The sequence below is a fragment of the Scardinius erythrophthalmus genome, assembly GCF_964197995.2.
Source record: "Scardinius erythrophthalmus genome assembly, chromosome: 9".
Lineage (NCBI taxonomy): Eukaryota > Metazoa > Chordata > Actinopteri > Cypriniformes > Leuciscidae > Scardinius > Scardinius erythrophthalmus.
Genome location: NC_138229.1, coordinates 31,591,412 through 31,658,980, shown reverse-complemented (window position 1 = coordinate 31,658,980; position 67,569 = coordinate 31,591,412). Strand labels below are relative to the sequence as shown.

Sequence of the window (67,569 nt, the reverse complement as noted above, 5' to 3'; positions counted from 1 at the left end):
TGGTTTTGGCTTTATAGCAGCTCTTGAATAAAGTTATTGTCCAGCTAAAGTTAGCTTTGATTGATTCACTTCCGTTGCAAAGATCATTAGTTATTAACTTAGGGGCCGCTAACACAACATCATTCAGGTCATCATTCATTCAGGAACCGATTCTGGCTCGAGGACAGACTCAGGTTCAGGAACAGACTCAGGCTCGGGGACTGGCTCAGGCTCAGGAACAGGCTCAGGCTCGAGAACAGGCTCAGGAACAGGCTCAGGAACAGGCTCGGGAACTGGCTCAAGCTCAGGAACAGGCTCGGGCTCAGGAACAGACTCGGGCTCAGGAACAGGCTCAGACTCGGGAACAGACTCGGGCTCAGGCTTGGGAACAGGCTCAGGAACAGACTCAGGAACAGGCTCAGACTCGGGAACAGACTCAGCTCAGGCTTGGGAACAGGCTCAGGAACAGGCACAGACTCGGGAACAGGCTCAGGAACAGGCTCGGGTACAGGCTCAGGCTCGGGAACTGGCTCAAGCTCAGGAACAGGCTCAGACTCGGGAACAGGCTCAGGCTCTGGAACGGGCTCGGGAACTGGCTCAAGCTCAGGAACAGGCTCGGGAACTGGCTCAAGCTCAGGAACAGACTCGGGCTCAGGAACAGGCTCAGACTCGGGAACAGACTCGGGCTCAGGCTTGGGAACAGGCTCAGGAACAGGCTCAGGAACAGGCTCAGACTCGGGAACAGACTCGGGCTCAGGCTTGGGAACAGGCTCAGGAACAGGCTCGGGTACAGGCTCAGGCTCGGGAACTGGCTCAAGCTCAGGAACAGACTCGGGCTCAGGAACAGGCTCAGACTCGGGAACAGACTCAGGCTCAGGCTTGGGAACAGGCTCAGGCTCTGGAACAGGCTCGGGAACTGGCTCAAGCTCAGGAACAGGCTCAGGCTCGGGAACTGGCTCAAGCTCAGGAACAGACTCGGGCTCAGGAACAGGCTCAGACTCGGGAACAGACTCAGGCTCAGGCTTGGGAACAGGCTCAGGCTCGGGAACAGGCTCAAGCTCAGGAACAGGCTCAGGCTCTGGAACAGGCTCAGGCTCGGGAACTGGCTCAAGCTCAGGAACAGGCTCGGGAACAGGCTCAGGCTCGGGAACAGGCTCAAGCTCAGGAACAGGCTCAGGCTCTGGAACAGGCTCAGACTCGGGAACTGGCTCAAGCTCAGGAACAGGCTCAGGCTCGGGAACAGGCTCAGGCTCGGGAACTGGCTCAAGCTCAGGAACAGACTCCGGCTCAGGAACAGGCTCAGACTCGGGAACAGACTCAGGCTCAGGCTTGGGAACTGGCTCAAGTTCAGGAACAGGTTCAGGGTCGGGAACAGATTCAGATACAGGCTCGGGAACAGATACAGTTCTTGTGGCAGGAACAGGTCTAAGAACATGAACAGGTCTTGGGGCAGGAACAGGTCTAGGGACAGGAAGAGGTCGAGGAACAGAACAAGTAACAGGTATTGGCGGTCAGGCGGTGAGGTGGCGGCCATCTTGGCTGAGGGCTCAGGCTGGGCAGTCATGACATGAAGAAGCCTTGGGTCTGGCTGTGTTCCGGATCGAGGCATGACACTCTCCAGACACCGGAGGACAGTCTCCCTCCAGTCCAGTCCGGTGGTGTCAGGGAGGTCGATGGGATGGTTGAATGTGGCCCCGATCCGGAAAACAAGGTACTCAGGCTCTTGTCGTCGAAGGCGCTGGTGACGACAAGGCAGCAAAAGTCCTTGGTGAATGAAAAAAAGTTTTGGCTCTCCTGAGCCATGATGATAATTCTCACCCTATCTTCTGTCCGGTCCGATCTTCTGTCACAGTAGTGATGTTACATATGACACTAAAGCTTCGATGATACGCACATGCGACACAAATTCTAGTGAAGCCCCGTATTGGGGTGTGTATTGGTTTACTAGAGTCACTCACTTGACGTGACGTGAACATGAAGCCTCACTTTCTGTCCAATCACGTGCGCGTTTCGCTTTGGGTGTCAGAAGGTTCGAACCCCAGATCGTATTTAACGAGTCATTGTTGGCTCAGTCTGGTTGATGGGTTTGTGAGGAGAGAAAATTAATTTATTTAATGAACAAATCAAACACAAACATGTAAGGCTTTTTGTGTACAAATACACATAACATTGAAACTATGGAGTGTGTTGTAGTGGCTTCATCTGCCAGAGCTTCTAACACAGGCTTCTGGCTGCTTTATTTTAAATAAGCACCAGATGGCGCTGTTCTCGACACTCTCGAAGCTTTGAATCTTTTCTCGGAACAGTCAGGGGAAAGCCTCAGTGATTCATGAGGCTTAATTTTCCCATCCCTATGTCACGGTGTGGTGCAGGCAGAAGAAGACGAAGAAGAATCAAATGTTTCAATGCAAACTTTTACTCACAATATAAATCATACAGGTACATCAAAGACAGGCAGAAGTTTCACACACACTTAATACAACATAGATCAATCAATGAACAATGTAACACAGGGCTTAAATACAAAGGGAAACCGATCAGGGAAAGGAGACACAGCTGACAAGACTAACGAGGAAACAGGTGTGACAGAGAGAACGTCTCGGTTACGGATGTAACCCTCGTTCCCTGAGTAGGGAACGGAGACGTTACGTCGGATGACGACGATTGGGGTTTCGCTTAGAAAGCCTCTCACCTTCGAGTATATAAAACGAGCCAATGGCAATGAAATGCCATGGGTCTGCGGAATTTGCATAGCGTATCTCCGCCCACCGCAGGGGGTATATAAGGAAGTACGCTGCAATATGCAGATATGTCTTCGCTGAGGAGCCGAGACTGAACTCAGGCGTTTTTCAGCGATACAGCGGAAGTGGCAGGAAGACGTAACGTCTCCGTTCCCTACTCAGGGAACGAGGGTTACATCCGTAACCGAGACGTTCCCTTTCGTGGTCACTCCGAGTTACGTCGGATGACGACGATTGGGGTTCCAGTCTAATCACGCCACCTCGGCTGTCATCCAGTGCCCTGCGTAAGTCTGAGCTCCCTGTTGTGAGAATAGCACGAACGAAGGAGTCCTACTTAACACAGGAATACCAAGGTACACTGGGAAGCATATCTCAGGAGAAATATGCAATTATGCCCAACCATTAAGGGGGGGACTTGAGAGACACATATGACCCAGAGGGATGCATATGGGGTATCACTGAGGTGTCCAGCCGCAGGTGGAATATTTAAACCCCAGGGTTGGCAAGGTGGCTTGCCAAGGGAAAGACACACGCTCAAAAGAGACTTATAGTGGAATACACATGTGGGGGTCGCCCAAAGGGGGGACCATGCACATGGAGGCACCTAGTCAAGCGCAAGAGCTGTGTTATGGCAGATTGGCATAACTCAGGCGTTGACGTAACCAGTGCTGGAGGAACTCAGAGCTTATCAGACTCACCTGAGAAGATGATCGCACGTATCCCGTCCGTGGAGAGGAATGGCGAGCAAGCGAAGACACCTGAGCAGAATCTAGTACCGGCTGGTTGAAGCGAGTACATGAGAAGAAACTGGCTCTACTCGGAGATTATAGAATCTCTCGAATGTGTTGGGTGTCGCCCAGCCTGCAGCTCTACAAATGTCTGTTAGCGAGGTGCCATGCGCTAGAGCCCAAGAAGAAGCCACACTACGAGTGGAGTGGGCTTTCACACCAAGGGGGCATTGACGACCTTGCTGCTGGTATGCCAAAGCAATGGTATCCACTATCCAGTGAGATAACCTTTGCTTTGAGAGAGCCTTTCCCTTCAGCTTCCCACCATAACAGACAAAGAGCTGGTCTGAGGTCCTGAAACACCGCGTTCTGTCTACGTAAGCACGAAGGGCGCGTACTGGACAGAGCAGTGCCAAGGCTGGGTCTGCCTCCTCCAAGGGCAGCGCTTGCAGGTTCACTACCTGTTCTCGAAAGGGTGTGGTAGGAACCTTGGGCACGTATCCAAGCCGGGGTCTCAGGATCACGTGAGAGTTAGCCGGCCCGAATTCCAGGCACGCTTCGTCAACCGAAAATGCCTGCAGGTCCCCTACCCTCTTGCTGGAGGCCAATGCAACCAGGAGCGCTGTCTACATAGACAGGAACTTAAGCTCCACTGATTGCAAAGGCTCAAATGGAGCACTCTGCAGGGCAGTTAGAACCACTGAGAGGTCCCAAGAGGGTACGAGGGGAGGACGAGGAGGATTTAGTCTCCTCGCTCCCCTCAGGAACCTGACGATCAGATCGTGCTTCCCCAAAGACTTACCATCGACTGCTTCGTGATGTGCGGCAATGGCGGCAACATACACTTTCAGGGTGGAGGGAGACAGCCTTCGCTCCAACCCTTCTTGCAGGAAGGAAAGCACGACACTGATCGGGCATTTCGTGGGTTCTTGATGTTTAGAAGAACACCAGTTGACGAAGAGGTTCCACTTCAACGCATAGGCATGTCTCGTGGACGATGCTCTAGCGGAAGTGATGGTAGCCACCACCGCAGGTGGTAGGGTACTCAAACCTGCCTCGTCCCGTCCAGGAGCCACACGTGGAGGTTCCAAAGATCGGGACGAGGGTGCCATAAGGTGCCCCGTCCCTGAGAAAGGAGGTCCTTCCTCAGAGGAATTGGCCAGGGAGGTGCTGTCGCGAGGAGTACTAGTTCGGAGAACCAGGTCCGGTTGTGCCAATACGGGGCAACCAAAATGACCTGCTCCTCGTCCTCCCTGATCTTGCGCAAGGTCTGCGCAAGGAGGCTCACTGGGGGAAACGCATACTTGCGTAGGCCCCACGGCCAGCTGTGCGCCAGTGCATCCGTGCCGAGCGTGCCCTCGGTCAGGGAATAAAACAGGTCGCAATGGGACGAGTCGTGGGAGGCAAACAGGTCTACCTGTGCGTCGCCGAACTGATCCCAAATCAGCTGGACCGTCTGGGGATGGAGCCGCCATTCTCCAGCGAGAGGCCGAACTCGAGACAGCTCGTCGGCCGCCTGGTTCAGGTGTCCCGGGATATAAATGGCTCGAAGCGACCTCAGATGCTTCTGACTCCATATGAGGAGGTGGCGAGCGAGTTGCGACATACGGCGGGAGCGTAGACCACCTTGTTGGTTGATGTACGCTACTGTTGCGGTATTGTCTGATCGGACTAGTACGTGCTGACCCCTGAGCAGCGCATGGAAGCGGTGCAGGGCGAGACGTACAGCCAGCAACTCGAGACAATTGACATGCCAAAGGCGCTGGGGTCCTGTCCAGGAGCCCGCGGCAGCATGACCATTGCACATGGCGCCCCAGCCCGTGGTGGAGGCATCTGTTGATACAACAACATGCCGGGAAACTCGCTCTAAGGGCACTCCGGCCCGTAGAAAATTGAGGTTCGTCCACGGGGTGAAGGTCTGACGGCAGGCTGGAGTCACTGGGACTTGGAGCGTGCCGTGTTGCCATGCCCACCTCAGGACTCGATCGCGAAGCCAAAGCTGAAGCGGTCTCATATGAAGCAATCCCAGCGGCGTTGCTGCGGCTGCGGATGCCATATGCCCCAGGAGCCTCTGAAATAGTTTCAGTGGAACCGCACTCTTGCCCTCGAATTGGCGAAGACAAGTCAGCAGTGACTGCGCGCGCTCGCTCGTAAGCTGCGCGCACATGGCGACCGAGACGATCTCCATACCGAGAAAAGAGATCCTCTGCACGGGGCAGAGTTTGCTCTTCTCCCAGTTGACCCGAAGGCCCAGACGAGCTAAGTGCCGGAGCACTAGGTCCCTGTGTTCGCAAACCTGGCCTCGAGAGTGAGCTAGGATTAGCCAGTCGTCGAGATAGTTCAGGATGCGAACCCCGTGTTCCCGGAGGGGAACAAGGGCTGCCTCGACGACCTTCGTAAAGACGCGAGGAGACAGGGCTAGCCCGAAAGGGAGAACCGCGTACTGGTATGCCTGCCCCTTGAAAGCAAACCGTAGAAACGGTCTGTGTCGAGGTAAAATGGAGACATGGAAGTAGGCGTCCTTCAGGTCGATCGCTGCAAACCAATCCTGCGGCCGTACACACTGGAGGATGTGTTTGGCCGTTAACATCTTGAACGGCAGCCTGTGAAGGGAGCGGTTCAAGACGCGCAGGTCGAGGATTGGCCGTAACCCACCGGACTTCTTGGGTACAATGAAGTAGGGGCTGTAGAAGCCGGACTTCATCTCGGCTGGAGGGACAATCTCGATCGCACCCTTCGCCAGTAGGGTGGCGACCTCCGCTCTCATGACAGGGGCATTGCCCCTGACCATAGTGAAGCGGACTCCCCTGAAGCGGGGAGGAGATATCGCGAACTGAATCGCGTAGCCGAATCTAATGGTTTTCGCGACCCAGCGGGACAGTCTGGGAAGCTCTAACCAGGCCTCCAGAAAGTGCACCAGCGGGGTCATACGAACCACAGACGTACCGTCGGTGGGGCAGCGAGGCGGAATGACCGGCACCGGCGAGGGTGGCATAGCGGCCCTGTGCGGGGGCACGGTCATAAACCGCATCCTGCCAGAGGAGGCCAGGGGAGGGCGCGCGTCCCACGGGGGCGTGCTCTGGCAGGGGTCTGGCGACAGAGGGGGGATGAGAGGAGCGTGGCCCGTGGGCGGCGCGTGCTGTCATCCACTGCCTCTTAAAGCTCAGAGAAAGAGCATCAGTTCTTTAGAACAACATTCTCCCCCAGCCCTCCACTGGGGGAAGGAGTGGTCCTGCTCCCAACTCCCCGAAGAACTGAGCCCTAACTCCAAGCTGCCCATCTCAGGAGTGCTGCTTAGCCAGGTGTTAGCCGGCTAAGGGGCAGAGACAGGCAGTGCCAGCCTCCAGCGACCTCCTCGTGCTCGGACCGGTGAAGGCTCGAGGGAAGGAGCCGCATGGAGGTGGCGTCGGCGGGAAGCGGACTAAGCAGACCACACCAACGGATGACCGTCAGTGCATAGCCTCAGTCCGCTTCTGGAGTGATCGAAGACTGTTGGGCGCAGTCCTCAACCACACCGCCGACCAGGCTGCCCGCCTCAAGGGTGCTGCTTAGACTGACGTGGCAGTCTAAGGGGCGGAGACGGGCAGCGCCACCCTCCTGCGACTTCCTCCTACTCAGAGCTGGTGAAGGCCCGAGGGGAGCAGCCGCATGGAGGGGGCCTTGGCGGGAAGAAGACTAAGGAGACCGCACGGATGGATGACCATCGGTACAGAACCTGAGTCTGCTTCAGGTGGCCGAAGCCACCCGCCAAAGAGCTCAGCCTGGGACATGGGGGAGCTGAGAAAATTAATTCTCAGACCCTACCACATCAACCTGACTAAGCCCATGTCTGGACCACATAGTGGACATCACCTGACCCAGGATCACGCAGGTACCGATGTCGCCCGAGAGCGAGGTCAGTAGTGTGCGTGGCGGAACAACCAGGCCGGGCATGGGAGGCATAGCGTCCCAGCATAGGGGCGTGGTTAAAATTTTCCGCGTTCTGCCAGGGTTGGCCAGGGAAGGACTAGCGTTCCACTGCGGCCGGTTCGACAGAACTCCCGGGACAGCACTGCATCGAAGGCTTAGGCGACACACAGTACTGCATGACCGTGCCACGATAGTGACGGGGAACATACAGACCATGATCACCATGCGATCGAAAGCAGCGAAGGCGGAGGACACCCGCGAGCCGCGAAAGTCACGTGGAGTCTCGCGCAGCGCAGGCGTCCTGATGCACGTCCGGGAGAAGCTTACAGCGCTCGGGGGGAGGGCGGGGCCACTCCAGCCGATGCTTTCAGCTGCCCGGGAAAGCATGGCTGACAGCTCTGGATCGGTCCCGGCAACGATGGCACTCCCGTGGGAGGCAACGCAGTCGAAACTTCATTTCCAGAGGAATCAAGCCCACCTTGTGATGCTGTGAGTGCATGGTCTGCGATGTGGAGGGGGGTGTGGCCCGAGGAATTGACTCGTCGGTTGTTGTGCCACACCAAACCCTCAGATCACCCTGGCCACCAGCCAAAGTATCTCTTCTCGAGGAAGAGATAAATTGGGGTGTGGCAGAGGGGACTCTACTCACATGGAGATCATTGAGTCTTGATCTATAAACATCGCGATGGTCATGTTCCCTTCTTTTTCTTTTTTTTTTTTTTTAGTTTATTTTTTTTTTGCAATGAAAACATGACTCATCAACGAGCGCTGCCAAGCGTGATTAAGCCCAACACGCAAAACAGCGCTCGCGACCGTTAGGCAGATGACCGCACAGTGCGCACACACATCCAGAAAATACACGGGCGAACCGTCTTGAAAAAGACGTGCCGCGTGCAGCTCTTTTAGAGAGTGGAAAAGCTCAGCAGAGTGCTGAAGCGCCCAGGGAGAAACACACTCACTGTCGGCAGATTACTGCACAAATCAGCAGCAGGAAATGCGATCTCGCTGGAAAGCGCCGTCACACAAACACACTGAAGAGCCGCTCGTCTCGAAGAGATTTGAGATGACACTCAAAAGGCTTGTGGAGTGAAGTACTGAACTTGGCTCCGAAGCGAAAACATATCTGCATATTGCAGCGTACTTCCTTATATACCCCCTGCGGTGGGTGGAGATACGCTATGCAAATTCCGCAGACCCATGGCATTTCATTGCCAATGGCTCGTTTTATATACTCGAAGGTGAGAGGCTTTCTAAGCGAAACCCCAATCGTCGTCATCCGACGTAACTCGGAGTGACCACGAAAGGGAACTAATGATGGTAACCGTGGAAACAAATGAGTGGCGGGAAAACAGAACAAATAAAGACATGTGACTAATGAAAACAAGACTCAGACAGAACACAACTCTGGATTCCAATGAATGAATGAGGCATTTATATAGTGCTTTATTGTGTACTAAAAGCTTGGAAAATAATACCTTTCCCATATTTCAGTGGTAAACATGCAAAAACATTTATTTTACATTCAACTAAGTGCCTCAAACAAAATTCTTAAATATCTTTAAACTGTCCCGTATTATATGCTGATATATATATGGCACATCATTTCCTAGTGTAAAAAGTGATTGGTTGACTTTACTTAATTTTAAAGCAACAGGTTTCCTCACTTTTTTAAAGGGTACATAACATGTACAGTTTCACCTAATCTCATGTTAATCTTGAGTACCTATAGAGTAGTAGTGCATCTTTAATATCTCCAAAAAGTGTTTAGTTTTATTATATTTATAAAAGAAAAATACAGCTTTCCGATTCTCTCCGGAAAAAGCCGAGGTCCTGGAGGCGGAGCGATATATATGAGTCAAGCGGTAGTGCTTGATTTCCAGCAAAAGACAGAAATCTGATCCAGTTGTACTTACTTGAATGGGGTCTTTTGATCACTGGGACCGCTCCACGTTTTAATAGCAAACGATTTGCAAATCCAGCGTCGACCTGGGCCTTGTTAATAAAACATTCGTCACTGAAATGGCCAGAACACACAACCGCACTTCCTACACTCCGTTGCTGCCCCGGAAAAACAAACTGCATCCACTGTTCCTGTAACACTGGGTTCTTTGGGAAGCTAAACACGGTAAGCTTTCCCTCACATCCAAAAACACACTTTTTTGGAGACATTCTTGAACAAATCCTATGCAGCGCTGGCTGCCGATGATTTCCTGTTGAAGCGCGTTGATGTGCGCGGTCTCGCTCTCCTCTGGTCGACGTGTGCGCGGGCGCGCTTTTCCGAGAGAAATGCTCATATAAGGAGTTCCACTCTCATCTACGTCATTAGATCCACGATCGAAAAAAAACAGCCGAAACTTGTACCAACCCGGAAGTAAGATTTTCGGCACAGAAATTCTCCGTTATTCGTCCAAAATATATTTTTTTTAACTTTGCCCATGTTTAGCATGAGAATCCATCTCTTTAACACTGTAAACAACTCTGAATACATGAAACACCATTGTACCCCCCCTTTAAGTAAATCGACTTTGTGTGTAATTAAAAAAATAAGTTATGTGAACTTGACAATTCCAAGTTACTCTGGCAAGTAAAAGTTATTAAAACAAAAGAAAATGTGTTGTTTGTACTAACTTATTCTAATTAAATTGCAATTACTTAAAAATGTCAATCTACTTAAGTTAAAACTAACAAGTTTTTCTGAGTTTTGTCTACTTAATTTGAGGAATCCCGTTGCCTTTGCAAGTCTTTAAAAAAGTGTAGGCTACTACAAATCTTAAAAAAAAGAAAATGTTCAAAACATAAACTGCACAAAAAAACACTTCTCTGAAAAAAAAAAAAAAACATTTTAAATTGTCAATCTAATTACTTTAAATTTCAATGTATTCAGCAAAGCAAAAATTGTATTCAAAGCTATACATCCCCTTTGACTAAGTGAAAAAAAAAAACTTTTTTACATTAAAAAAGCTGACTTACATTCTGCTGCTGACAAAAAAATACATTGATGCTGGTCACCTTAAATTGAAATGTTCCTCATACCTGCAGGGTAGTCTATGTGAAATGCATACTTGAGTTCAAACTAAATACATAAATAAGCATATTAGAATGATTTTTGAAGGATCATGTGACACTTTTTCCTTTTGTCGAATCAACTTAATTATAGTAGTTCAGATAACATAATATTTTGAGTTTCTGTTGATAAAACCAATCTCCTTTTAATTTCAGTGAACTCTACATTTTAAGGCAAACAGGTAACTTACTTTTTTTAAGTTAAACCAACAATATATATATATTTTTTTTTACAGTGTAGAAACCAGTTATTTGAAATTGTAATATTTCACAATATTAGTGTTGTAAAAACACTAATATTTATAACTTGTAATCTTGGTGAGCCAGAGCATACACAGCTATTACAAAAGGTGCAAAAATTCACATTCAAACAATATCATATTTATGTTCAACTAACTGCCTTAAACAAAACTCTTCTATATCTCTAATAAAAAAAAATAAAAAAATCAGCTACATTTACGGTGCCTTTGAAAGATTTGTATACTGAAAAAACTGATTCATCGGCTCAACATCCATTACTTTATAAAGATAAATAGGATAAATGGAGCTTAACAACCAAAGTTTCTATTCAACACCATTGCAGGTGCATGGAAAAATGTCCTGGACATTCAGCTCAAAATAACTTTTGTGTCACAAAAAAAAAACAAGTAATAAAAACTCAGTGAGTGTTTTAGCGCAATTTTCTGACGTCATGGGATCACAACACAACATTTTTTTTCGTTCCCGAGATTAGACCTTCCTTAACATAATGCCGAAAACCCGAAGTCTCTAGGTGGTCTGGTTGAGGAGTAGATAGAAGTACAAGATTGGTGCGCACAGACAGAACAGAAATCATGAGTTTTGTCCGGTGGAAAATTGCGCAAAAAAAAACACACAAAAAAAAAAACACATGGGCTTATCCCTGTAAGTGGGGTGTCACTAAGTAGATGCTTTCCCTCTATGTTTCCAGCTGCCTCAAACATCGTGCTTCACGAGCCACAACCTCTCCAGAAGCGTGTTTTCTGTGGATCTCTGTGACTAATTGTTTCTATTGTGGTCTTTGTTAAGTTTGTCACTCGGCAGGTCTGTGGCACCGGGCCTGAGCCAGAATGGAGAGAGCAGATGAACAGAAAGGAAGAGTAGGTGCGACCACACCATCACCCCCTCAAAGCATGGCCTCTCACTGCGCTGCCACTCACTCCTGCCGAGGGATGATTAACTAGACTTATGTAACCAGACAGTTCTTTACTTACTTTAGGACATTCACACACCCTATGCAAGCATAATTATGGATTCTTCAAATTTATTTATTTATACCAACAGTGGCAGTTCTGGCCAGTGGTGGACGAAGTAGTTGAGTAAATGTACAGATACCCTTTAACCAATTCCTTTTCAATTTTACCTGAGTAAAAGAACAAAAGTACTTGCTTTTTTAAAAAAGTAAAAAGTACTGATTGGTGAATGGGGGGGGGGGATGTAATACTGTACTAGACACAGATAGCTGGTAGCACACGTACATGACTGAGATGTCTATTTGATGCGTGTGTTTACATCTGGAAGATGTTCTTTTTTTAGAGTGTTTGCTCATCTGCAATACGTCTATTGGACGTTTCCTGTCAGATGTCAAATAGACGTTTAGAAAATGTAGATTATGATTATGATTTAGAATTATTTTTATGATTTAGAATGTATGTAAAACTGACATCTTAAAGACGTCTATCAGTTAGTAAACAACAGATGCTTTCCAGATGAAGTGATCTTTAAAAGACATCTTGCAGACGTACCTGCTATCTGGTAGTCTGACATCATTATGAATTATTATAAATGGCCAAGTAGCCAGCACTAGTCAACAAATACCATTATGCAGACACTTGGAACCATCAATGCTAATGAAGAACCTTTATTTTTAAGAGTGCAGTTTGAGATTGTTCTTTGAGTATCCACCAACATGATGACATATTAGCCCCTTTCACACAGCAATCCCGGTAAATTACCGTAAGATTGCTAGAACGACTTTACCGGTAAATTCAAAAATGTGCTGTTCACACAAGCAACAGCTTTCTGGCTTTTTACCGGTACAGACCATTCACACATCAGTTCCAAAATTCTGGTAAACTCTGTCAAGATGCCATTAACCAGAAGTTTATGCCTTGTTCCCGAAGAAGGCTAGTTATTCTATCATATGTGACAGTTTCGTAAACTGCTGTTGACAAATCTCTTCATCCGCCCGGAGGAGAAGCGCTTTAGTTTTGGTATCACTCCAATTTGAAGACATTTGTAAACAGTGCTGAGTTAAATGCGTTATCAGTGCACCATTTTTTGAATGGCCCAGAGCCGTTGCTCTTTCAACAGCTTCTGATTGGCCCAAATCACTTCTTATGTCAGCGCGTTCTGACCTCATATGTCCAAAATACTGGTAATCTTCATTCCACGTTCACACAGCGCATATACCTTAATTTACTGGTAATGTTACAACTTCCCTTACTGGTAAATCGCCGGCACTGATAAAAATGATTTTGTGGTGAAGTAAATACTACAGAAAAAAACAATGTAATTTCTACATGAAAAAGTTAGTTCAGGCAAGAATTAAAAAACAAAGTAAATTCTATATTAGTACTCAATTCAAGCGTGTAGTAATTTAAGTGTAAATATTAACTTTGTAAAATTAAAGGGGGGGTACAATGGTGTTTCATGTATTCAGAGTTGTTTACAGTGTTAAAGAGATGGATTCTCATGCTTAACATGGCCAAAGTTTTTTAAAAATATTTTGGACGAATAACGGAGAATTTCTGTGCCGAAAATCTTACTTCCGGGTTGGTACAAGTTTCGGCTGTTTTTTTTTTTTACCGTGGATCTAATGACGTAGACCAGAGTGGAACTCCTTATATGAGCATTTCTCCCGGAAAAGCGCGACCGCGCACCTCAACGCGCTTCAACAGGAAATCATCGGCAGCGCTGCATAGTGTCTCCAAAGTGTTTTTGGTGAGGGAAAGCTTACCAAAGAACCCAGCGTTAGGAACAGTGGATGCAGAAACGAGTTGTGTAGACTGTTTGTTCCCTGCATTTCGACGATGAATGTTTTATAAACAAAGCCCAGATCGACAGATTCTCTCTATGGCTCTGGTTTCGCCCACACGGCCCGCCTCCAGACGCTCGTTTTTTTCCGGAAAGACTCGGTACAGCCTATTTTCTCTTATAAATATAATAAAACTAAAAGACTTTTTGGAGATATGAAGGATGCAATACTACTCTATAGGTACTCAAGATTAACAGGAGATTGAGTGAAAATGAGCATTTCACCCCCCCTTTAAGTAAAATTACTCAACTTTTCTGATACCGGTGTTCCCATCATGCACTGGGCCTTGAATAATTAATGAGGTTGATTTTTCACTGTTTTCCAGCTGTATTTACTCTGTTTTATCATTGCTTTTGTTGTTAGGATTAGTAACTTGCCATTAAGTGACATTTGGAGTTCTTTTTCTACTCAAAATGACACATTCAAACACAAAAACAATCCATCAAAAGTTACGGTCATTGTGTATGTCTACCAAGTACATATCGTTCACATAACGTGTTTTCTAAGATTAGTAGAATTGGTATTTCACTTAATATCTATCGTATCAGTTATTAAGATATTTGTTAGTAAAGCATATACATAAAAGTTGTTGTTTAATTCAATGTTATATTGTTTGAGTGAAATATATTGCAAAGGAAACTTCAACTAACTAAATAGATATTACTCAACCTTTTACTAGCCAAGTAAAAAGTACTTATTTTCTTTGTTAATTTCACTCAGCTTAGTTAAGTAGAGTTGACTTAAATTGCATATGTGAAATTTACGTCATTTTTCTTTGGTAAGGTTTTGCACGTATATTTTTTAAGTAAATTTTACTTCTTGTTCTTTTTTCAGTGCAATTTACCGGTATATTTGGAAAGGTCCTGTTCACACATGATCTGTTACCGGTAATTTACCAGTAAAGACTGTATGTGTGAAAGGGTCTAGAATTTTCTATTTAAATTGAATGACTGGAAGAAGGACTCATCTGGACTGGTTTGAATAATAACTCATTTTTTATTCCACAAGAAAAGGACCTTGTTGTTCTAATACACAGATTTGCCCGCTGCTGCTTTGTAAAGCATTCAAAAGGGCTTAATGATTATTCTCTGCACCTTTTAATTAATCCTGAAACTGAAGCAAACATTGAGTTTGTTGACGGAGACATATGGGCTGCAGAGAGTGTTTCTGCACAGTTGACAAATCTTTGAGTTCACCAATTCTGCTCAATAGATCTAGTCTAGTATTGATCAATTACTCTGTACACTCGTCAGACAGCAGGGAGGAAAAGTATTGGATAACCTTGGTAAGAAAGAGATTTATCACAATCACCATGGCAACCCTGACCATTTTCTTAGTACATTTCATTATTATTTTGTGTGCATCTACATATTCACCCATCCACATTCTTTGTGGTGTATGTGCTATTGAAGACCAAACTTAGAGAGATCTCGGTGAACTTTGAAATACTGTGGCCTTAAATGTGTTTGAACACTTTTGGGTTTATTAATGACACATGGGTCCCTATCTTGCACCCAGCGCAATTGACTTTGTACACCGACGCATGTATCATTCCTATTTTGCACCCGCGCAAAGCGCGTTTTTCCCTCCACAGACGCACGTCGCTAAACTAGGGAATGAACTTGCGCTCCCCGGGGCGGTTCAGCGCAAAAAAGGAGGCGTGTTCCGGCGCAAACGTTGCTTCATGCTATTTTGCAGGTTTAGAAAACAATTGCGCCACTAACCAAAAAATAGTTTAAAGTCAGTGGCGCGTTGCGCATGTTATTCATATGCTATTTTAAGGGTGCATGCTTGGCCATAATCAATGTAGCGTGTGCACAACGCGCATACACTTTGATTCTCTCATCTACACAGAAGCAGCAGTTTTCATTTTTGCAAATCATACATTATTACGATAGATAGATAGATAGATAGATAGATAGATAGATAGATAGATAGATAGATAGATAGATAGATAGATAGATAGATAGATAGATAGATAGATAGATAGATATACAGACAATTTATTATAAAAGCATACATCTAGCTTACACATTTACCCAAATTATCATACGCCTTTTTAACCGAAGTTAATTTGGGTGGGTTTCTCCATCCCCAACGTCCCTGACGAGAGCGTTGCTCTCCTTGGCTGTGAACCGCTCCTGGCGTGCGCCTGGCAAATCCGCCGTTATAATAGGAATCCGCTTTAGAACAAGCGCGCCTGCTCTTAAAGGTCCCGTTCTTCGTGATCCCATGTTTCAAACTTTAGTTAGTGTGTAATGTTGTTGTTAGAATATAAATAATATCTGTAAAATTATAAAGCTCAAAGTTCAATGCCAAGCGAGATATTTTATTTAACAGAAGTTGACTACATCGAACGGCCGGTTTGGACTACATCCCTCTACTTCCTTCTTTAATGACGTCATTAAAACCGTTTTTTGACTAACCTCCGCCCACAGGAATGCTCCCTCAACTCTACCGAAATTCGTTTACTTGCGCACTTCGTATAACTTACTGTGTTTACTCAGCTCTTACGGTGATTTTCTGAAGTAAAACTGACGCTTCATCTTTTGTGTGATGTACAATAAACTTTATTAAACTCATCAGTATGTTTGATCATCATTCAGACAGCAGACTTGTAGGCTATTAATAAATAATGGATACATACAAGCAGATGACAAATACGTTATAATAACCGTAATTAAACTACTAAACTATACCTGTTTCATCTCTATACAGCACTCTGACTCTGTAGGCATTATTGTCCGACTCGAACTGAACACCGTTACTGAGAGTTTCTGATATTATCATCATTCCGTGAGATGAAATTGTCCTGAGAGACTGAGCGCGAGCTCATTAAGCTCCGCCCCCTGTGTCGTCCAGCAGCAGCTTATTTGCATTTAAAGGGCACACACTAAAACAGTGCGTTTTTCTGAGCCCCCAAAAATGACAATTTAAACATGCTGTAAAAAATGATCTGTTGGGTATTTTGAGCTGAAACTTCACATACACACTCTGGGGACATCAGAGACTTATTTTACATCTTGTGAAAAGGGGCATAACACGGGACCTTTAAAGGGAATGTGAGATGACGCTCTGATTGGTTTATTTCACGTTACGCCCAAACAACACCTATGAATAATGAAGCTACTTCAGACCAACCCATTTTAGATTTGCGCCTGGCGCAAGAGTCATTTATCCCGCCAGGAAAATAGCAACAGCGCCAAGACCCGCCCACAAAGTTACTTGCGCTTTGCGCTTTGACACTTGCGTTTCAGATCGTTAAAATAGGGCCCGTGAAGTTCCACAAACAACTTTTTTGCAACGTTTTGAAATGTGTGATTTTGGTGTAATTCTTACATAATGAAATGGCACTCATACACTGTAAATATACAGTATATATTAGTGCTGTGACAGCACTAAAATGGTAGCAACATTTTAGGTTTTATGGATTTAACTTAAATTTACATTTAAAAAAAGCATATTTAATTCACTTATATAATGTTGAAACACCAACTTACCAAAGCACTAAAATCTGTTTTGTACATTTATAATACACCGACAACAGGTGATAATAAGAAAAACACACTTACTGTAAAATCAAAACGCATTAAAAGTATCTTTTCCACATGCTGAGGGTAATTGTTATGAATATACTGTATATGGAAGATGCACAGTGTCATACACACAAATACAAAACACAATCATGGTAACACACATGACACTAAAATAATGCAATGAACAATGTATTTAACAACATAAGATGTAGCATAAAACCTACATAACTGATAAGAAACTAATAAGTAACATCAAATGTGAAGGAAATTTACATGTTTTCACTGTGAATTATAAGATGACTGTATATTTAATAGTATTTTACTATAAAAATATACAAAACTTACCATTAGATTGATTACAATTTTACACTAAGGGAACTTCGCAAGCTTTTTTTGAATGCCATTAAAATTACGATCTTTTTTATTATTATTTTATTTTTTTTACAGTGTATCTTTTTAAATGTGGTTTACAATTCAGATTTTTGAAGCCAGGATTTTAGTTATGAAATAAACCACTTATTTTTAAAACGATAAAACTAATCTTGACAGAGAGCTTCTCTTTCTAAGATGCCTTTCATATTATGAAGCAAATATTTAAAGATAATAAATAAATAAATAAATAAAAAAATAAAAAAAAAAACAGTTCAATATCAACAACTTGTTCCATGATGCAGTCAGCTTTGTATCTATAGGCACTGGAGTTGTTTGTGCTTATGTAATGGGTGAACATGCTCGGAGACCCTACTGGGTGTTAGCGGTTCAGGACTGGCACACGTTCACACCATGTCTCTCTCCTTCTGCTGTCCGTGACAGAGGGGAAGCATTACTAATCTGCCTCAAACAGAGCAACAGAGACTCTCAGAGATGAAGAGTCAGAGGAGATATAGAAATACGTGTATATGGAAGAGAGAAAGTAGCATATAAACAAGCATGTATACCCACTTTTGTTCTGCTCTGACAATGAGTCTTCTCCGTGTTACCGAGCAACATTTCCATGAAAAAGCCTAAGCCTATAAGCTGAATCACACTGTGGTACAAATTAGTTTGAGTCCAGGACCTAAAATAAATTCTGGAAACCAATCCATGATATTCATGAGATTCCAAGATTCACATGGTGCCTCATATTTAGGTGCTGAAGATCAATGGGAAACTTGAACTTGAAATGTGAGTTTGAAAGAAAGAAAAAACCTTGAGTGTGAGGCTGAGGTGCCAGTTTGGAAACCCATCAAACAATAGAGCTATGATTGCCATTTTGCTTTTTGTGACTGCGTATCGGAGGGTTTGTTCTCGTAATGGCAAGAGCCTGGCTAAATGCATGTCTTAATTGTAATGTTTAGAGGAACCACGCTGAGAATGGGAATGAAAGCAAAGAGAGTGACTCAAAGGTGAGAAAGCATGAACGATGGAGGTTGAGGCAGCGTCTGGAATATAAAACCGAATCTTTGTGGTGTTTTTACATTGTTGCAATTGTTTAAATGATAGTGATTAGACGCACTTGTGTGTGCTATTGTGCTATGCTTTTCTGCTGAATTTTAAACAGATGGTAAAATAAGGCATATGATTGATTTACTAACAAATAAGTGTTGCTATTATTATGGAGAAGGCCCTAGACCAGGGCTGCGTCTGAAATCGTATACTCTAGTAATTACTTCACAACCACTAAAAAAGAGTTTGTTCTATGCGGAAAATGTTTCCGTTTTTAGTATATCACTGTTGTGTAAATTTACACTCTGTGTGATTTTCTATACTTTTTTTAAGTACTAAAAGGGTTGCCAGTTAACAAATAATAGCAAAATCATGTCAAGAGAATAATCGCATGTGAAAATAATTATAACCATCTCAACAATGAAAACATCTAAGAATCTGTGTAGACAGAAGCCAGTTTTAATAACTCTTCCTTTGCTCTGGAGAAACATCTCCTGCCACGAATGTCTGTTTAACATATAGGAAAAAAATTCACTTATTTGTTGTGAATGTATTTGTCACTGAATCGTTCGTTCAAGAGATTTGTTCAAAAAGTCTTTGAAAAAATTTATTCAATTTTTTTCTGAATTGCAAGAATGCAGCAATTAACATTTTGTCAGAATCTCTTAGATAAATTAGACTTATTTTATTTGTTTATTCAAAATCGTGGGAGAATCGTGATCTCTTTACACAATTTACTCAATTTATCCAGAATCATGCAGTTCTAAAAAGAACTGTCATGTTTAGAACATTTTTGATGTTGAACTGTGATGTTTAGAACATTCTGGATGCGGAACTGTGATGTTTAGAATATTCTAGATTTAGAACCGTGATGTTTAGAACATTCTGGATGAAGAACTGTGATGTTTAGAACATTCTGGATGCGGAACTGTGATGTTTAGAACATTCTGGATGCGGAACTGTGATGTTTAGAACATTCTGGATGCGGAACTGTGATGTTTAGAAGATTCTGGATGTAGAACTGTGATGTTTAGAACATTCTGGATGTAGAACTGTGATGTTCAGAACATTCTGGATGCGGCACTGATGTTTAGAACATTCTTAATGCGGAACAGTAATGTTTAGAACATTCTGGATGTAGAACTGTGATGTTTAGAACATTCTTGTTGTTGAACTGTGATGTTTAGAACATTCTGGATGTAGAACTGTGATTTTTAGAACATTCTGGATGTAGATCTGTGATGTTTAGAACATTCTTAATGCAGAACTGTGATGTTTAGAACATTCTGGATGCGGAACTATATTGTTTCAAACATTCTTGATGTTGAACTGTGATGTTTATAACATTCTGGATGCGGAACTATATTGTTTCAAACATTCTTGATGTTGAACTGTGATGTTTATAACATTCTGGATGCGGAACTGTGATGTTTAGAACATTCTTGATGTAGATCTGTGATGTTTAGAACATTCTGGATGCGGAACTATATTGTTTCAAACATTCTTGATGTAGAACTGTGATGTTTAGAACATTCTTGATGTTGAATTGTGATGTTTAGAACATTCTGGATGCGGCACTGATGTTTAGAACATTCTTAATGCGGAACTGTGATGTTTAGAACATTCTGGATGTAGAACTGTGATGTTTAGAACATTCTGGATGTAGATCTGTAATGTTTAGAACATTCTTAATGCGGAACTGTGATGTTTAGAACATTCTGGATGTAGATCTGTGATGTTTAAAACATTCTTAATGCAGCACTGTGATGTTTAGAACATTCTGGATGTAGATCTGTAATGTTTAGAACATTCTTAATGCGGAACTGTGATGTTTAGAACATTCTGGATGTAGAACTGTGATGTTTAGAACATTCTGGATGTAGATCTGTAATGTTTAGAACATTCTTAATGCAGAACTGTGATGTTTAGAACATTCTGGATGCTGAACTGTGATGTTTAGAACATTCTTGATGTAGAACTGTGGTGTTTAGAACATTCTGGATGCGGAACTATATTGTTTCAAACATTCTTGATGTAGAACGGTGATGTTTAGAACATTCTGGATGTAGAACTGTGATGTTTAGAACATTCTGGATGCGGAACTGTGATGTTTAGAACATTCTGGATGTAGAACTGTGATGTTTAGAACATTCTGGATGCGGAACTGTGATGTTTAGAACATTCTGGATGCGGAACTGTGATGTTTAGAACATTCTTGATGTAGAACTGTGATGTTTAGAACATTCTGGATGTGGAACTGATGTTTAGAACATTCTGGATGTAGAACTGTGATGTTTAGAACATTCTGGATGTGGAACTGATGTTTAGAACATTCTGGATGTAGAACTGTGATGTTTAGAACATTCTGGATGCAGAACTGTGATGTTTAGAACATTCCGGATGCGGACCTGTTATGTTTAGAACATTCTGGATGTAGAACTGTGATGTTTAGAACATTCTGGATGCGGAATTGTTATGTTTAGAACATTCTTGATGTTAAACTGTGATGTTTAGAACATTCTGGATGTAGAACTGTGATGTTTAGAACATTCTGGATGCAGAACTGTGATGTTTAGAACATTCTGGATGTTGAATTGTGATGTTTAGATCATTTTGGATGCGAAATTGTTATGTTTAGAACATTCTGGATGCGGAACTGATGTTTAGAACATTCTGGATGTAGAACTGTGATGTTTAGAACATTCTGGATGTAGAACTGTGATGTTTAGAACATTCTAGATGCGGAACTGTGATGTTTAGAACATTCTTGATGTAGAACTTTGATGTTTAGAACATTCTGGATGTGGAACTGATGTTTAGAACATTCTGGATGTAGAACTGTGATGTTTAGAACATTCTGGATGTGGAACTGATGTTTAGAACATTCTGGATGTAGAACTGTGATGTTTAGAACATTCTGGATGCGGAACTGTGATGTTTAGAACATTCTGGATGCGGAACTGTTATGTTTAGAACATTCTGGATGTAGAACTGTGATGTTTAGAACATTCTGGATGCGGAATTGTTATGTTTAGAACATTCTGGATGTAGAACTGTGATGTTTAGAACATTCTGGATGCGGAATTGTTATGTTTAGAACATTCTGGATACGGAACTGTTGTTTAGAACATTCTGGATGCGGAATTGTTATGTTTAGAACATTCTGGATGCGGAAACTGATGTTTAGAAAATTCTGGATGTAGAACTGTGATGTTTAGAACATTCTGGATGCGGAACTGTGTTGTTTAGAACATTCTTAATGCGGAACAGTAATGTTTAGAACATTCTGGATGTAGAACTGTGATGTTTAGGACATTCTGGATGTAGAACTGTGATGTTTAGGACATTCTGGATGTAGAACTGTGATGTTTAGAACATTCTGTATGTAGATCTGTGATGTTTAGAACATTCTTAATGCAGAACTGTGATGTTTAGAACATTCTGGATGGTGAACTGTGATGTTTAGAACATTCTTGATGTAGAACTGTGATGTTTAAAACATTCTGGATGCGGAACTATATTGTTTCAAACATTCTTGATGTAGAACTGTGATGTTTAGAACATTCTTGATGTTGAACTGTGATGTTTAGAACATTCTGGATGCGGAATTTTTATGTTTAGAACATTCTGGATGCGGAACTGTGATGTTTAGAACATTCTGGATGTGGAACTGTGATGTTTAGAACATTCTGGATGTAGAACTGTGATGTTTAGAAAATTCTAGATGCGGAACTGTGATGTTTAGAACATTCTGGATGCGGAACTGTTATGTTTAGAACATTCTGGATGCGGAACTGTGATGTTTAGAACATTCTGGATGTGGAACTGATGTTTAGAACATTCTGGATGTAGAACTGTGATGTTTAGAACATTCTGGATGCGGAATTGTTATGTTTAGAACATTGTGGATGCGGAACTGATGTTTAGAAAATTCTGGATGTAGAACTGTGATGTTTAGAACATTCTGGATGCGGCACTGATGTTTAGTACATTCTTAATGCGGAACAGTAATATTTAGAACATTCTGGATGTAGAACTGTGATGTTTAGGACATTCTGGATGTAGAACTGTGATGTTTAGGACATTCTGGATGTAGAACTGTGATGTTTAGAACATTCTGGATGTAGATCTGTGATGTTTAGAACATTCTTAATGCAGAACTGTGATGTTTAGAACATTCTGGATGCTGAACTGTGATGTTTAGAACATTCTTGATGTAGAACTGTGATGTTTAGAACATTTTGGATGTTGAACTGTGATGTTTAGAACATTCTGGATGCGGAACTGTGATGTTTAGAACATTCTGTATGTGGAACTGTGATGTTTAAAACATTGTGGATGTGGAACTGTGATATTTAGAACATTCTGGATGTAGAACTGTGATGTTTTGAACATTCTGGATGTAGAGCTGTGATGTTTAGAACATTCTGGATGTAGAACTGTGATGTTTAGAACATTCTTAATGCGGAACTGTGATGTTTAGAACATTCTGGATGCGGAACTGTGATGTTTAGAACATTATTGATGTAGATCTGTGATGTTTAGAACATTCTGGATGCGGAACTATATTGTTTCAAACATTCTTGATGTAGAACTGTGATGTTTAGAACATTCTTGATGTTGATTTGTGATGTTTAGAACATTCTGGATGCGGAACTGTGATGTTTAGAACATTATGTATGTGGAACTGTGATGTTTAGGACATTCTGTATGTAGAACTGTGATGTTTAGAACATTCTAGATGTAGAACTGTGATGTTTAGAACATTCTTGATGTTGAATTGTGATGTTTAGAACATTCTGGATGCGGAACTGTGATGTTTAAAACATTCTGTATGTGGAACTGTGATGTTTAGAACATTCTAGATGTAGAACTGTGAAGTTTAGAACATTCTGGATGTAGAACTGTGATGTTTAGAACATTCTAGATGTAGAACTGTGATGTTTAGAACATTCTTAATACGGAACTGTGATGTTTAGAACATTCTGGATGTAAAACTGTGATGTTTAGAACATTCTTGATGCGGAACTGTTATGTTTAGAACATTCTGGATGTAGAACTGTGATGTTTAGAACATTCCAGATGAAGAACTGTGATGTTTAGAACATTCTTAATGCGGAACTGTGATGTTTAGAACATTCTTGATGTAGAACTGTGATGTTTAGAACATTCTGTATGTGGAACTGTGTTGTTTAGAACATTCTTGATGTAGATCTGTGTGTTTAGAACATTCTAGATGCGGAACAATATTGTTTCGAACATTCTTGATGTAGAACTGTGATGTTTAGAACATTCTGGATGCGGAACTGTGATGCTTAGAACATTCTGGATGCAGAACTGTGATGTTTAGAACATTCTGTATGTGGAACTGTGTTGTTTAGAACATTCTTGATGTAGATCTGTGTGTTTAGAACATTCTAGATGCGGAACAATATTGTTTCGAACATTCTTGATGTAGAACTGTGATGTTTAGAACATTCTGGATGCGGAACTGTGATGCTTAGAACATTCTGGATGCGGAACTGTGATGTTTAGAACATTCTTGATGTCGAACTGTGATGTTTAGAACATTCTGGATATAGAACTGTGATGTTTAGAACATTCTGGATGTGTGATTGTCTTGTGCCACACTAGGAGATTAGATCTCAGTGCCTCTGCTGTCTCTGTCACTCCCTGTTAAGACAAGCACATCGAGATCAATCATCCAGCAGTGTTTAGAGGCGTCTTCAGGTGCAAAGACAAAGGCAGCGGGCGGTACGAACTAGATGATACTTAATTAAAAAGCCGAATCTGCTTCCCATCACTAATACAGGCTGACAGAGGTCAGGGACGGTATGTAGGAGACGCTTTCAAATTGAGACAGAGACTCACTAGGACAGGGCCAGCCCCTAACAAATAACATAGCAAACATTTTAGAATCAAACTTAGCCTACAGCTAAAAAAAAAAAAAAATGCTGCATACAAATGAAAAAGTGAAACAAATTAAAATGAATAGGTAGGCTGTAAAACTGCAGTATGGCTTAGACTATGCTTATCTGTAAAATGTCATGTCCACAGTATAAAAACCTTGATTCTGTCTTTATGGCCTTTTTTATGTGGAAGGGAGGATTCTTACTTTTAAAAACAGACGGATAAGTCTAAATGTAATTTTGACAGGAAAAACATATAGAATGTATAAACACGACAGCACCTAAACCTTTATTTTACAACTATTATCTGTTTTGGACATGATATAGGCCTATGTGGATTCACTTTTCCTCTCTGTGAATGCGCGTGTGAGAGAGAAAAAGCACACGCGCTCTCTGCCAAGTGATAGATAAAGACATTTATGCGCTGCTTTAAATAAAAAGAAAATTGGTGCGATTAGTTTATGCGATTGTTTAAATCTGATTTTATTCCTCTGTGGAAACACAGAAGTCTAGCTGTTTCCTTAACAGATAAATTGGTCACACGCCAATCATTGGTCTTATATACTTGGCAATGTTTCTGTGCAGATCTGCCATGTCAGTCGTTCTTGTGATGTTGATGTTATACACAATTTCTCAGATGAGAAGAAAATAGAATTTTTATTCATTTATTTTTACTTTCAGAACCTATGTTGTGCTCTATTGAACGCTGCGATTTCACATCTGTCTCTATTGTTTCTGGAACAATCTCTCTCTCTCTTTCTATCTATCTATCTGTAGCTATACAGTTCAGGTCAAAAGTTTGGATTAATAATGATTTATTATTTTTATTATTATTATTATATTAAGCATCTTATGCTTTTTTAAGGCCTCAACAGTAATGTTGTAAATTATGGCTGTTTTCTGTTTGAAAAAATATAATGTATTCCTGTGATCAAAGCTGAATTTTCTGCATCATTACTCCAATCTTCAGTGTCTCATGATCCTTCAGAAATCATTCTAATATGATGATTTGAAGCTTATAGAAACATTTATTATTTTTACCAATGTTGAAAATAGTTTTTGCTGCTTAATATTTGTGGAAACAGTGATATATTCTTTCAGGATTCTTTGACGAATAGAAAGTTTAAAAAACAGCATTAATATTATAAATGTCTTTCCTGTCGGTTTTTAACAATTTAACGCCTCCTTGCTTAGTAATAGTTTTAATATATTAATATTTCTAATATATATATTTTTTTTTTTCTTACACCAAACTTTTCCAGTTTTGATATTAAGCGTCAAAAACTATTTTCAACATTGATAATGTTTGCAGAAATGTTTCTTGAGCATCAAATCCTCATGATTTCTGAAGGATCATGTGACACTGAGGACTGGAGTAATGATGCTGAGAATTGCGCCTAAAAGACTTCCTTCAAAAACTTTTTGTCTGGTGGTGTGTATATATAATATTTCTGGCATTGCATATACCAAACAAACTTTTTTTGTTTTAAAAAAACTGCAGCAGTTTGTAAAAATCAAAGCACTTCTAACAGAGCGCTGACAAGAGACAATTAGCTTTTAAAAGTTCTGAGATGTGAAGTTCTCAAAGTGCATCTCATCCCATTATGTCTCCTAACTCATTAACAAAATGACACCATCAAAGAATGGAGCAGTTGGGCTTCTTAGTTGTGTGTGTGTGAGAGAGAGAGAGAGACAGAGGTGTTACAAAACCAGGCTTCAATTCAATTCAAAAACATGATCAAGTGTGATTTGTAGTGGTGTGTCCTCTAGTGGTGAGTAGCTTGCACAACACAAACAGCACACTGCACAAAAATATTAATCTATACTGTATTATATCTGCCATAAAATTCAATCTATTATTTACACATACAGGAATCTTGGAGCGCACATTGATTCATGAATACAATTATAATTACAACTTCTACAGAGCACTGAAGAGAAACCAGTGCAGAATCATGTCTCTTGAATGCCCATTATTTTCATCTTACTATTCACGGACCTCAATAAGGCCCTGTTTACACCTGGTATTAAAATGCAGTTTGGTCAATCAGATCACAAGTGAATGATGCTAAATACAGGTGTAAATGGGGTCTAAAACGTTCTGAGCCACAAAAAACCATCTACTCTCCTTCTACTAAGTAAACTCGGGATTTAAACTTTGTCGGCTTGAGAACCAAGTTTGATTTTGAAGACGAAAAACGTACCAAGCACAATGTTCTCTCACCATTCCTGATTTCTAACACACACTCACAGCGTTTGCCGTGATCTTGCGTCTATCAGAGCAGAAACAAAAGCTGCTGCTCTCCGTGTGTTTTCCGTCATCTCCGGGTGCGTTTATATAAAAATTGCGTGGGCTTATTTTGTCCATTAGACTGAAAGACCTGAAAAAGACCATACATTTACCCGCCCGTAGACCCTCCCCTCGAAGAAATCAGGACAGAAGTGGTTGAAAGTAGACAAAAGAGACGGATAAAACTCCAGGTGTAAACAGATTGACCAAAACGCATCTTAATACCAAGTGTAAACAGGGCCTAACATACATTATACCACATCAAGAAGATTTGGATGCTTGGAAATGGTTCAGGAAAGTTTTCAAAAAATGTCAAATCAAGTCTTGCTACTTCTACCCTTTGCATGTAGTGAGAATTTTATAGTGTACTCATTCATCTTTAGCTACTAGGCATTACATTATCCATTGGATAGGTTGCAGGTTAGTGTCCATCAAGGCTCAAGAGATTATTTGGCCACATCCTGACCAAACATTAAGAAGTTGAGAAATGTGCTGTAGCACTTTTAGTCAGTCGGTTGTGGTAGTAAGAGTTGGGACTGAACTGGGTCAAGCAAACTGCTGGGTGAACGTCTGATGGAACTCCTTCAGTTTGTGGAGCATAATCTTGAGCTTGTCTGTTGGAGGAAGGATGGTCATCCTGGTAAAGAAGAGGAACGGAGAGGAGGGGAAAGAAGAGTTTGATTAATATTCAACAATATTATTGATCTGCCTGCATTGACACCATTATAGGAGAGCTGAACTGAGCTGGACGAGATATATATATATATATATATATATATATATATATATATATATATATATATATATATATATATATATATATATATATATGAACTAAATTAATACATTTTTTACAACAGAAATGAACCATCACTGAACTTACTTAAGCTGCCTGGACAATGACAATATTTTCTTCTAGATCTACCGAGACAAACTTAGTTGCATTGTTTTCCTGTTATCACTGTAAAGCTGCTTTGAAACAATCTGTATTGTAAAAAGCGCTATATAAATAAAGGTGACTTGACAAAATTACATTTTTCATTACATACAATTTTTAGGAAATATTCCATTCCATGTAGTTTTTCAATTATAATCATTTTCAATTACATTGATTGAGAAGCTTACAAAGCCCCTAAAGGGACAATTATTATATTTTTTTATATATACTATATTTAAAAATATATATATTTCAATGATTATGTGTTCTCTCGCAAAACTTTTGTGTTCCCTGAGAGACTTTACATTCTCTCGCAAAACTTTTGTAAAAAAAAAAAATATTTTTATTAATTTTGCAACCAAACACAAAGTTTTTTTGTTGGAATCCAATACTTTTGTGAGAAAACACAAAAAAATATTACAATATTTTTTTTTCTCCGATCTAATATTTTTTTTCCATCACCATGTCTCAGTAAGAAGAAGCTACATGGACTATTTACAGAAATAATAAAATAATAAAAAGGTGTGTGGTAATTATTCCATGTAGTTTCTCAATCACAATAATTATAGTTAATGAGCATACATAGACTATTTGCAATGTAAATAAACAATAATTTGCTTATGAAAACAATAAGTATCTGTTATACATAATAAGGAAAAAGGCTGTGGGTGTGAATGTTTTCCTTTTTCTTTCTTTTTTTTTAACCAAATATTCCATGTAACTTCTTAATTGATATGAGCTCAGCAGCATGTCTAATAAATTTGGCATAAAATGAAAAATACCTATTTATTTTTTAATTGCATGTTATTGATATAATTGTGAACAATTTATCCATGCATTTGTTTTACTTTTTTTTTTTTTTGTCCTGTCATAACGTAATCTTCCGGTGAAACGTCAGACTCTCTCTGCTGATGTATGTCAGACTCCTCCAATCATGTATTTCCCTAAACTCCACCCCTTTTCTACAGTCGACTGCAAGCTCACACTCGCACTCAGTTTCACGACTTTAAGAGCCCAATACTTGTATATTGAGTGTCAACGATTCACTGTACAAACCATGAGAAGAAAGTTCCAAACTCTTGAGGACAAACACACACACCTGAAGTGGTAAGTGCCATCTCTTTGACCAAAACCGCTGCCAGGAACGAGACAGATCCCGGTGTCCTCCAGAAGTTTCATGCAGTAGAACATGTCTGGAGCCTGACCCTTCGCCTGTATTCACACAGACAAACAATTCATGAACCAAGTCAATGACACCATTAAGCAGAAGACATAAAGAACATGTGGCACAAAGCGACCTTGGCTTCGTTGATGGCGCGTTGAGGTAGGGTGATACGGGGGAACGAGTACATGGCTCCCTGCACAGGGTTACAGCTGATGCCTGGCACTGTATTCAGAATCTCCTCGGTCAGTTTGGCTTTTTCAGCCAAGGCACTCAGAACGGCTGTTCGCTCCTACACAAGACAGAGGAGGAGGAATAAATAAAGGAAGAGACTGGGACACTAGCCTGTACGTCTATCTTGATTAAACACAGCTAATTGGGAATAAAATACCCAGCTTTTTTTTTTGCAGAAACCAAAGAAACATTTGTACAGCAGTTGAATGTTTTCTTTTGAATTACATGTTTTTTGTCCACATAATACGTCAATGGGGGTTTTGACCAAAAAACACCTGAAACATTCTATAAAATATCTTATTTTTTGTTCCCCAGAAGAAAGACAATGAGTCTCATTCACTAACTGTGCAGATACGTACAAATGTTTTCACAAACAAATCACAATACTAAAATTTATACTACATTTCGTTTTTTCCTGAAAAAAATTAGGAACAACTGAAACTATATATACAATATCTATCTATCCATCCATCCATCCATCCATCCACACAATTCATTTGCATACATACATTTTTCGCAATAAGTTCTCCTGTGCATATTAATATGAATAATCCACTTATTTATCCAACAATCCAATTATTATTGAATGAGACCCAATGTCTTGGAAATAACTTTTCCCATAACCAGAGTTGTACACCAGCAAGTTAGTTGGTCTACTCGTCTAGAAGTGCTAGAAGATGGAAAGAGGAAGGCACCTTCATGAACGTCTGGTAGGAGGGCTCTCCGGGCTGAGGGCAGTTGACCACCAGGTCCATGAGGGCTTGACCGGGCACAGGTGGGCACAAGCGCACTGACACCAGCTTGGAGAGCTGAGCTTTGACCTCTTGGTCCATGTTGATGACCTCCATGTATCCCCCTCGAAAACCACATCTGAAAGTGTGTTCATGTACGTTAGAAAAGAAAGTACGTTGGATGAACTTGGTGCACATGGAAATCCAAATTGTTATCGGATTGTTTTCTGTGCAAAAAAATTGGCTTTTAAGCTTATTGTTTCATACAGACAGTATGAACTTGCTACTGCTAACAGACACACATTAATAAACATATATAAATCCTGTAGCAGATCTAGACAGGTGGAACTGGGGAGGTGGAGGGTTTCAGAGGAACTCTGACTAACCTACAGCAAACACTGAACCAGACTATTTAAATGTTGAGCAAGCAATCTCATTGGCTGCAGTATCCGCAGAGGCCAATCAGCTTGTACATGCAGTTATGATGTGATTGCTTGCAGATTGCATTAACCCATCAGGCTGTGCCCTCTAGAGTTCCATGACTGAACTAGATATGTATACAACAGAGCCAGGTCCATACCACTGCAATGTGTTTCCGTGACATGATAAACCTCACGGATGTGTACTCACTCCCCCATGTAGCACTTAGAGGTGGAGTGGAATGATACCAGCTCTATTTTCTTTGAATACTCTGGACCCATCTCGAACAGCACTTTCTTGAAGGAGTGAAACTCACAGCCCTCTGCGTATACATTGTCCTGATACACCTAAGAAACAGATGCATAGTAAAATAAATAAATAGCGCTGAGCAAGTAGGGTGAAAAATGCTTGCCTTAAACCCTTGAATGAAAGTGTGCACTTCTATGCCTGTAGATGCTGATATGATGTGAATACAGATTTATAGTATGATATAATATGGTGTAAACACCACATGACCCCCAGTATTAACTTACTTCATCAGCCATTAGGAAGAGATTTTCTTTGGCTGCAAATCGAATTACATCTTCAATACATTGTCTGCTTTGTACCTGACCTATTGAAAAAAGAAAGAATGGGCCAATAAAAATCTATAGGACAAGCTGAGAAGAAAAATGGGCAAGTTTAATTAAATAATTCCAAAAATACAATCTATACCACATTTTGGTTGACTACACTGTTTTAAGGTTTGGTGTCTGTAAAGTTTTTGAAAGAAGTCTCTTAAACTCACCAAAGCTGAACCTGATCAAAAGTTAAATATTACAGTTTAAAATAATTGTTTTCTAATTGAATATATTTTAATATGTTATTTTTTCCTTTGATCAAAGCTGAATTTTCAGCATCATTACTCCAGTCTTCAGTGTCACATGATTCCTCAGAAATCATTCTAATATGCTGAGTTGATGCTCAAGAAATATTTCTGATTATTATCAATGTTAAAAAAAACTTTGTGCTGCTTAGTATTCTTGTGGAAACCATGATACATTTCTTTCAGGATTCTTTGATGAATATAATAGCTATATGTAATACTGTTACATTTGATCAATTTAATGTATCCTTGATGAATAGAGTATTCAATTTTTTTAAAAAAGCTTATTGACCCCAAACGTTTGATATCAAACGTGCGCATCGATTTACGGCGAAAGAGTAACCCCGGACCTCACGCAATACGCATTGACGCGGAAGCGGATAGAGCAAAACAAAACACCAGTCACAAAGTCAAAAGTGATTTTTTAAAGAGAAATAAAGAATGGTTTTGATATAAGAGAAGAGGAGCTTGAGTTTGTTGCCCAGCCCTATTTGTTTAAACCGCGAGAGGCGTCAAAGCTTACGATACTCCAACATCCTATGTCATACATCGCGTCAGAAGTTACTCCTGTAGCGCAAGTCGACTTGCGTAGGCCGTCTGCCGGAAGCTAGTTATTATAGTTTTTAAAGTTTTAAATATGGATATTTTTCTTTCAAAAAAACATCACTTTGCTTCAGAAGGCCTTTATTAACCCTCTAGAGTCATATGGATTACTTTTATGATGGATGGATGCGCTTTTTGGGACTTTAAAATCAGGACCGCCATTCACTACCATTATAAAGCTTGGAAGAGCCAGGACATTTTTTAATTAACTCTGATTGTGTTCGTCTGAAAGTAAAAAGTTATATACACCTAGGATGGCTTGAGGGTGAGTAAATCATGGGGTAATTTTCATTTTTGGGTGAACAAACCCTTTAACTTCACTGCATTACAGATGATCATTTTGAATTTGTTCTTTTGGAAATTCTCTTAATGGTTTACCAGTGGGGTTGCCAGGGTTGATGATGCACAGCACACGGGGGTTGCAATGCTCTCTGGCTGCTTGTAGAGATCGCTGTAGCTCACTTATGTCTAGACTCCAGCACTTCTCCTCATTCAAGTAGTAATTCACCTGGACGGCACCCAGCTCTGCTATAGATGCAGAGTACAGAGGGTACTGAGGAATAGAGATCATGACCCCCGTCCGTGTACGACCCTCCCCAGTTGTCAACAGCTTCAGTATGGTCTAAAAGACAACAAGACAAAGACAATGTGACCATAAGAGCGAAAACTAGATTTCCTCAATAAAATGTGAGAGGTGCATGAAGCTAGGGGGGAGGTAGGTGGTTGTTGGGTCCTTGTTATGTGGTTTACAAGACCAAGTCAAAAGAGGCACCCCAAAATTCCTATGATATTCTGGCCCCAATATGTGTCTCAATGTAAGGCTATGGGATTTTTTTTAATTAAAATCTTTAGTCTGATTGCTATGGAAGCTTGTTTCAGCAACGGAATAAACTTTTTATTTCACAATTCTGACTTTTTTCACGAAAGGGCGCAGCTGTGAGAAAAAAAAGTCAGAATTGCAAGTTATAAACTCTATTTTTGCAAGAAATAAAGTCCAAATATGCAAGATATTAACTCGAATTTCAAAACAAAACAAAAAATAAAAAACAAAAATCAGAATTGGAAGTTGTAAACTCGCAATTGCGAGAAAAATGTCAGAACTGCGAGCTTATATCACAGTTATTTTTTTTCTTGCAATTCCGAATTTCTATCTTACAATTCTTAGAAAAAAAAGTCACTTATACTTGTTTTATATAAAAATTACATTTATACAAAATGTAGTTATTAAAAAATTTAAAAATTTGAATTTGAAAGACAAATAAACTTTTTATTTGAAATATTGAAGGTGCTGTTCTACTGATGAGTTGACATACTGTATGGAATAATAAGTATACTGGATAAAGTAGAGCAGAAATCTGGTGGACTGTCTATTTAACTGACATACTGGAGAGGTCACTGTGATTTTGCCAAGTAAGACATGTTCCTGGATCAACATATTTTGTTGATCCTGGAACAACATTCCTGTCCGAAAACAGCCCTAACCCTGCTAACCCTACCCCTAAATTACGTTCACCTATTGGAGCAGGCTGACTCTTAAGTACACAAGTTAAGTGTACAAGAACTGTGTTTGCGTTTGCCTGACGTACCACAATGCCGTCACTGGCTCCTGTAGTGAGGTAGATGTTATCAGGATCCGACGGAATACCGCCGTCACGGCGCTGAATGTACTTCGCAACATCATGCCTTACACAGTCAATGCCCTGACTGGTTGTGTACGCACCTGACGAACAAGAGGGAAAGAGCAAAGGGAGGTGTGAATATGGGAAGAATTTCATATTACAGATCCTTAAAACCTCCAATGCCTTTTGGACAGTGACTAACATCAGCACTTTAATCAGTAACATCCCTGTGTAGATTGAATAACACAGAGTAACATCAGCTAGTTCAGCAGGCAACAATTAGTAGAGTTTAGTTTATCATTTTATGTAGGATATTAGGTTAAAAATTTACATATACTGCATGGATAAGGGAAAGTGTATATTTTGTGTCCTGTAACTGGTCACCATTTCTTTCTTTCTTTCTTTTGTAGAACACAAACGATGATATAACCATTTAAGAGATGATAAAAGATGATTTTAACCACTTAATGAAAGTCAATGGGGTCCAAAAAAAAAAAAAAAAACACGGGAGCTTTCATTGTATAAAAAAGTAAGAACATACACAATAAAAATCATCTAATATTTCATGTCAACTCCCATTATACACAAATCACATACCAATGCTATTCCCTCCACATGATTGCAAAATACGCCTTGCTCGGTTTTTGGCATCCTCTGGAAACTTGTTGTCATCAAGTAGTGGTGGATAAGAACACAGTGCCATCACCTTGAAAAAACAATTCAGCTATGAGGCCATAAAAACATCTAGAACAAACTAAGCCAAATTAATCAAATAAAATCTATGTGCAAAGTGGTCCATCTAAACTGTTGACTTTGGTTAATGCATGGAACAGCTGAAAGTGCAGTGGACCTGAAAATGACTGGAAAGGACTTGAATAGATCATTCATTGAGACTCCTAGTCAGCAAAACAAGAAGAGTCAGCTACCTGTCGAAAGAAGGTGATTGGCCGTTGCCCCATAGCGTGAGCATCGCCGATATTGGCTTTAATGACCTCTTCAAAAGGCTTCTTGACCCCCTGAAATGGAGTACAATATATCATACAAAATGTAAAAAAGCAGACAATGATATCTAGCATAGATGTTATCAGTTATGAATAGAGTTGAGGTTGGAATACAGTACACAACTTTTAAAATCTGAACAGATTTTAAAACACTGGGCATCATACACTTGCCAACTTTGTAGAAGATTAAAGAGAAAAACTGGGCATTAACGACTGAGGATCACACAATACCATACTTTCAAGTCGTTCCCAACACAATAAACTCACACAGAAACATGAGTATATTTGCATTACCAATGAAAACACTATGAGTTTTAAAATTGGCTCAAAAATTCTTGGTGGAATTTAAAGTATGCTTAGGATCATTGTTCTGTAGGAAGGTCTAATGAGGCCCAAGCTTCAGCTTCCTCACTGACGGCATGATGTTTTCTCCTAGGATTTGCTGATACTTAAATGAATCCATCTTGCCTACCAAACGCTGCAGGTTTCCAGTGCCAGAGGATGCAAAGCAGCCCCAGAGCATCACTGAGCCCCACCATGCTTAACTGTAGGCAGAGTGTTCTTTTCAGCATATGCTTAATTCTTCTTCCTCCAGACATACTGCTGATCCATAGGCCCGAAAAGTTCCAGTTTTGTTTCATTGCTCCACAGAACAGAATCCCAATACTTCTGTGGCTTATTTATATGATTTTGAGCAAATTGGAGCTGACTTTTCAGTGAACAACGCATTCAAATGTGACACTCAACAAACCTAGCCAGTTCAGATCTTTCATGTGTTCTAGCTCGAGTACACTTGGTGCAACTAAAGAAGCTTGTTTTGCAGATTTGTGCTGTTGTGAGAGATTTTGAGACAGCAGAAGTCAATAAAAGTTGCATTTTCAGTTGAATTTGCGGCAACCACTTGAAACATCGGTTGTGTTGAGCTATTTCAATTACGTCGAGTCTGATGCCATGTTGGATCCATAGATATAAACAAACTGCTTCGGTGTCATCATCGTCTTGCTGCTCCCTCCCCGTTCTGTGATTGGTTCCCTTTTTCAGGAAAATTTGGTCCATGGTGTCCAGACTGCCTAGCAGCGTGAATAAAATACTGAAAGTCTGTAAATTTTGCCAATAATCCTGATTTGCAATGGGGGTTGCGTATTTTGATTACAACTGTACTTGTTTCAGAATGTTCAGAGAACGTTCAAAAGTAACAATCCCATAAAGTTTGCAAAACGGAATGTTCACTTGTTTGCATAACTAAGAAAAAAAAACAAGTTTTTAAAACATTTATAAAACTGGATGTTTCGACTGTTCGGAGAAAATCCAGAACTACCATTTTCATAGCTTAATGGGAACAATAGGTGTTCTGAGTGGTTGCCAGGGAATTCAGAGTAGTTGCTAAGTGGTTGGTAGGGTGATATGGGTGGCCAAGTCAAAAGTGCCCACACACAAGTCTCTATGATATGGCCTAGGTGTGAGTTGAATGGTTGGGGGGAGGGACATTAATATTCATGATGAAAGCTCTACCTGATTGGTCGGTGAGTTTTGAGACAAAACCTTTATTTAAACCTAACTTTGACTGATCAGCAGAGGGTTAAAATGCTGCAGTGCTTTCCATGCCTTATGGAGAACAAACAAGCAGCAAGGGTCAGTTCCTGCTGATGGCAGGGGTTCACCCAGTCCTCTTCTGTGTCCCATTCTTTCTGTTTACTCATTTCAAAAGCACTTTAACAGAGTGTGCAGCTGAAGCCTCACAAACAACCTCCCTATCGCTCTCACTGCATGCTGATTGCAACACACAACCACCTTGTTTTTCCATATGCTGTCCAGTCCTCTCCGGTGTGGAACACGTGGTTCTGACAGGGTTAGATAATAAAACATGTTATTATACTGTCATCTGATTGTCAACAAAAAATGATTGCCTGATAAAGGACATGATTCAAGAAATCAATGATTCAAGAAATCATTGATCAAAGATGGAGTGAGAGTCTATACAAACATTGAATGTGAATGTGTGGGAAACAGACAGAAATGAGATCTCTTCAATAGCTCAATTGTTGCTCCTAAACAGCAAAGAGATTAAATGGAGAGCAAATGAAGACTTAACCCCATATGTGCCTCCTGCAGAGTTTAAGCCGAAATCCCTGTTATATTTCAAACTGCGCTCATATATGCAAAGATATCAATGTCTGTGATAAAAGTCAGAGTTTTCAGTATGAAGATTACTGATCAAATTCTTCCAAAACCAAATTATCTGAGCTTTGCTATGGACTTTATATAATAGTCTCATTTGTGGATGTATGGATTGTGCATCTATTTTTATTTTTTTAGAAGAAACATCTGAGGGACAGTTGATGCTTACATGAAACTACATTTCCTGAGCAATGAAAGAGAACCGAGCACTGACAATTTATGGATAATCCATTAACTTTTATATAATAATATAATATAATATAATATAATATAATATAATATAATATAATATAATATAATATAATATAATATAATATAATATAATATAATATAATATAATATAATATAATATAATATAATATAATATAATATAATAACACTTTATTTCGATGGTCCACTTCAGACATTTTACTATAAGTAACTTTGCAAGTACATGTCAACTAACTCTCATTAGAGTATTAGTAGACTGTCAGTAGACTGTTAGTTCGGGTTAGTAGAATAAGTGGAAATGTAGTTGCAAATTTTCCTATAGGTAGTAGAATGTCTGTAGGGGAGGATCAAAATAAAGTGTTAGTAGATATTAAACAGAAAGTCAACTAATACTCTAATGAGAGTTAGTTGACATGTACTTGCAAAGTATAGTAATTAGAATGTCTAAAGTGGACTGAAAAATGAATAACATGATCTTGCAGTCGGTTGTGTAAAGGAGTAAAGAGCTGACAGTCTATATGAGTCAGCATTTCTGCAGCTGCATTCTCAACTCTATAAGTGTTTGATAGAGTGCTTTGGTAAATCAGTTAAAACACTACTGCAGTTATCAAGTCTGTGTGTAACAAATGTGTGAAAACATGAATTTTGTGTCAATAAGTGATAGAATATATATCACACACCTTAGAGATGATAATAATGGGCTGTTCTACAAACAAGATAAATAATGTATGCGTTATAAAAATGATTATATATTATTATTATGTCAGTGTTGCAACATTTCAATAGGAAGTGTTTAAATCCCTGCTCATAAAAATGAAAGTGTACTAATGCAGCCAGAGCAGGTACATACATGATCAGCAGGAATGTGGAATGTGGAATGAATCCAATCTCATAACATGTTATAAACTGAGAGCCAGGAACTCCTAAATGACTGAGAGTTGGATGCAAATGGGGTACTTTAAAATATAATAACAAAATTACGAGAAACTAGGAAACCAGAAAGACCAGACCATAAACCATGGAAACACAAGGACAATGTATATATACACAAGAGCTAAGAGGGGTAATAAGACACTTTTGAACACAGAGTAATGAGGGGAAAACAAGGTGATCTCATGAAATGAAAACAAGTTGGAGAAGAACATCACAAAAGAGGGAATATCATGCAAAAAGAAATGAAATAGAAATGTGATGTTTTATCAAGGTAATGTTTGCTTATTGATATCCTTGAATTGGATCATTGAAGGTCAGCACACATTGTTTAATAAAGTGAGATTAAATACATAAAGTATATTTGCATAATCTAACATTTAATTATTGCAGGTTTGCAGAATATTCTGAGTTTGCATTTCACTGTTTTTATTCATTTTCAAGAATACTGAATCTGTCTTGTGCAAGTCAAATGAGTAAATGTATGCTCACATTAGTCTAGAACTACAATAACCATCATGTTCACACACACAATGCCTCTGCACTGCCACTCACTCACAATTTCTCTCAACAAGGGTACCGGCGAGGAGGTAGTCAAAACAAAGTAACTTGTGTTACTTATTTGAAATATATTTATTTATATATAGCGGTTGTCAGACCACTGAAATTAGTACAAACTTGATTGTTGTGAAATCGAACTTACATGAGGAGGAGTTTAAATTTACATCCATATGATAATTCATTTAAATGGAAAGGATTCAGTCAGATTCACTGAATAAAAAGAGTGTGCATGTCACTGCATGTTTCACTTCAATCAAGCCTCACAGTCATCTTAACAATAGTTGAGTAGTACACACCGATATTTTGTTGTTTCATAAATACAAAGCTGTAGCATGAAACTCTAGATGGCACAGGCTAATAGCTCCATTAATAGTTCATAATCGCATCATTATCTATAGCTGATTGGTTCTTGCCGTTTCAGTAGCCAATGAGCTCGCTTCTCAACCTTCAAATACTTGGGTAGCATTTGCCTTAGCAGTGCAGTGCGCTTCAGAAACCCTCCACCTTCCCCAGCTCCACCTGTATAGATCTGCTATGGGTAATTAATGTACGCTATATTGTGCAGCAGCAGGTCTTACATGCTCACAGCAGCGTGTTGTGTATGTATTGGTAGTAGCAAGTCCCGTACTTGCACTGCAACAGCAGCAGCGTAGCAGATCTATAGATCAAACATATCAACATTGTCATATCCATTACCAGACCAAACACTCCGAGAGTCGTCATGACAGAAAAGCCTTTCTTGCAAAATTTCCTGCACGTTATATGTGTGGGAAGAATATATACACTCAGTGTATGCACTTGATTACAGCTCTTTCATTGTCTCACATGTCATCTTGTCCCTCAGGCTCCAGCTGTCTGGAATTCAACAAACAACAGCGGGGCTCCCAGTAGTTGGTACGGACGGGACTGGATTGCAAGCTGCACATCTGTTTCTCACTAGAGTCTCTGTCCAATAGAACCAAATGCATCTACCATAAACTCCCTCTCCCCCCAAAAATACCCAGTTTTATTTCCCAACCCTTCACCTATTGGTCGGGAAGGAGAGACGATTCTAAATGGGAGCCAATCAGAGAAAGCGGTGTGACTACCGCCCATAAATGAATGACAACCTTTAATCCTGTTTGAGCAGAGGGTGGATGGTTTGTGTTAAAAAGAGGCTTTCAGAACTGTAGAACTGAGTCACGCTGACTTTCACAGTATGAAGCGTGAGGGACAGTGGGTCAGGTTTCACTCAGCATTCCTGCAGATATTACAGCTGGTCTTTCAATGCATTATCAAATAACTGCCTTTCATTCAGTCAACATGTGTCTGATGATCAGCATTACAGATTTATAGCAGCATCTACATAAAAGATTGTGCTAGAGTGTTACCTCTCCTAACCCAATCAGCATAACTATTCAAAGAATGGGACAGAGACTCCAAGAGCCATTAAAGACAAAAGGTGAGAGTCTCAGTAATCTGACTAATTTCTTACAATAAAGAGAACAGGACTGACAGGAACCTCTTGCTAAAATCTGTGCTTAACCGAATGATTCATCTGATGTCATCATCTTTACCTTAAATGCTAAATTCAATGTACTTCCCTTTAGTTTTCCATGTGATGTTATGTAAGGATGTAAGATGATCAGCAGATCTTAAACAGATTCTTAAATGTAATTCCACAATGGATGGATAGAGGGACATATAAGTAGACATGAATGGAGACAGGCAGACAGACAGATAGATAGACATGGATATAGGGACAGACAGATGGATGGACGGATGAATGGATGGATGGATGGATTTGTATTATATTGGCCATCGTCCACCCCGCAAATGTTCATGACACACACTAACATGCTATCAGTGAATATCTATTCTAGCAAGCATCTGATTGGACAAAAAAATTTGTTTAGCACAGGATGAGTCATCAAAGTATTCCCAGAAAAGGCAGATTCGAAATGTTACATCAACTTTTAGGAGTAGAACACAGATGGACACAAAACTAACACATTCTATTTTAAAAAGGCTCAACATTTCATTTAACCCTTAGTTTAACCTAAATTAGTCATTTTAAGAACAAATGCAAATAATTTACAGTAAGGTCGTTAATGAGTTTTTTATTGAATGAATGTCAATTCTATATAATTATACACTCGCTCTCTTGCTCCAGACACGTTTGTGTGACCTCATCTTTGGACTTTACTTCACCAAATAATCATTTATAAACGTAATATTGTGTACTATGTATGTCAGGTGGACTATGTATGCGCTCGAGGTCCACTGTCCCGCAGAGTTTATCTCTAACCGATGCAAACAGACCTGTATGTGATTTTCAATAATCCTGCGGACGTTGGTTAGATTATGTTCATGTGTGATTTATTAGAGTTGGAGCTGAACAATGCAGGACAGTGCACTTCGAAGGCCACCTCTGACATAAGTTCATTGTACTTTGTAACTGCATGGATACTATGTAAGACATGCTTTTGCAATACTGTTATATTTTACATACCAATAGAACTTGAGCTGAGAGAAAGACGAAAAGAGACAAAAGAGAAGTATAGAATTATATTGAGTATATTAGAGCTGTAAGACAAGTAAATGAAAGAAAGTAAACAGGAAGAGAAAGAGAGATTTGTACAGTACTAGGTGAAGGCCACCTTTGTTATGCGTGTCTTTCCCAGAAACCTAAAACCACAAGACCTAAATACAGGTGCCAAGTCGAAAACAGAGTGCATATTCTTTCCTAGATCAAGAAATCCCCCAGAAGATAGTGCTGATGGTTGCATTCTTGCACAGTTTTTTTTTATCACAGCAATGAGAGGATGTTATTATTAAATTATTTCACAATTTAACTGCCATGGGCACCCTTAATACTCATTGTTCCTGCGGTCTCTAGCAGTGTGTGTGAATGTTGTCACTGTGATCGCTGGAAGCCTTGCATCTTAGCAAATGCCTTGTGGCTTTGTGGCGAATTTATAGTAATTATGGAAATGACAGTTTTGTACTTGTTTCACAGTTTGTTTAAATTATTATAAGTGTTTACAGTGTCCTTGTTACATAGTTACTATACACTGTAAAATATCATATGATCAATAAGTTATGACAACATATATTTTTACATAGCTTTAACTCAATTTTCTAAGTCAGCTTAATGCAATTTAAATTGAAATTACTTAAACATCAAAGTTGATTGTACTTAAAAATTGAAGGCATGAACTTTTTTTTGGAGTAGTATGTATATTAGTATATTAGTATGCATAATTACATGCAACTCACCTTAACTACCCTAAACCTATAGTAAGTATTAACGTAATTATTGCTTTTATAATGCATTTTCATTGTTTATGACTGAAAGTCACAGGCTCTGAGACAATGGTAAAACAAAAGAGTAAAAAGTGCACATGCATAAATGTAATCTGGATGTAAATATGTCGAAATCCAACGTCAGATGTTGTTTTGCAACTGTATGGCAACAGATGTTTGACATCTAATATAATTTCCATTTGCGTTAGTTCTTGGAAGGTCTCTTGCTTAGCAGCCACCAATTTAAAGAGAGAGGTAAAGACTTGACAAACAGAGATGCTCTCTGTTCCCATGACAATCAGTGCTGACATCAAGGGCATGACCTCAGAGTTAACTACTACTGCTCTGAGCATCACTCATATGTGCAAAAGAAATGAGGATTGCTATGAGATGCCTAGCCAAAATAACTAAATGAGCAACAAAGAGTGGACTTTATCTACTAATGAGTGATGACAGTCTGCTTTACAAACACTGACCTAGAAAATTGACTGAGAAACAGGGATGAACTGACAAACAGGATGAATAGGTAAATAGAAGCACAGCCTTTCAATAAAAGTGCCTTAATGTGACTTAGAGATGGACTTTTTTTCCTTCCTCATTTTGTCATTGGATAATCAAATCTTTCAACTTGAATTTCAACCTACTTTTAAGTGTCTGCAACAGAAAAGATCACTACAAAAGTAAAACTGACATTTTTTCAGTATAGAAATATGTATGAAGGACTAATCTGGGCAGTTCAGAATGCACTGTTTTGTCAAGTAACCTAAAATACACCTTACGAGGTAAAATGTTAATTTTTTTATTATTATTATTCGTGTAGTTGTCGGGGCGTTGCACATAAGTAAACAGTCCCGTAAATGGGTCAGAAATAGCCAAGGTTTAAAAAAAACATTATGTAGGCTATATGCCTGACAACAAAAACAAATAAATTCAGCAAATTCAGATAATGGGAAAAACACACTTTTTAAACAAATTTAACAGGACAGCATCAGTTCACCGACTTGTTTTCCCTTCAGAGCGAAGGTCGCATAAACATCTAGTTATACGGTCTTGCTTCTAAACTATGCGCAAGAAAATTACTGGATGTTAGCAGAATTGAAAAGCCCGACGTAACATAAACTTTAGTTTAATGCATAACGTTTTGCGAAGATGAAACAAATAGTGTTCATACCTCCTTCAGCTCCTTCTCGATCTGCAGCGCTCGCTGAACTATTGGCCCGCGGACCGCGTAGTCAACCTTCTTCACATTGGGGTTCATGGTCTCAACGGTGAGCACTCTGCCTCGATGGGGTAACGCTCCATTTTCGGACATTTTCTGCTGTAGATGTTCGCTTTGAGCCGCCGGGGAAGCAGAAATATCCCTATGGGGAGAAGAAAGGGTAGGCAGTGGGGAAAGGTTCAGGACCCAGTTTGGAACCTTGGGGTAACCCTCACATCTTCCCAATTTCAAAACCCTCACGCTTCTATTAGAAAACATTTTACTAACAGGTAAAGCACAACAAGATTAAGAGGTAGAACTTAAATTTGGGTTCTTAAACTTTGGTTTTCCGCGCAGGTTTCGCTGTTATGCGCGTAGTAAAACCTTCAAAGATCTACTCGCGACGACCTTTGGACTGCATCAGATAGTTCAAGATTTCATAAGTACACGCATTGCTGGCCCCCACTAAATACCCACGCCTCTTTTTTTTTTTTTTTTCTTTTTCTTTTTTATCTACGGGGCTCATAAACAGTCCTATATTCAGTGTTCCCATTATCTTTTCCATGACTGCCACCCCTTTTTAAATGGGGTGTTTTATAGCCAGTACCTCCTCCAGACTGTATTACGCACCAGAAGTGTAGAAAAGGGAAGCCTCTTGGGTTGCCGAGACGACAGACTGCAACGATAAACCAGTGTGAAGTGTCTGAAGCAGCTCCAAACTTTGACCAGACCAGTATAAAACTTCCATGCAGAGTGAGTGAACCTCCTCCCATTGATACAATAACTGAGAATAAAGCACGCCAGCTCCTCCCATGTTGACTAGGCACAGTTTGTGTCTTGCATGAGAGATTAACAAGCAGTGCGATCACATTACATAGTGATAGTTAAAAGGAATAGTTCCGCAAAAGGAACTGGCAAACTTGAGGAAATAGTAGAGCAAAAGGAGAAAGCTATGTGAGACTTGAAAAGGAAGGATGCTAAGTCTAATCAGTTGTCATGTGATTCAGAGACCATGCTGTTCCAGGCAGCATGTTGTTCATTATTAAATCACTTATTATAATATGGGAGAGGGGGGTGGAAGTTAAAGAGGGGAATATCATGGGCTGGTAGCTATAAGGTTTAAAAGTCCAATGTTATTAAATGTATAAGTAGCCTGTAATCAAATTTGCTAAGTAATTTAAACATTTAAAAAAAAATAAAAAAAAATATTTTGATGGGTTAACGTAAAATCATATGTTGCCATGACTTACTGATCTCCTTTTTACAGTGCATGCAGTTCAAATCTTTCTTACTATGTTAAAGTCCCCCTGTGGTGAAAATCCAGTTTTTAATGTTGTTTATATGTCTATGTGGTGTTTTTAATATGATTTAAGTCAACAGCAAATTCTTAAGTCAACACCATTGCTGAGTACTTTCTCATTAAAACTGCAGTGAACAAAAAACAGTCTCAAAAATGCAGTTTGAAATCGCTGGTGTTTCTGACGTCACAAACTTGTAACCAATCAGATCAACGTGTGATCGACAACGAGTGGATCTCTGAGCTGGTGTGAGTGAGTGGAGGCTGGGCTAATTTGGATATTCATTGAACCCCAATGATAAATGAGGCAAGGGTGTAGAGTTACATTCAAGCTATTTTGAGGCATAAAGATGTTTTGTTTGTTTTTTCAAGGAAAAAAAAAATAAAATGTAATTTTGGTGATCAAAGATGAGTTTTAAGGGATAAAATTATTGACTACAGGGGGACTTTAATATATTTATGTGATAGATCGATTTAAGCCATTTTAAATGTTATTTTTTAAGATATACAAGATTCAACTAGTATTTAAAGTCAGTTTAATATAATTTAAATTGAAATGACTTACACAGCCAAGTTGATTTTCAATTTAAGGCAGCAAGTTTTCTACAGTAGCTGATAGATTGATTTGGCTAAACAATGTAACCCAGCTACATTCAGACATGTCATCCTGTCATTTCCAGAGTTCAATGATTAGTCAAAAGAACACACACAAGTCATATTGCAGTCATAAAAACATGACAGTGACAAGCAAATAATGTCATTAGGTTGCATCTTAGCTTAGAAACATGTGACCAACCATATTCAGCATAAAACACAGAACAAATCAGTCCTGATCTTTGTCATTTCCTCATTACTCCAGTGTGAACTGCTCTTAAAAGGTCATCCATAGAAATTGTGCATATGAGGTACATTATTTATTCTCAATTGCCAAAGATCAATGTGGACTCAGCTATTTTTTGTTCCTCTTTGATGCCAATTTGGGTTAAGTCACAACAGTGTGTTCTGATAATATTAATCAAAGTGGCGTGACTCATTTCAAACAGGGTGAATTGGTAAATAGTAGCACAGCTCTTCAATATAAGTGTGTCTTAATTGCATGTAGGCCTATACATATGTACTTGTAGACATTATCTTATCCAATGCACTGGCTTAGAGATAAGATTTTTGGGTGAACTATTTCTTTAAATGCAATATATAATCTGTAATTATCTTTATTACAAGCACTCATGAGGCTAATAAAGATTAAGATGAAGTTGAAGCAATATATATATATATATAGTGTAAGTTAAGGACACAAGGCAATGCCTGCTGCTTTTATTCCACTAGAGTAGACTAATCCTCAAACTTGTTTTAGTGAGACGAGGGCTATAGGCAGCTGACAGTACAGAGGCCCCATAGACTTCCATTGTAAATACATTTCTATCAACACATTGTCTTTGCAAACTGAGGCATGTCACAGATCTCATCTGGTTTTGAACCCGGATTATTTCTTTTAAGCAAAGATAATGAGACTGGGTGTGGCTGAATAGTGATATAAAACATGGCTTAATTTTTTTTGTGCTATTTTTAGAGCTTGTTGACTGCACTGCAAGGATATTTCAGCTTAGTGAAGATTGACCGTTGACTGCGGGAGTGTTTCTGGAATAGTTCTCTGCCAACTGCAGTTTATTTTGTTATTGGTTACTTATATGTGAACAAAAGAACAAGGACTGTAAGACTAAAATGAGAATTTTATGAGAAAAGCTTAGTTGCAGAAACCATGGATTTCTATTCTTAACTACATCCAATGAAAACAAATATGCTTTTTACACTTCACGCATATTCAACTTTACTTTGTCATTATCTCTTTTTTTAGTTTCTCAATTGTTGGGTGTAATGCTGGTTAACTTTTGTGCAGGTTGTACAATGCTATTTATATTTAAAACAGATATAAATATACTATTAATTGGCTAAAATGCTCATGCATTACACTCACAGCCAAAATGCTGTCTTTATTTAACCTGCTTATACAGCGTTTAAGTACGTCTTCTTTGTCCACTCACTCTTGCGTAAGACTGGTTTTCCTGCCAAGACGGAACACAAGATAAAACACCCTGCAATAAAACAATCTGGAGAAAAGATCTCAAAGAAAGAGTGTAGGACACCACTTTGCATTATGCATCCCCCTCTTCTTTCCCCCTGACTCAAGTCACTGAAAGTTCACTAAGAATGTTGATGACACATGATGTATCTTGTGAATCGTTAGTTTTTTCCCTTTCATGTTTGGTATCATTTGAAATGTCCCAGTGCGATTGGTAAAATGGTTTCAATTTCACCGCAGTCACTTATGAGAAAGATTGAAAGGAGAATTGTGTTCTGCTGTTGAAGGTGTTGGTGTCCCTTCAAGATATCTGATAACATTGTCTCCTCCCCCCCCAAAACCAGGTGCAAGCCTTTGGGGCACATTTCTCCCAAGGTGTGTTTCTCCATTCTCTCACCTAATGGAGTTTGGGTTGCTTGCCACTGCCGCCTCTGGCTTGCTTAGTTGGGGACACTTAAAGGTATAGCGGAGGATTTTTTACTTCCGGGTGGATCACCTATAATATTGGTCCTCCTAATTGTCAATCATTCTGGTGAATCAATCAAACTTTTCAAAAAGTGGAGAGGGCGGGTCTTATCTAAAATTCGGAAAGATCCTCCGCTATACCTTTAATATTCAACAATTTTATTGACCTGCCTGCATTGACACTATTATATGAGAACTGAACTGAGCTGGACGATGAGCGCCTATATACAAATCAACAAAATTAATTAAACTTTTTTTACGACAAAAATTAACTATCACTAAACTTACTTGGACTATGACACTATTTTCTTCTAGATCTACAGCCGAAACAAACAATGTTGCGTTATTTTCCTGTTATCACTGTAAAGCTGCTTTGCAACAATCTTTATTGTAAAAAGCGCTGTATAAATAAAGCTGACTTGAGTCAGAACTCACAAACCACTGTGTGTGTCTCTGCTGTCAAGTATGCATTTCTTTGTATTTTCAAATTTGTAATATTAAACACATTGTGCTTATCTCATAGAACACACATTATAGCTGTTTGTGCTTTACATGTACGCTAGTTTAGTTTATTTTTAAAACACACGACTGCTTTACTGTAAGTGTTGTGTGCAACAGTATACTTAGGTTAAAGGTTGTAGATGTTATGCATTCTAGGCCGTGTGACTTCTGTAAAATAACTGTAACACTGGAATTTTTCAGCAGTTTCAAGTAACATGTGAGACTATGCTGAATGTGTTTGTCTTGTACGTGGAACACTCTGGATTCTGCCGTTGGACCGACAGGTGGTCCTTACACTTCTTAAAACACATATCCAGAACTGTTTTTTGGAACATAATAAGACTGGCCAGCAGAGGGAGTGGTTACAAAGAGATACACTGACTTAAAAAAAAGAATTCATAAATCTGACTGTGGATCATAAAAATAGTAAAAGCAGATTTAATGCTAGAACGCAGAATGATTTTATTTCCAAAAAGCAAAAATCTAAAGATGCATTTCAAACAATATGTATTTATTCACATCACTAATCAACATTAACACCACTAATACACTAATTTATTCACCAGTGTCATTAATTGAATATTAACATACACAGCTTTCAAAAATGCATTCATGTTCAGTACAAATCAAAGGTAGAATTTGGTCTCACAGTGTGAATGCTACACATAAACAGTCATACAGTAGAGTTAATAAGTGCTCCGTATTTTGATTGACAGAATCTCATTTGGTTAAATCCTGTTACTCTAGTTCTTAAGGAAAAACGTTTGCGCTGTAACAATATAAAATGATATTGGCAACACTTAAAATAAGGTTCAATTTGTTAAGATTAATGCATTATGCAAACTACATTATACACTGTATTAATCAAGGTTAATTTATAAATCTGCTATTGTTCATTTAACATCTTAAAGTTATTTTATTGTGAACAAACATTCATTAACAATGAACACTTTTACAGTATGTATTAATCTAGCTTAGTATTCATCTACAAATCTGCTATTGTTCACTGTTAATTATTGTTCAAAGTATTAGTAGATGCAGAAATGAACATTCTAGCATTATAATGATCATTGGATTAACCAATATTAATAAAAAAAGGACTATTCATGGTTAGTTTAATGCTAAAAAATTGACCCCTGTTGTAAAGTGTAACCAAATAAATTCACAAGCTTAACCATAAAGTTAAAGGGATAGTTCATCCAAAAATGAAAATTCTGTCATCATTTACTCATTTTGTCCCAAACCTGTATGTCTTTCTTACTTCTGTGAAAAACAAAATAAGATATCTGGCAAAATGTTTTGGTGGGGTACAATTAAAGTCAATGGGATTCAATGTTGTTTCGGATAAAAAATATATCTTCTTTAGCATTTCACAGGAGAAACAAAGTCAAACAGGTTATGCAACGACGTGGGTGAGAAAACAATGACAGCATTTTAATTTTTTGAAGAGTTTTCCCCTTTAATGCCAGATCCGTTGGTGCCCGGTTAAGTGACCCATACAGGAGCAAAGCGAGGTCTTAAAAAGCAGTCGCTGAAGTAATCGCTGAGAGAGTCTGTGTAGCGACAGTACGCAAGGCAAACGTCGGCACAGAGAGATCCATGAGGAGGAAGAGCTGGTGTTGGGGACTCTGCAGGCCGTAACACTTACACTCCTCAGTCACAAGGTAGCACTGCACTGGGACGTGGGTAAATCCCTGAGAAAAATCCTGCGAGGCTGACGAGACTGATGTCTCCTGCGAGGTAAAATATCGAGTCACGGCAAAAGTGTAAAAAAGCCGAAGGAGCTCCAAGCGCCTTCCTGATGAAAGGAGAGGCGTAGCCTCCGCTGGAGCTCCGCCACGGACCCGAGGGCAGACGGTGACAGCGCGTCGAGACTCGCGGTTGATGAGCAGAAGAGCCTGGACGTCCCAGCGAAGGCTCACAGACGGAGGAAGAGTGGATCGGTCGGCCTGCTCCAAACAACTGCGTAGATTCTCCACCAAAGTGGACCAAAAACGACTAACAAGCTCATTCTCCGCCTTGTACAAAGAGGGTTTGGGGCCACAGAGGACGCACACGTGAACCCCGGGGAGGAGTTGGAAACCGAGCAAGCGAATGGCGACGGTGGGACTCCCCTGGGGCAGGAAGACCGGGTAGTCACACGAAGATGCATTAGAAAGTGAGTGCACCAGGATTGACAGCACAACAACTTCCTGGGAAGTCAGTCGAGACCACCACTTCTCCGTGGCCTGAGCCACACGCCCGCGCACTAGCAGGCAGCCGAACTCGCTCTCCGCCGCTTGGGCGAAGGAGTCCAGGGCGTCCTGAAGCAAGGCGGAGGTGGAGGGAACCAAGCAGTCGGCGCATTGCGTCAGATCTCCCATAAAGCCCTGCTCGTCATTGACGCGGTCCAAGAGCAAGTCGAACAGGCGGTAGCAAGAGCGCAGCTCCCGCTTTAACCGCTCCACGTTGCGTATGTTCGCCAGCTCGTCCTGTCCCAGGACCAAGACCATGCAGTTCCACACGTTCTCCAGCAGGCGGCGCAACTGCAGCTCGCTGACGCCGGAGCCCCCGCCGCCACTCACCGCGATCAGCATCAGGCTCTCCTGGAAGACCTCCCAAACCACACGGCTGCCCCGATCCGTCTCGCAGCTCGATAGCTGAGCCCCGTGGCCCGCGCCGAACATATGGACGCCGTTTAGGGAGCCGACGATGGAAAAGGGAAGCTGCTTGGTGGAGCCGCGTGAGAAGAGAGGGACCCCGCTGGAGGCTGTGAGGCACAGCAGTTGGAGGGTCTCGGCTTGCAGCATCGCGAGCGTAGACTGGGCTGGAGAGTGTCTCTAAACACCAGTCAGTGACGAAGACATCGTATAAAGCCTTTAGGTGCAAAGACAAGAAATAAACACATGAGAACTTCAGTGATGAACATTCAAACACCTGTACTGAACACCTGTGTAGGGTAAGATGGGGGAATATGCAAGAACAATGTGCGTTTACTTTTAGATTGTGACATATTTGGATATACGTCTAGCATGTAGAGGGTCATTACACATCAGTCAATGTGTTATTAAAGGAGTAGTTCACTTTAAAATGAAAATTAGCCCATGATTTACTCGCCCTCAAGCCATCCTAGGTGTATATGACTTTCTTCTTTCAGACGAATACAATCGAAGTTATATTAAAAAATATCCTGGCTCTTCCAGGTTTTATAATAGGAGTGGATTGCAACCAATAGATTGAAGCTCAAAAACATGCATCCATCCATCATAAACAAGCTCCAAACGGCTCCTGGGGGTTAATAAAGGCCTTCTGAAGCAAAACGATGAGTAAGAAAAATATTAATATGTAAAACTTTTTAAAGTAAAATAACTAACTTCCGGCCAAACGCAGTCTTCTTGCCCCTAATAATGCGCAACTTACCAAATTGATGACGTCGGAAGTAGCGTGGTGCGTCATGGTGTAGCGTAAATATCAGCAGTATGACGCATTACTTGCATAAGTTGCATTTAGACTTAAGTGGAATCCGTATGTTCAGGAAGTTAGTTATTTTACTTTAAAAAGTTCTAAATATTAATATTTTTCTTACACAAACTCATCGTTTTTTCTTCAGAAGACCTTAATTAACCGCCTGGAGCCGTTTGGAGTTTGTTTACGATGGATGGATGCATGTTTTTGCTTGGAAGAGCCAGTATATTGTTTTACATAACTCCGATTGTACTCGTCTGAAAGAAGAATGTCATATACACCGAGGATGGCTTGAGGGGGAGTAAATCATGGGCTAATTTTCATTTTAAAGTGAACTAATCCTTTAAGGGAAATAAAGGGTGAGGGAAACATTTGTTATTTTAGTCGTCATAGCACAAAATGTAAAAACATTTACCCCACTATCTTTAGCAATAAACACTCCTGGGCAAACTTTTGCAGAATGTATAAATTACATGTTACGTTCAAATTACATACAGCCACCATATCGGTATCGACCCATATGTTCATTTTTAATGTTATTGTTATCGGCCTGATAAGAAAATGTGGCCGATATATTAAAGCCGATAATTAATGGATTCTTTCCTTCCGCTGAGACACTTCAGACTGTTCATCATGACGGTTTTGAATTGGTTGAAATATGATTGAAATCAATTCAAAAAAGGAAAATACAGTTAAGTGCAACATGTGCAGAACAAGTCTTTCATATAGGCTACATAAAATTATAATTATAATATATTATAATTGTGTCCTTGGGACATAGCTTCTAGTGGTGAGACTTGTTTTGTAATCAGGTTCTCAAAAATTATATTAAAAAAATTGGATTTAAATTCATTGGCCAAAAAATCGGTTATCTGCTATCAAATATAGAGAATTATCGGTTATCTGCTTTCAAATATAAAGAATTATCGGTTATCTGCTATCAAATATAGAGAATTATCGGTTATCTGCTATCAAATATAGAGAATTATCGGTTATCTGCTATCAAATATAGAGAATTATCGGTTATCTGCTTTCAAATATAAAGAATTAGGCTATCGGTTATCTGCTATCAAATATAAAGAATTATCGGTTATCTCCTTTCAAATATAAAGAATTATCGGTTATCTGCTTTCAAATATAAAGAATTAGGCTATCGGTTATCTGCTATCAAATATAAAGAATTATCGGTTATCTGCTTTCAAATATAAAGAATTATCGGTTATCTGCTATCAAATATAAAGAATTATCGGTTATCTGCTATCAAATATAAAGAATTATCGGTTATCTGCTTTCAAATATAAAGAATTATCGGTTATCTGCTTTCAAATATAAAGAATTAGGCTATCGGTTATCTGCTATCAAATAAAAAGAATTAGGCTATCGGTTATCTGCTATCAAATAAAAAGAATTATCGGTTATCTGCTTTCAAATATAAAGAATTATCGGTTATCTGCTTTCAAATATAAAGAATTATCGGTTATCTGCTATCAAATATAAAGAATTATCGGTTATCTGCTATCAAATATAAAGAATTATCGGTTATCTGCTATCAAATATAAAGAATTATCGGTTATCTGCTTTCAAATATAAAGAATTATCGGTTATCTGCTTTCAAATATAAAGAATTATCGGTTATCGGCCAAAAATGTCATACCGGTGCATCCCCAATATATATATAGAAGAAGAAGAAAGAAACCTTTATTTGTCCAAGAATGGGGAAATTACGATGGTTATGACACACACACACACACACACACACACACACACACACACACACACACACACACACACACACACACACACAAACACACACACACACACACACACACACTACCAGTCAAAATGTGATCACACTACCATGATCAAAAATACAGTAAAAACAGATTGTGAAATATTATTACAATTTCAAATAACTGTTTTCTGTTTTAATGTTTTAAAATATATTTATTCCTGTGATCAAAGCTGAATTTTCAGCATCATTACTCCAGTCTTCAGTGTCACATGATCCTTCAGAAATCATTCTAATATGAGGATTTGCTGCTCAAGAAACATTCATTATTATTATCAATAATACCACCAAAGGAGGGAGAGCATTTTCACATTTAGCACCAAAACTCTGGAATAGCCTTCCTGATACTGTTCGTTGCTCAGATTCGCTCTCCCAGTTTAAAACTAGATTAAAGACGCATCTCTTCAGCCAGGCATTCATATAATATTTTAATCTTACAGTTAAATCCGGTCTCTACTTCATAAACGCCAGAGGAGAACTGGCCCCCGACTGAGCCTGGGTTCTCCCAAGGTTTTTTTTTTCTCCATTAGGTCACCTGATGGAGTTTTTCGGTTCCTTGCCACTGTTGCCTTTGGCTTGCTCAGTTGGGGATGCTTAAATTGATTAATCGATTCAACAGTGCTATTGATCTGCATTACCAAACGTGGATGTTTTACACCAGAAACAAACACTGATGTACTATTTTATTTAATACTGTGAAGCTGCTTTGATACAATCTGTATTGTGAAAAGCGCTATATAAATAAAGTTGACTTGACTTGACTTGACTAGATGTGCTGCTGATTATTTTATTTTTTTTTTTAATTACGTGGAAACCATGATACACTACCATTCAAAGGTTTGGGGTAATTAATATGTGAAAACAATATATACTTTTATTCAGCAAGGATGAATTAACTTGATCAAAAGAGACAGTTAACACATTTATAATGTTACAATTTACTTCTATTTTAAATAGCCTAAATTCTGTTCTTTTTACCTTTCTATTCAACAAAGATTCCAGAAAAAAATGAATCACGGTTTCCACAAAACAATTTAAACATGCAAAAAAAAACTTCTTTCAAAAACATCTTAATGTTTTCAAACTTTTGACCGATTCTGTATTTTTCAGTGTAGCAACACAATGAATTCAGATTGAAGGATTTCACTCAATAGGTTGTAATGAAAAGCAAAGTTGTCTGAGTTGTACATCTAATTTGTGGAATTATTAAATATAATTTTACCCAAATGGCCTGATGGTAATCTTTTCACTTGAAAATAATAATAATAATATTAAAAATACTCTAAAATCTTCATTAATGTGTCCATAATTTATTAATGTGTCTACTTCATTAACAAGTAGACAGAAAAACATATGCTATTCAACTATAATACTATGTTTTTCTATACATTTTCTAAATTAACTTGAGACCTGTTTTTTTTTAACAGATTGCTATTAATAATAATAATGCTTTTTATTAAAGGCGCCTTTTAAATAAATAAATCACACAAATGTTGATATCCAGATGGAATGAGAAGAGAACAGCTGTTCATTAAACGTGCTGAGGAGGTGAGATATTGTGCCATATGATAATCAAGAGATGGAAATATGATCATCTTTCCCCAGCTTACCCGGCTAGCTGGAAAATCTGGTCCTCATGCAAAACAGACACGCAAACGTTACACATCTGAGACGAAATTACATTTGTGTTGTGTCAGTGTAACTGTTCAAACATTGAACTAACCTGCTAATGTGAGGGGACACATTCACAGACTGCAGTTACCAGCGTTATTTCGCTTAGGTTTGACCAAAGGTTTTCATACTCGGATATACGGAGCTAATGACTTGAGTTGGTGACTGTTAGCTGTTAATAAGAAAATTAATTAATTGTTTGTCTTGCCTGAATCGTAAACTTCAGGTCTCCACAGCAACATCTCTGACAACAGCGGGCGGCTCCGCTCTTCTTCGTGGCCAATGAAAGTAATAGAGAACTGATGGGTCCGTAGCGCCACCTTGCGGAGACTCGAGTAGCGTCCAAAACTGAACTACGGGTTAATGTTTAGGCCTATCTGTTTAATGTATCCTTAATATTTTATGTTGTATTATACTTTACCAATCCTGAACAGTTTCGACAGTCCTGATAATTAAAAAAGAACTTTAATGTTAAACTATTTAACCATTGGTGCAAAACAAGTTTTTAATGTAAATATGTCTATGTGGTGTTTTAATATATCAAACCATGTGCAAAACCACAATTGATGTGTATTTATATGTATACTTAAAACTGCAGTGAACCAAAGACAGTCTAAAAAAAGTGGGTTGAAATCGCCTGCAACCAATCAAATGTGTGATCGTCAACGAGTGGATCTCTGAGCTGGAGTGAGTGGAGGCGGGGCTAATTTGCATATTCAAAGAACCGCGTATACTAAATGAGGCAAGGGTGTAGAGATACGTTCAAGCTATTTTAAGGCATGAATAATTCCAAGGAAAAAACTTTTAAATGTAATTTTGGTGATTGAAGATGAGTTTTAAGGGATACAATTATTGACTATGCGGACTTTAAAGGAGAACTTCATTTTTAAAATGAAAATTCTGTCATCATATAATCACCCTCATGTTGTTTCAAATTTCTTTCTTTTGCTGAACAGAAAGGAAGATATTTAGAAGAATATCAGTAACCAGGCAGTTTTTGGGTCCCATTGACTTCCATAGTAGGAAAAAAATATACTATGGAAGTCAATGGGACCCAAAAACTGCCTGGTTACTGATAGTCTTCTAAATATCTTCCTTTCTGTTCAGCAGAAGAAATAAATTCATACAGGTTTGAAACAACATAAGGGTGATTATATGATGACAGAATTTTCATTTTAAAAGTGAACTTCTCCTTTAACAACCTATCTCTCTTCTTTCTGGTATCATTAAGTCACAACTGAAGGATTTCTTTAAATGAACAAGAACTAGCAATCAGAAGCCACACTGAAGATTGCCTTATTTATACTGTCTGGATGCTTTACTAGAAGGGAGAGAAGAACAGCATGATACCATGTTCATGAACAGTAAAATAATATTGCTTCTATAATTAAATACAACGGTCTTTCAGTACTGAACATTTTAATTTTTACAAACACTTATAAAATGTTACTTGTGTTGAAGCAGAATTTGTTCCACACTGAAATTCAAGTATTTCTTAAAGGGATAATTCACCTAAAAATGACTCACCCTCAAGTTGCTCTAAACCTGTATGAGTTTCTTTCTTCTGTTGAACACAAAAGAAGATATTTCTGAAGAATAGTCGACAGCACGCATTGACTTCAATGGTATTTTTTTTTTTTTTCTACTATGGAAGTCAATGGGTGCCGTTAACTGTCTGGTACCCAACATTTACATTTTATTTTACATCCAGCTCTTTGTTTCTCTTCCTCCATTATGCTATCATGACACATGACTATAACATCATCTGAGAAAAACTCATTTTATTACAGTAAAGAGAACCACAATGTGCCAGAGAATTACATTATTCAGGCTGAAATTTCATATTCTGGAAGAAAGGAGGCAGCTATTAAATTACTAAGAAAACAAGTTAAAGAAAAGTAATACGAGGTGTGATTTAGATGAGCTGACTGGCTTTTCATTCGTAATATCCTGTGGAAACCACAAAATGGTTGACTGTTTTGGGGGCCCAAATAATAACATTAAACCACTTTTGCACAATTATTTCAGGAATGATCGAGAAGTCAGGCTTTACAAATCACATCACTCCTTGCAACATCAAGATTTTCACATTACATCAAAGTATAGATTGACAAAAGATAACATTACAATTGATCGGAATGCAATTTTATGGCTTTTTGATTTTTTTCTTCATTAAAAAGGCACCAGAGAGGAATGACAGGATCGTTGCACCTCACAGAAGAAGAAAAATCAATTAAATCAACAAAAAGCCTTTCAGAAAAGTTCCTTGGCAAAGTTGGGGTGCAGTATGTGGAAGTGGCAAGGAGTGGAGAGTTGAGACAACATTGGTCCTCTTTACATGCCCATTCGAATGCTCTGAATGATCTGGAATATTGCTGAGGACAGACAAAAAACAAAATGGTGAAAAACTGGAAAAATTGAGGAGAAAGAATATTGATAACCTGAACTTTGTGAAGTCAAGGTTTATAACAACATAAGTGCAAGCTTTATCGCGTTATAATGGGCCATTTTATCTCTTTTTCCCAAAGAGTGTCATCTTTAACGGATGCTTTCTGGATCTAATCAGATAAAAAAAGATTGCAAAATCATCCATGTCACAAAGTTAGGGCAGGCAAACAGAGAGCAAGATGACCCCGAAAACACAGGACGAAAATGTCATTCGTTCAATGCAAACAGATTCCCAAAGGACACGGGGTAAAGAAGACCCAGCTCGAGCTGGAAGAGACCCGTGTCAGAGCAAGTGCCACGTATAGTCCAGATGGAGCCATTTATGACTAAAGCCGGGCTCAAACTACAGGAGTTTTAAAATCTTAAAGCCACACCGTGGACTTTGTGACCTAAAGAGTTGACGCATACGAGTTATTTTAAATGATTCCTCAGGCCAATATACAGCGTTTGACACTATTAATGCTCCGAGCGGGGCTGCCCTCTTGAAATACCGCCTATGTAAGTTTGGAGGAGACGGACCGTCGTTGAACAGGTCATGTGACCTGGAGAACGTATCGCTTTACGGCCGTCACGTGACCATAGGCTCTGATATACTGTCTTCTAGACTTTTGCGACAGTGCTGCGGCGCTTGTGGCCTCTAGGGGCGCTAGACGTGAAAGTTCCAGGTCTAGTGCCCCTAGCGCCCGCAAAAGTTCCGCGGTGTGGCTTTAACTGATTGTGAAAGCTGGTTGCATCATTGTCTCCTTATAGATGCGTCTCTCATTGGCTATTGTGGAAGTACTGACGTAATCATCCTGATTTAAAGTCCTAAACATCAAACATGTTTGATCAAATCGGGACGGCCCCGGTGTGTCCGCGAGCAGATCGGGAGGTTTAAGGTTTGATCTGAAAATGCCGAACATTATCAGATAACCTGGGCCGAACATCGGAACCAAACGATGCCCTGGATTTAATTTTTTTCTCTGGATGTCGGGAGGGGTAAATCAGACATAAATCAGCCAGAAACACCTATAGTCTGAGCTCGGCTTAAGCTAAAGAATTTGTAGATCTGAGCCAACTGGTAATGAGATCCATTACAAGATAGATACGAACGTTACGATAGTCTTTTCTTGCATATTGTGACGGATTTCTGAATGAAAGCTTCTCGAACAAGAAACACATTTAGGCCGGGACTTGATTTTGTCCATGGGGAATTGATTGGATGGTTGTGGTTTGCTATTGGTGGATTTCATGTGAGTGACAGGTTGTCCCGCCCTCATGCCAGTAAACACATCATCAGAGAAGAGAAGAAACGTTTCAAGAGGGAGGGGAAGTTAAGTCTGTGGAATACTTGATTCTGATTGGTCAATCGCACCATCCAGCGGGATTTTATTCCCCGATAACAACCTGTAAAAACTGACAACACAGGCTCATCCGGGTAACTGTCACTGAAGTCGGTGCTTTACGCTTGCTTGCGTTTGGTGAGCTAAGAAAATATTAAAACTCATATCAATATTTCTTATCCCCATAATTAGTTATGTGGCGAAACGCTGTGTAATAAGTGGTGTGACTGTATACTGTATCCCTTAAATGTCCATCTAGTTTGAACTTGCCACGCTAGCAACTGCTCTCTCCGTGGAAGCTTTGTGTTTGAAGACCTAAGAAAATGTTTTAACTCAAGTAAATATTTTGTGTCTGATTATTTACTTATGTGGCAAGTAGCCGTGTAATAAACGGGATAATGTACTTCCAGCCGGTTGTTATTGCAGAATAAAACCCCTTCAGGCTGGTGCAAGATCACCCTGTCAGGGTTTATTCTGCGATAAAAACCGGCTGGATGTACATTATCCCGACCCTTACACTTTCATAGTTTATGTGCATGCACTGCACGGATAAATCCTTTAAGATACTTGTTTTATTTGTACATTGAACATTCTGATTTCATGGTGACTTTAAGCAGTGTTGTTGGCAATGCTCTTCAATGCTGTTTTGAGAGTAGCAACACCTGCAAATCCACGTGCTGTACCCCATGAAAATGAGCAGATAAAGTCATGCTATCAGTCCAGCCTTGTCCATGTAAATAGTGTGCATTATTATCTCGGCCTTCACAAGGTTTCACAGTGTGAGTGTGCCAAAAAAAAAAGTTGAGTGGAGGTCAGCTGTGTCTACATATCTTGGACTCAGTAAAAAGCGCAACACCAGCTCGTATAAAAACAAATGGCATTCAAATGAACGTGTTTATTATTCAGTCTACGACATGATATACATCACTTGGTAATCTTTTGAATTGGTAAGTTCACTCACCTGAGCCGCAAACAACAAAGATGAAGAGTGCCAAGAGCCACGGTCCCACCGACACTTTCTCATCACTCACGGTTCTCTGTGTGAATTCACATTCAGATCAGTTGCAATCGCGCATTATTTAATAGTAGTAACGTTAGAGCAGTGGGCTTCCGCATACTGCAGTATAAGGACAGTATTTCGATACAAAGAACGATAAACCATAACTCCTAATATCAATTTATTCAAATGAGCCAGTTAGCACATTACATTAAGTTAATTTCTCCTCTGCGGATACACTGTTGAAGATCGTGAAGAGACGTCATACCGTCGATTTGACGTTGCCTCTCTGGGTGATGTTTTTGCTGTGTTTCTCGTTGGCCATACGGATCCTCTGTTTGGCGACCATCGTTGCAAAATGCTGGTGTGTTGTAAAAAGTGAGCTGGTCACAGTCACAAATATGACGAACACAACACAGACTACTAGTGAGGATGAAGAGAAAACTACGTCGATCTTTGTCTACGTCCTAAGAACGCAAGCTCCGCCCACACCGGAAGATCGCAAATGGACTGATGATGCTTTGGACCAGCCTGCTATTTGTAAAACGCTGATAATAAATGTCAACGCTAAATTACTAAGTAAATGATTCATTATTTACTAAGTTTATTAAGTTCAGTTTTTAAAATTCGGTACCGACCTTGCATAGTGTGGTCATACTTTTATCGTTCATATTTATCAAGATCTTGGGTTGGCAGCCTTGATTCTTGCATAAAAAAATCTTTGAATATTTTTTCTTTCTTTTTTTACATTACATGTCAATTAATGGATATGAGGCGTAACAGTCAAAAGTGTAACATTTCTAGAGAAAAAACAAAAACAAATGTTTATATCCGGTTTGTAAACGATGAGTCGAATCTTTTTAATGAATCGACTGAACCGGGTTGCAAAAAAAGCCTGAATTGGTCCTGTCCCAGTGGGTATTGGGCATAGGTATTGGGACAGGCCTCTTTCACGATTCGGACGGAATTTGAGATTTTCAGAGAACAAATTCACCGACTTAAAGAACCGTAGGACATACCCTCGCAATGAGCCGAGAAGCGAGTTGATTCACTGTATGGTTGATGAAACAATTTTAAATTACTTTTCGTTAACTACCAGTCAAAATTGCACAATAATTGCATAATCACAATTTTACTGTTTTTTTTTTTTTTTTTTTTTTTTTTATCAAATAAGCCTTTGGTCAGCATAAGAGACTTCTTTCAAAAACATCTTAATTATTCCAAACGTTTGACCGGTAGTGTTGTTTGCAAACAACTAAACTGAGACATTTAAATTTACAACTAGATAAAACAAAGTTTGTCAGGACGACGAACTTTGATATTGGCTTAAAGAGAGCCTGTCAGTAGCCTATTTTTAAATCTTTAAGTTTGAAGACTAAATTTAAATTAGTTTTAAAAGCTAGAAATGTTAAGGTAGATTAAACATTAAACAACAACAACAACAACAACAAAAAAGGTCAATAAGAGACTACCTAAAAAAAGAAGAAAAAAGAATCACGTCATGACGCAATAGCGTGAGGACGCAGATAACTTTTTTTTTAACCGGTTCTCTGAAATGAACTGTTCAAAAGAACCGATTCTTGGAAATGAGCCGGGCTTCCCGTCATGGAACGAACCAATCACAGCGTCGCTTTCAGGATTACCCGTATGAAACTCAGCAGTCCACTTCCTGCCTTCAGTTCTGTAACTGATCGTCGTGGGGGAAGATGCGTTGGTTGCCTCTCTCGGTGATAATATTATGGGCCTGTACTCTTTACAGCGCCTCTGCGGATATTAATGGCGTAAAGAAGATGAAGATGCAGTTTGCCGCCGGTCCACTCCTTAAATTCCAGATTTGGTGAGTATGAGTTTCGACACTTTTATGTCGATTGGCGTCGGTCCCCGGAACAGGCCGATGACTGCATAATGACATTGAGTGTGTTGATAGTAGCACAGATTAACCTCGAAGAGAAACTGTACTGTGACAGTATGCACAGACAATCCTTAATTTGTCTCATATGGCATATGCAGTCTCGCAAGAAACCTCAGCGGGATGTTATAATCGGCCAGTAATCCGGTGTTAAGTGGAGAGCTCTCATTTGAGCATTAGCCCATTAGTGGGTCTGTGCTTGCTTTTGAACCGTTACATATTAAATAAATGCAGCTTTTATTGATTTATAAAGCACATTCGATGCTGCTATAATATGTAGTATCCATTGGAAGGGCGTTTATCACAATCTGAAATGGAAATTATTGTTTATATTCCAGGTCATTTCGCTAACGATAACTATAAGCTGAACCGCACTGGTCGACAACCGAGTAATCAACCGATAGTTTTAAAAACGGATACTGACTGAAAACAAACATAACACGTAAAATAGTGCTGAACTATATATATATATATATATATATATATATATATATATATATATATATATATATATATATATACGTACTGAACCATGAAAATGTACTGTACTTTTTAAATATAAATTAGTGCTGTTAAATCGATTAATCGCGTCTAACATAAAAGTTTTTGTTTACATAATAAATGTGAGTGTATATATTATTATAATTATATGTCTGTGTTTATGTATACACAGACACACATATATACACACATTTATTATCAAAACAAAAACTTTTAAAAACGATTAATCGATCATTTATGTTAGTTTGTAGTGCATATTAACTAATGTAAAGAAATACAACTTTAAAATGCAAAAATGCATTTGTAAATGGTGATATTAACAAATGAACAATACTTTTATTAACCTTAGTAAATGTCACCAATGGAGATTTTATTGTAAAGTTTTAGCATTTCATATAAATCCAAAGAGTCATACTTAAAGTTGGCATTCTTAAAATATCCACACAAAGGCCATAGCGTTGAAAATAGACACGAATGTATTGCCTATACTCCCACACGCTATTTGCTTCCATTTAAGAAGATGATCATCTAATCAAAATATGTATTACAGTGATGATAAAAAAAAAAAACTAAAATCGAATGCGTTTCTGATTTGTTATATAGTTCCACCACAACAGTGCAGTTCACGTTAATATCACTCTGTGTAAGTGAAGCAAAGGCTCTGAGGTGTGTCTTCATCTTGTTTGTTTTCTGTTTCAGTATCTCCTGAGGGTACAAGCGGGTGTTTGAGGAGTACACGCAGGTTTTGTACCAGCGGTACCCAGACATCCGCATAGAAGGAGAGAACTACCTTCCAATGCCTCTCTACAGGTAATGGCCTACAGTACACTGCTCACTGTTACATAGTCACGTTTGCGTTCCTTCTAGCCTCGTGGACTGGAATGAATGTATAAATAATAACAAAATAATTGATTCATTTTTTTCATTTTTTTATTTATTTACATTTTATTTATTTATTAATTATATACGTGTTTGTTTGTGTATAATTCATAATTTTTAAAGTGTCTTTTTTTTTTTTTCCCTCCAGGCACTTTGCTTCCTTTCTGTCTATGTTTAAGCTGGTGTTAATCGGAGTGATCGTTTTGGGCAAGGATCCATTTGCTCTATTTGGCATGCAGGCTCCAGGCCTCTGGGTTTGGAGTCAGGAGAATAAGGCAAGACCATTATGACCGGTACACATTGTACGATTTTGGGCTGTCCCAGGCGAAAGATGACCGATTTCTGTGGTCGTGGCTCCTAAACGGTGGTCCAGTGAGAGAGGTTCAAAGAGGGGCGTTGTCACGGTCTTGCGTCCAAAGATAGTGTGAGAAATTTAGCATGATCATCTCACAGTGTGTTTGCTGCTACGACCCACGTCTGCTGACTAGCCAATAAAAATGCAACATGAAATGGCGTATTGATCGATGCGACATGTCGCTAAAACTACTTACCTCAAGCTCCATTTGCAAGATTGTCATGCCAAGTTGGCCTCTTTTCCCTTTAGCCATGACCACATATATATTCTCCTCTTTTGCTTCCTTCTCTTTTTTCAGCGCAGATTATAAACCACAACTGCCAAAGTGTGATTCATCGCTCTATTTGTTTACCACTAGCACATGCTGATGACGTTTTATTCTTCTATACTAACTTGCATTGTAGCCTACGATTCAATAGGCGTCATCATCGTACAGTCTGCGTACATTTTCGTACCCAAGTTTATTAGATCCATGTCGTACAGTGTAATTTGTAATGATTTTATAGGATTTTTTCTCACAGTCTGTAGCAGGCATTAGTTAAAACATTTGCATTTGGTGGTTTAAAGGTGCGTTTAAGCCATGTCATGATTACGTAACAATTCTGAACTGTAAAACAGTGGCAAACTAAACTGTAATTTTCTGAGAACTACGACTTGTACCAAGCTATTTTAGTACTAGGTTAGATGGAAGATCCAACATGGGTTCAAATAGAAACTTTTCCCCCCATGGACCTCATTAGTCTTTAACTTCATCACCTCGGTGTTGTCAGCAGTGCTAGGAGAGAATGCAACACCCAAGAGACCAAAGGACAAGCCTCATGTTAATGTTCACCTGACTCTCAATGTGCCATTCCTGAAATGTTGACAAGGAAGATTTTAGCATTCTTTGATTTTTAGAAAATTTAGAAAAAGTCATGTATAAACTACTCACAAAATAAAGTATTTAAACATCAAATATGTGCAGTACAAGAAAACTAGCCGCAGCAATGCTTATTATTATTTTGCTTATGGGATTTGTTTCTTTTTGTCAGATATATGCCTGTATGATGGTGTTCTTCTTCAGCAATATGATTGAAAATCAGTGTATGTCTACGGGTGCTTTTGAAATCACGCTCAATGGTAAGTATTTATTTTAATATTTCAATGTATAAAATGTCATTTATATTATTGTTTATAATAATTATTGTTGAAATTATTAGAATTGTTATTTTATATAGATATATGTATATAAAAAATAAAGTTTTTGTTTGTTAAAAGGGATAATTGAATGATTATAGTTTATAAAATCCCTGTTTTATGACCCCTTTCAGAACAACATAACTCAACCAAAGACATTCAAACCCTTAAAAGGGACAGTTAACCCTAAAATTTCAATTAAGTCATCGTTTACTCACCCTGGTGTTGTTTTAATGCCCTTCTATCGTTAATATAATGGCAGTGATTAGCGACCAGGATCAAGGTTTTTAAAAATGACACAAAAGTATCACAGAATAATCCTACGCCGTATATTCCAGGTGTTCTAGGGCTGTACGATTGGGTTTGGTGCAGTCGGGAGATAGTGCACGGATACTTTTTTTTGGATTTCTAGGCGTTGAATTTCATGTCTCCTATTTGAGTCTCATAAACGTGCATCCATCCATGCGCAGAAGACCAATTGCCAAGGTCAGGATTTTCGTTAAATAAGGTTTGTTTTTCACCAAACCATATCGTATAGTTCCAGAACACTTGGGATAAATGACACGTCTTTTTTAAAAAGCTTGATTCTGTTCGTTATTCACTGCCATTATATGGCCGACTTTTGTGGTCCAAAAAAGAAAGAAGGGCATACAGCATTTAGAACAACACCAGGGTGAGTAAATGATGATTTAATTCTCAATTTTAAGGTGAACTAACCCTTTAAGCCTTTTTATAGCAAATAAAATTGTGCTAAATAAGAAACTATTGTGTATCAAATCCGAAGAATTCGAGGTGTTCACTGTCTATCATACAGGATGTTGACATCTATAGGGAGTGGCTGCGTGGCGTTTGCCTAATTCAGTGGTTTAGTCTGGCGGAAGTGAAAAATGCTGTGGTTGCACTATCACTATGGTAACACTATTTTTGGGGATTTTTTTCTGGTTAGATGTTCCAGTTTGGTCCAAGCTGGAGTCCGGGCACCTGCCTTCCATGCAGCAACTAGTTCAAATCCTGGAGAATGAGATGAAGATGAACGTCCACATGGACACACTTCCACACCCTCGTTCGTAACCTTGCCTCTGATTCACTGAATGGAGCCTGGGACCCCTCCTCGTATGTGGAACCATCATAACCTTACTAAATGTTCAATGAATGTCTATTATTAAAAATATTGTCCTTTTGTTTTAAAAAAAATATCTATAATTTGAAAGTGTGAGGTCAGTAAAATTATTCTGAAATACGAATTTCTCACCAAGGCTGCATTTATTTAAACAATACTAAGGTTTGCCTAGATGCAGATGACTGTTTTTTTCCCCTTCTCTCAGCCTTATTAATTCTCTTCACTCACACGTTCTCTTTTAGTTTTGTGGTGAAGCTCTCCTGCGGTTGTGAGGTGACGTTTATGACGGTTTGCGCTGAAAGTAGAGCCTCTGCTAGCGCACACCCGATGCTCCGCGTCGTCCTCATCGAGCCTCTCGGAGATGCACCTCCTACAGACGCTGGTGCGGGATTCATGGCTACAACAGTGGCTATATAGATATGACTAGCCCATCTCTTGTGCAATAACTATTTGGTTCAGGATATATGCTCACAAGGAATATGTAATAAATATTTTCTATTTGAGTTCATTTAGCTCAGTCAACTAAATTAACTATGGCATATTTTCCTTTCATTTGATTCTACTGTATGGCTAAACCATGGTCTTTATTTTATATGTAGTAAGTAGATATGAGAAGCTAATACACCCATCCCTCATCATGATCATTTAACTTTTAAGTGACATTAATTATATTTCTGAGCCCTGTTTTTTTATATTGCTTTGTATAGCTTAAAATGTTTAGAAAATTGAAAATAAAATGGAATTAACAAAATAGTGTGTCTTTATTGGAAGGATGGCCTAGCAAATTATTTTTAAAACATTTTAAACAATAAAAAAAATTAAATGCCAGAAGAGTATTAGCTGAGTTGCACACTATATTACATATAAAGGCTGAAAAATATTTACCATCAGCAAACAATCTATATTAAAAAAAAACAATTAAATGTAAAAATTCACTTCTCTTTATAAAAAAAAAATCTCATCATTCCCTCATTTGTCTTGTAATGCCATTAATCTAGTCCGGAACTGGGTTAGTCTGGCTTTACCCAGATCACTTCAGGTGAAAAGTCTTGTGTGCTTATCACTGTCTAATAATCTTATTGTGACTTAGGTCTTAGTTCTGGATTCTTCCAATTTGGCAGATTTACAGTTAATGTAGTTTGTTTAGTGAAGGCTTTTCTATAGCAGATCTTTTACGGGTAATTATTGCAAGTAATATTAACTAATAGAGAGCAATATATTTGTTATAGTGTTCAATAATCTTTTTTTAAACATTAATAAAAATACAGGTGTTCAACTTTAGTTCATGTTAGTTCAGGTGCAAATAAAAGATACAAGTTTTGATTTGAATAACATTAACTTAATATATTACATTAAGACTAATAAATGCTTTAGAAGTTTTACATTTTTTTGTTTGAGGGTTTATGAGGGCTTGACCTCAAGACTTGAGCCTGAAGTCCAACCCCAACCTGACAGGGAACTCAAGCCGCCACACCAGAGACGGTCTAGAGGCTGTGGATAATAATAGTAGTAATAATTTTGAGCATGACACCCCCGTTGGTTATTTAGGTTAAAGAAGCTATTCTTGTATTATTAGAAAGATTTAGGCGATCTTGAAGCGTATATGAATAGTTACCCAAAAGCAAATATAAAGTTCTGAGATGAAAGTCTAGACGGCACAGGCTGATGGTCCTTAACTCAATCTGCTTGGATCACATCATTGTCTTTAGGGCACAGCTGATTGGTTCCTGCTGTATCAGTAGCCAATGAGCTCGCATGCTCAACCTTCAAATACTTTGTTAGCATTTACTGTAGATGAAACGTGCTTCCGGAAACCCTCCACCTTCCCCAACTCCACCTGTATTAACTGAAATCGAAAACTGTTAAACTGATTAATCTAGGTTCAGTTAACTACAGTAAGTTCAGTTAACTTTGATTAATCTAGGTTCACACTAAAGGATGATAAATATAAGTGGATTTTTTGAAGGAGCAACTGAAAGAATTTTACTTGGCTGACCGGACAAGTAGCCTGATTAAAACTTAGGTGACAAAAAATAACTACGGAGGCATCGAAACGCGAGAAAGATTCTGATTTGATTACATTCAGTGTGAACAGTGATAGTGTGGCTATTCCGGTAACAATGTCAAGCTGTTGAGGCTCGCTGCCTGCCTCTCTGTGAGACACTTTCAAGGAAAAAGCAAAACAAATATGTATATAACAAACATGTATATGATTTGCGGGCATCAGGGAGCCACTATCAATATGAGGGAGACTCCCGGACCTTCCGGGAGAGGTGGGATGTCTGCAAATGAGTGTAACGGCAAACATAAAGAAACTCACAGAAAAAACATACTGAGGAATTTTAATTATAACATTTGATATAATAAAGTAACCTAACACGACCAAGGGAGCATTTATTTGACATATTTATCACAATTGCAAATGTTACATTGATTTAATAGTTCAATAAACAAGTAGGTCATGTTAAGTTACTACATTTTAGACACAATACTGACTGTTTTTGTTCTATTTAAGTTATAGTTCTCTACGTTTCTGTGATATATCTCGAGTGAGCTTCACTATGTGCTTTTTTTATTCAGATATAATTCAAATAAATGTGTGATGACATGAGGGTGAGTAAATGAGATCATTTTCGGGTTTACTGTCTCTTTAAGATTTTCTTTCTGTGGTCAGTTTTGAGGATGAACCTCTATTTATTGTTAACTTTTTGTTTTTAACATATTTGACATAGGCCTATTTTAGCAGGCAATTTAGCAGTTTTGACAATGGAACTTTTTTGCCCATGAAATTTCGCTAATGTGACTGCACCTTTAGTCATATCTTGCATGAGTGTCAGTTCATGGACAGGCCTGCAGACAGCGCTGGATGAAGGCCTTGTCTGGCTCTTCCATTTGTACTCTGTGGCTCAAACTCTGCAGCCTTCGGACCAGCGAGTGAAGGAAAGGTGGAGGTCTGATCCTCACATGTGTGAAGCTGGATGGGAAGGCTTGGCACTGCTGTAACCGTATCAGAGCCATGTGAAGGCCAACCTTGCATGCCAGAAGT

General features: G+C 39.3%; 4 protein-coding genes across 7 annotated transcripts; 1 reads left to right on the top strand and 3 right to left on the bottom strand.

Annotated features, from left to right (window-relative positions):
- Nucleotides 1-26,044: 26,044 nt before the first annotated feature.
- gpt (glutamic--pyruvic transaminase) lies at nt 26,045-43,432 on the bottom strand. 3 transcript variants are annotated; one of them, XR_014030776.1, is made up of 13 exons: nt 43,200-43,432; nt 42,543-42,732; nt 34,133-34,222; nt 33,804-33,912; nt 33,174-33,307; nt 31,966-32,209; nt 30,653-30,732; nt 30,330-30,466; nt 29,664-29,838; nt 28,871-29,026; nt 28,672-28,784; nt 26,886-27,272; nt 26,156-26,366 (listed from the first exon to the last, which is right to left on the bottom strand). XR_014030776.1 is itself a non-coding variant. In XM_081374396.1 (12 exons), the coding sequence occupies exons 1-12, from the start codon at nt 43,340-43,342 to the stop codon at nt 27,182-27,184; spliced, it is 1,662 nt and encodes a 553-aa protein (XP_081230522.1). In that variant the 5' UTR covers nt 43,343-43,432; the 3' UTR covers nt 26,045-27,181. The 3 variants fall into 3 exon arrangements, 2 of the variants coding, with proteins under 2 accessions (XP_081230522.1, XP_081230523.1); XM_081374396.1 differs by having other exon boundaries at nt 26,045-27,272; XM_081374397.1 differs by having other exon boundaries at nt 26,045-27,272; nt 43,177-43,231.
- Nucleotides 43,433-47,352: 3,920 nt separating this feature from the next.
- fuz (fuzzy planar cell polarity protein) lies at nt 47,353-54,097 on the bottom strand. 2 transcript variants are annotated; one of them, XM_081374398.1, is made up of 2 exons: nt 53,869-54,097; nt 47,353-49,768 (listed from the first exon to the last, which is right to left on the bottom strand). In XM_081374398.1, the coding sequence occupies exon 2, from the start codon at nt 49,699-49,701 to the stop codon at nt 48,430-48,432; it is 1,272 nt and encodes a 423-aa protein (XP_081230524.1). In that variant the 5' UTR covers nt 49,702-49,768; nt 53,869-54,097; the 3' UTR covers nt 47,353-48,429. The 2 variants fall into 2 exon arrangements, with proteins under 2 accessions (XP_081230524.1, XP_081230525.1); XM_081374399.1 differs by having other exon boundaries at nt 54,025-54,097.
- A 1,482-nt stretch (nt 54,098-55,579) lies between these two features.
- LOC308696055 (stress-associated endoplasmic reticulum protein 1) lies at nt 55,580-59,416 on the bottom strand. The gene is made up of 3 exons (XM_081374406.1): nt 58,852-59,416; nt 58,548-58,623; nt 55,580-56,191 (listed from the first exon to the last, which is right to left on the bottom strand). Exons 1-3 carry the CDS (start codon nt 58,930-58,932, stop codon nt 56,151-56,153), a joined length of 198 nt encoding a protein of 65 aa, XP_081230532.1. The 5' UTR covers nt 58,933-59,416; the 3' UTR covers nt 55,580-56,150.
- Nucleotides 59,417-60,250: 834 nt separating this feature from the next.
- selenot1a (selenoprotein T, 1a) lies at nt 60,251-65,274 on the top strand. Its single transcript, XM_081374405.1, has 6 exons — nt 60,251-60,420; nt 61,693-61,803; nt 62,021-62,147; nt 63,259-63,346; nt 64,350-64,516; nt 64,766-65,274. The coding sequence occupies exons 1-5, from the start codon at nt 60,290-60,292 to the stop codon at nt 64,472-64,474; spliced, it is 582 nt and encodes a 193-aa protein (XP_081230531.1). The 5' UTR covers nt 60,251-60,289; the 3' UTR covers nt 64,475-64,516; nt 64,766-65,274.
- Nucleotides 65,275-67,569: the final 2,295 nt, after the last annotated feature.

Bases quoted from the DNA above. Each gene is read 5' to 3' on its own strand.
- gpt (XM_081374396.1), bottom strand. From the start codon at position 43,342: ATGGGAGGAGGTTCACTCACTCTGCATGGAAGTTTTATACTGGTCTGG. The intron at 33,308-33,803 runs GTATGTGATTTG...CTTGTTCGTCAG, and splicing joins ATGTGGAGGGAATAGCATTG to GTGCGTACACAACCAGTCAG. The intron at 29,027-29,663 runs GTGCCTTCCTCT...TGTCTTGTGTAG, and splicing joins CCTACCAGACGTTCATGAAG to GAGCGAACAGCCGTTCTGAG.
- fuz (XM_081374398.1), bottom strand. From the start codon at position 49,701: ATGCTGCAAGCCGAGACCCTCCAACTGCTGTGCCTCACAGCCTCCAGC.
- LOC308696055 (XM_081374406.1), bottom strand. From the start codon at position 58,932: ATGGTCGCCAAACAGAGGATCCGTATGGCCAACGAGAAACACAGCAAA. The intron at 58,624-58,851 runs GTATGACGTCTC...GAATTCACACAG, and splicing joins GAGGCAACGTCAAATCGACG to AGAACCGTGAGTGATGAGAA. The intron at 56,192-58,547 runs GTGAGTGAACTT...GTCTGTCCTCAG, and splicing joins CTTTGTTGTTTGCGGCTCAG to CAATATTCCAGATCATTCAG.